This window comes from Marmota flaviventris, chromosome 17 (assembly GCF_047511675.1).
Source record: "Marmota flaviventris isolate mMarFla1 chromosome 17, mMarFla1.hap1, whole genome shotgun sequence".
Classification (NCBI taxonomy): domain Eukaryota; kingdom Metazoa; phylum Chordata; class Mammalia; order Rodentia; family Sciuridae; genus Marmota; species Marmota flaviventris.
In genome coordinates this window covers 5,717,222-5,789,310 of record NC_092514.1, presented here as the reverse complement: position 1 = coordinate 5,789,310, position 72,089 = coordinate 5,717,222, and the positions used below count along the sequence as shown (strand labels likewise).

At 35.5% G+C, this 72,089-nt stretch overlaps 5 protein-coding genes across 5 annotated transcripts; all 5 read right to left on the bottom strand.

Annotated features, from left to right (window-relative positions):
• Positions 1-27,821: 27,821 nt before the first annotated feature.
• Positions 27,822-28,694, bottom strand: LOC139702444 (olfactory receptor 8J3-like). Its single transcript, XM_071603576.1, has one exon. It carries the CDS (start codon positions 28,692-28,694, stop codon positions 27,822-27,824), a length of 873 nt encoding a protein of 290 aa, XP_071459677.1.
• An 11,041-nt stretch (positions 28,695-39,735) lies between these two features.
• Positions 39,736-40,707, bottom strand: LOC114081155 (olfactory receptor 8K3-like). Its single transcript, XM_027922733.2, has one exon. It carries the CDS (start codon positions 40,705-40,707, stop codon positions 39,736-39,738), a length of 972 nt encoding a protein of 323 aa, XP_027778534.2.
• A 4,498-nt stretch (positions 40,708-45,205) lies between these two features.
• On the bottom strand, positions 45,206-46,201 carry LOC114081126 (olfactory receptor 5T7-like). Its single transcript, XM_027922708.2, has one exon. It carries the CDS (start codon positions 46,154-46,156, stop codon positions 45,206-45,208), a length of 951 nt encoding a protein of 316 aa, XP_027778509.2. The 5' UTR covers positions 46,157-46,201.
• Positions 46,202-56,684: 10,483 nt separating this feature from the next.
• LOC114081134 (olfactory receptor 8K3-like) lies at positions 56,685-57,626 on the bottom strand. Its single transcript, XM_027922715.2, has one exon. It carries the CDS (start codon positions 57,624-57,626, stop codon positions 56,685-56,687), a length of 942 nt encoding a protein of 313 aa, XP_027778516.2.
• Positions 57,627-67,868: 10,242 nt separating this feature from the next.
• On the bottom strand, positions 67,869-68,810 carry LOC114081135 (olfactory receptor 8K3-like). The gene has a single exon (XM_027922716.2). The coding sequence runs from the start codon at positions 68,808-68,810 to the stop codon at positions 67,869-67,871; it is 942 nt and encodes a 313-aa protein (XP_027778517.2).
• Between the last annotated feature and the right edge of the window lie 3,279 nt (positions 68,811-72,089).

The following is a 72,089-nucleotide window of genomic DNA, read 5'->3' as shown; positions in this document are numbered from 1 at the left end:
AAGGGGGTGGTCTCCTGGTCCCTGGGTGCGCCCGTACCTGATCTGCCCTGGAACCCGGGTTCCAGGGGTCTCACTGCTAGAGGGGTGATTCCCGTCGTCCTTGTGTGCTGTGGAACCTAATCTCCTCCCGGGTTTGAGGGGTGTCGAATCTAGATGGAGGCGTCCCCTGAACCTGGGTGCGGCAGTACATGATCTTCCCCAGCACACGTGTTTCAAAGGTCTCCTCCCCAAAGGGTGCATCCCCTGGTCCCTGGGTGCTTCCACCGGGTCTCTCCCTGCATCTGGTTCGAGTGGTCTCTATCCTAGAGGTGGGAGTCTCCTGTACACTGGGTGTGGCCGTACCTGATCTCCCCCCAGTACCAAGTTATGAGGGGTCTCCCCCCTAGGTTAGAGAGACCCCTCGACAATGGCTGCAGAGTGACCTCCACCCGACACCCAGGTGTGAGGGGTCTCTCCCCTTGAAGGGGGAGTCCCCTGGACCTTGTGTGTGGCCATACCGGACCTACCCCTGGCATCCAGGTTCGAAGGTCTTGCAACTAGAGGGGGGAGTCACCTCGACGCTGTGTGTGGTGGTACATGATTTTCCCTCAGGTTCGTGGGGTCTCCCCCTAGAGGGGGGATTTCTCTGGACCCTGTGTGCGGCTGTACATGATCTCCCCCCTGTATCTGGGTTCGAAGGTCTCTCCCCTAGAGGAGGGAGTCCTCTCAACCATGTGTGCGCAGTACTTGATCTGAACCTGGGTTCCTGGGTTTCTGGGGTCTCGCCCCTAGAGGGGTGAGTACTCTGGACCCTGGTTGTGGCTGTACATGATCTCCCCCGGCACCGTGTTTGATGGTGTCACCCCTAGATGGGGGAGTTCCCTGGACCATGGGTGAGGCAGTTCTTGATATCCCCCCCTTCACCTGGGTTTGTGGGGTCTCGTCCCTAGAAGACGGAGTCCCCTGGACCATGGTCCCGGCTGTACTGTACCTGATCTCCTCCCCGATACCCAGTTTCAAGGGGTTTCACCCCTAGAGGGGGCAGTTCCCTGGACCCTGGTTGCAGCAGTAACTGAACTTTCACCGCCTTGGTTCCAGATGTCTCGCATCTCGAAGTGGATGTCCCTTTGTCCCTGGGGGCGGCAGTACCTTATCTTCCCCCATCAACCGGGTCCCAGGGGTTTCGTCCATAGAGGAGGTTTTCCTCTGGACCCTGGGTACCGCTTTACCTGATGTGCCCCCGGCACCCAGGTTTGAGGGCTTTGGCCCCTTGAGAGGGGCTTTCCCTGGATCCAGGGTGTGGCAGTACTTTATCTTCCTAGGCAACCAGGTTCCATGGATCTCTCCCGTAGAGGCGGGCATCCCCTGGTCCCTGGGTGTGGCCATACCTGATCTCCCCCCAGCACCAGGATCGAGGGGTCTTGCCCCTAGAGGGGGGCGTCTCCTGGTCTCTGTGTGCGGCGGTACATGATCTCCACCCAGCACCATGTTCGAGGGGTCTTGCCACTAGTGTGGTGTGTCCACTTGACCCTGGGTGCGGTCATACCTGATCTCCCCCCCCCCCCCCCCCCCCGCACACTGGTTCGAGGGCTCTCTCCCCTAGACGGGGAGTCCTTCAGACGCTGGGTACGGCGGTACTTGATCTCCCTCCGCCTTCTGGGTGCGAGTAGTCTGGCGCCTAGAGGGAAGCGTCCTGGACCCTGGGTGCTGCCATACCTGATGTCCCCTGGCATCTGGTTTGAGGGGTCTCTACCCTAGAGGGGTGAGTCCCCTGGTCCTTGGGTGCGCCCATACCTGACCTCCCATGGGCTCTGGTTTGATGAGTCTTGCTCCTATTTTGGGGAGTCCCCTTGAACCTGGCTGAAGTGGGAGCTCCTTCCGACACATGGGTTTGAGGGGTCTCTCCCCTAGAGGGGAGAGTCCCTTAGATCCTGGGTGTGGCCATACCTTATCTCTCTCTGGCATCCAGGATCGAGGGTCTCGCCCCTAGAAGGGGAGGCTCCTTGACTCTGTGTTTGGCGGAATTTGATTTCCCCCCGGGTTTGAGGGTATTCGCCCCTAGAAGGGGGAATCCCCTGGACCCAGGGTTCAGGTGTACCTGATCTGCCCGTGGCACCCGGGTTCGTGGAGTCTGGACCCTGAAGAGGAGGAACCCTGGACCCTGGGTGCAGCCGAACCTTATCTCCCACTGGCACCCATGTTAGAAAGGTCTCACCCCTAGAAGGGGGCGTGCCCAGGACCATGGGTGCGGCCATACCTGATCTTCCCCAAACACCCAGGTTCCAGGGATCTCTTCCCTAGAGGGGAGTTTCACCTCGTCCCTGGGTGCGGCCTGATCTCCCCACGCACCGGATTCGAGGTGCGTTGCCCTTAGAGGGGAGAGTCTACTGGACCCTGGGTGAGGTGGTACCTGATTCCCCTCCCTCCGCATCTGTGTTCAAGGGGTCTCTCCTCTAGAGGGGTGTGTCCCCTCGACCTTGTGTCTAGTGGTACCTGATCTCCCCTGGGTTCGAGGGTTCTCGCCACTAGATGGGGGAGTCCCCTGGACCCTGGGTGCGGCCTTACTTAATCTACCTCCGGCACCTGGTTTTGAGGAGTCTCGTCCCTAGAGGGGTGCTTCCCCTGGGCCCTGGGTGCAGCCGTACCAGATCTCTCCCAGGCACCGTGTTTGAGGGGTCTCACCCCTAGAGGGGGGAGTTCCCTGGAGCCAGGGTGCGGCCGTACCTGATCTCCCCCCTTCACCTGGGTAGGAAGGGTCTCGCCCCTAAATAGGGGGAACCCTGTACCCTGGGTGTGGTTATACCTGATCTTCCCCCGCACACAAATTCCAGGGGTGAGGCCCCTAGAGGGGGGGTGTCCCCTGGACCCTGGGTGCGATTGAAACTTTTTTCCCACCAACAACCGGGTTTGAGTGGTCTCATCCCTAGATGGGTATCCCCCCAAACATGGGTGGGGCCAAAACTTATCTCCCACAGACACTCAGTTTCCAGTGGTCTCGTCCCTAGAGGGGAGAGTCTTCTGGATACTGGGTGCAGTGGTACCTTATCTCCCCTAGGCATGGGGTTCCAGGGGTCTCGTCCCTAGGGGGGGGGGATTCTCTGGACACTGTGATCAGCCATACCTTATCACCTCGCACATCCAGGTTCCAGGTCCTCGCCCTTAGAGGTGGGTGCCCCTGACCCTGGGTGTGGCCATAACTCACTTTCTTCCAGCCCCTGGTCTGAGGGTTCTTGCCCCTAGCAGGGGTAGTCCCCTGGAGCCTGGGTGCAGTCATACCTGATCTCCCCATGGCACCTGGTTTGAGGGGTCTTGCCCTTAGATGGGGGAGATTCCTTAAACCTGGGTGTGTCCATACCTTATCTCCCCCTACACCTGGGTACAAGTGATCTCGTCCCTGGAGGGGGGAGTCTCCTGGATCCTGCCGAACCTGATTTCACCCCACCACCCGGGTTTGAGGGGTCTCTCCCTTAGATGGGGAAGTCCCCTCGACCTTGTGTGCAGTGGTACTTAATCTCAACACGGGTTCAAGAGGTCTCGCCCCTAGAGGTGGGAGTCCCCTGGAACCTGGGTGCAGCCGTAACTGTTCTCTCACCAGCCCCATGTTCAAGGGGTTTCGCCCACAAAGAGGGGGACACCTGGGCACTGGGTGAGGCCGTACCTGATCTCCCCCGACACCCAGATTCCAGGGTTCTCACCCTTTGAGTGGGCGTCCCCTGGTCTCTGTTCGCAACCCTACCTGATGTCCCCCTAGCACCCGGTATTGAGAGGTCTAGCCCCTCAGGGGGCCGTCCCATGGACCCTGGGTGCGGCCATACCTGATCTCCCCCCAGCACCCGGGTTCAAGGGGTCTCGTCCCTAGTGAGGGGCTTCCCCTGAACCCGGGATGCAGCAGTACCTGATTTCCCCCCAGCACCTGGTTCGAGAGGTTTTGCCCCTAAAGTGGGGAGTGCCCTGGACCCTGGGTGTGGCCGTATCTTATCTACCCCCCAGAATCCGGGTTTGAGGAGACTCACCCATAGAGGAGGGCATCCCTGGACTCTGGGTTTTGCTGTACCTGATCTCCCTCCAGTAGCTATTTCAGGGGTTTCTAACCTAGAAGGGGGAGTCCCCTGGACTCTGGGTGTGTCCGTAACTGAAATCCCCCGGCTCCCGTGTTCCAGGGGTCTTGCCCCTTGGGTGGGGAGTCCCCTCAACACTGGCTGCGGCGGGAGTTCCGACCGATACAGGAGTCCGAGTGGTCTCTCACCTAGAGCGGGGAGTCCCCTGGAACCTGTGTGTAGCTGTACCTGATATCCATCACAGAGAACCCTCGAACACACATGTCGGGGGGAGCTCTCATGGCAGGCAGGGTCGAGGAGACTCCCCAATTTATGGGCGAGACCACTCGAACCCGGAAGCCGGGGGAGATCAGTTACGGCCACACCCGGGTTCCCGGGGACTGCCCCCTCTTGGTGAAACACCTGGAACCTCCGTGCCAGAGGGAGATCAGGTAGGGTATGGCCACAACCATGGTCCAGAGGATTCTGTCCTCTCGTGACGAGACTTCTCCAACCCGGGTGATGGGGGAAGGTCAGGTACTGCTGCACCCATGGTCCAGGGAACTCCCACATTTAGGGGCTAGACCGTCAAACACTGTGCTGGGGGAGATCAGGTACGGCCACAACCTGGGTCCAGGGAACTCCCCCCTCTAGGGGCGAGACACCTGGAACCCGGGTAAAGATCAAGTACTGCCACACACAGGGTCGAGGGGACTACACACTCTACGGGGGAGACATTCGAACCCGGATTCAGGAGGGAGATCATGTACAGCCGCACACAGGGTCCAGAGGACTCCTCCCTCTAAGGGGAGACCCCACAAACCTGAGGGAAAATCATGTACCACCGCACACAGCGTCGAGGCGACTCCCCCCTCTAGTTGCCAGAACTTCGAACCTGGATGCTGGGGGGAGATCCGGTACAGCCACACCCAGGGTCCAGGGAAGTCCTCCTTCAAGGGGAGACCCCTCACACCTGGGTGTTGGGGGAAGGTCGCGCTGCAGCCATTGTTGAGGGGTCTCTCTAATCTAGGGGGAGAACAGGTACGGCTGCACCCAGTGTAGAGGGGACTCCCACATCTAGGGTGGAGGCGACTCGAACCAGATGCAGGGGGGAGATCCGGTCGAGAAGCACCCAGGGACCAGGGGATGCACCCTCTAGGGAGACCACCTTTGAAACCCGTGTGCTGGGGAAGATCATGTACTGCCTCACCCAGGTTCAGGGGACGCCTCCATCTAGATTCGACACCCCTCGAACCCGGGAGGAGATTAGGTTCCACAGCACACAAGGACGACGGGAATCACCCCTCTAGCGGTGAGGCCTCTGGAACCCGGGTTCCAGGGCAGATCAGGTACGGGCGCACCCAGGGACCAGGGGACCACCCCTTCTAGGGGCGAGATGCCTCTAAACCAGATGCCGGGGGAATTTCAGGTATGGCAGCACCTAGCGTCCAGGGACGCACCCCCTAGGGGCAAGACTCTTGGAAACAGATGCGGGGGTGATCAGGTATGCCTCCACCCAGCGTCCAGGGGACTTTCCCCTCTCGGAGCGAGAATGCTCAAACACGGTGCTTGGGGAAGATCAGGTACGCTGCACTCATGATCCAGGGGACTGCCCCCTCTGGGGGAGAGACCCATGGAACCTGTGTGTAGGGGGAGCTCCCGCCACATCCAGGGTCGGGTGGACTACCAACCCTTGGGGCGAGACCCCTCAAACCCGGGAGCCGGGGAAGATTACTTACGGCAGCACCCAGGGTAAAGGGGCCTCTCCCCTGTAGGGTAGAGACCTCTCGAAACAGATGCCGGGAAGAGTACATGTAAGGCAGCACCCAAGGTCCAGGAAATCTTCCCTGTATGGGGAGTCTCCTATAACAAGGATGCCGGGGTAGATCAGATACGTCCGCACGCAGGGTACAGGTGACTCCCCACTTTATGGCGAAAAAACTCAAACCAGGTGCCCTGGGGGAGATCAGGTACTGACGAACCCAGGGTCCAGGGAACTCTCCCCTCTAGGGGTGAAACCCCTTGAACCTGGGAGCCGGAGGGAGATCAGGTGTGGCACAGCAGCAACCATGGTCCAGGGGACTCCATCTTTTAGGGACAAGACCTCTCGCTCCCAGGTGAATGGGGATATCAAGTATTGCCACACCCATGGTCCAGGGAACTCGCCAATCTAGGGGTGAGACCGTCTAACATGGTGCTTGGGGTAGATTGGATAGGGCCGCCACCTGGGTCCAGAGTACTCCCCCCTCTAGGGGCGAGACACACGAACCTGAGGGAAAATTAAATACCACCGCACACATGGTTGAGTTGACTCCCCCCCCCCCCCCCCCCCCCAGGGGAGAGACCCTTCGAACCCGGGTGTCTGGGAAAGCTCCCGCTGCAGCCATTGTCGAGGGGACTCTATACGCTAGGGATGAGAACCCTCGTACCTGGGTCCCGGGGGGAGATCAGGTACGGCTGCACTCAGTGTCCAGGGGACTCCCCCCTCAAGGGTAGAGACCACCCGAACCAGATGCAGGGGGGAGATCAGGTACGGAAGCACCCAGGGTCCAGGGACACCCCCCACTAGGGGAGAGACACCGCAAACCCCGTGCAGGGGGGAGATCATGTTTACAACTGCACCCAGAGAACAGGGGATGCGCCCCTCTATGCAGGAGACCCCTGGAACCTGGGTGATGGGGAATATCAGGTAAGGCCGCACCCAGAGACCAGGGGACACCGCCCTCTGGGGGCGAGACGCCTATAACCAGATGCCAGGGGAATTTCAGGTACAGCAGCACCCAGTGACCAACGTTCCCCCTATTTAGTGTCCAGACCCCTCGAACCCGGGTGCCAGGGGCAGATCAGATACGCCTGGACCCAGGGTCCAGGAATTCCCCCATCTAAGTGAGACCCCTCGAACCCGGAGGGAGATCAAGTACCACCGCACACAGGGTGGAGGAGACTCCCCTTATAGGGGAGATACCCCTCAAACCCCGATGCCGGAGGAAGATCATGTACGTTATGGCTGCACCCAGGAAAGAGGGGGACTCCACCCACTAGGGAAGAGACCCCTCAAACCCGGGAGTTGGTGTGAGATTAGGTACGACCGCACCCAGTGTCCAGGGGTCCGGCTATTTAGGAGCCAGACACCTCCTACCAAGGTGAAGGGGGAGATGAGGTATGGCCGCACCCAGTGATCAAACATGGTTGCTGAGGAAGGGATCAGTTAGGGCCCCACCCAGGGTCCAGGGGACTCCCCCCTCTAGGGATGAGACCCCTCAAAACCGTGTGCCAGAAGTACATCAGGTACGGCAGAACACAGGGACCAGGGAGAGCCCCCTCTAGGGGTGAGAACCCTAGAACCCCGGTGCCGGGGAAGATCACTTAATGCTGCACCAGCGTCCAAGGATCTCCCCCCTCCATGGCAGAGACCCCTCGAACACGCATGTCGGAGGGGAGCTCCCTCCGCAGGCAGGGTCGAGGAGACTCCTCAATTTATGGGCGAGACCACTCGAACCCGGGAGCCGGGGGAGATCAGTTACAGCCACACCCGGGTTCCCGGGGACTCCACCCTCTTGGTTAGAGACCCTTCAAAACAGATGCCAGATGGAGATCAGGTACAGCAGGCAGCACCCAGGGTCCAGGTATGCCCCCCTTCTATGGGCGAATCTCCTCTAACATGGATGCCGGGGGTAGATTAGATACGGCTGACCCAGTGTCCAGGGGACTCCCCACTTTAGGGGCAAAACCTCTCAAACCAGGTACCGGAGGGTGATCAGGTACAGCCGCATGCAGGGTCCAGGGATCTCCCCCCTCTAGTGGTGAAACACCTCGAACCTCGGTGCCAGAGAGAGATCAGGTATGGTACGGCCACAACCATGGTCCAGAGGATTCTGTCCTCTAGTGAGGAGACTTCTCCAACCCGGGTGAAGGGGGAAGATCAGGTACTGCCACACCATGGTCCAGGGAACTCCCACATTTAAGGGTAGACAAACACGGTGCCGGGGAGATCAGTTACGGCTGCAACTTGGGTCCAGAGAACTCCCCCCTCTAGGGGCGAGACACCTGGAACCCGGGTAAAGATCAAGTACTGCCGCACACAGGGTCGAGTGGACTCCCCCCTTTATGGGGGAGACCTTCGAACCCGGATGCAGGGGGGGGATCATGTACAGCCGCATACAGGGTCCAGAGGACACCCCCTCTAGGGGCGAGACCCCATGAACTTGAGGGAAAATCATGTACCATCGCACACAGCGTCGAGGCGACTCCACCCTCTAATTGCAAGATCTTCACACCTGGATGCTGGGGGGAGATGCTGTACAGCCACACCCAGGGTCCAGGGGAGTCCTCCTTCAAGGAGAGAGACCCCTGAAACCTGGGTGTTGGTGGGAGGTCACGCCGCAGCCATTGTTGAGGGGTCTCTGTAATCTAGGGGAGAGACCCCTCAAACCTCAAACAAAATATAAACCCCTCAAACCCCTCAAACAAAATATAAACCCCAAAGGAAATCCCCCAGTGACTTACTTCCTCCAGTCACAATCTACCCGGTTATCAGACAGTTAATCCATTCAATTGGATTAATGCACTGATTACCTTTATGGTCTCAGAACCCAAACATTTAACCTCTGAACTTTCTTGCATTGTGTAACACATGAGATATTGGAGGACATCTCATTTATAAACCATAACAGGGATATAAGAATTGTAAGTGATCTTTTCATTGTTCGTGATTTGCATTTGGTTACTTTATGATGCTTTTTACAAGCAGTTACCTTTCACTTTGATCAGATTAAATTAACATTATTTTATGATTAAATTGCTCTATGTTTAAGAAAAGGACATTCAACTCCAAGTTATGAAGGGAGTTTTTCTTGTAGAAGTTTTATGGTTCTAATTTATCATTTTATGTCTATAATCTTGAATTAATATTTTCATTTAGTTAAGTAGAGGTCAAGATTGACTTTTTCTTACTTATGCTTATGCCACTGTTCCCAGCATCATTAAAAAAAAAAAAAAAAAAAAAAAAACCAATCTTTCACTCCATCATTAAATGGTCTTGTGAATTCAATTGAGGATATATAAACAGTTATGTTGCTAGACAGTTTTCTTCCACTTATATATTTGATCTTTTATTAATATTATACTTTCTGACATGAACAAGAATTGAAGACACCAAATTATCTCTGTTTTAATGAGTACATGATTCTATAGCTAGAAGACTGAGAAAACTTCTCCACAAAACTTCTAGAGTTGATAAATACATTCACCAAAGTATCATGATACAAGAGCAATAATAAAACAAAATCAACAGCCTTCCTATACTCCAATAGAAGTTCTCCTGAGAAATAAATTCTCTTCACAGTAATCTCAAAAAATACTGATGAAGGAGGTGAAAGATCTTTAAAATGAGAACTATAGAACACTGAATGAAAAAATTGAGGATGAGCTTAGAAGATGGAAAGACCTCCCAAGTTCTTGGGTAGGCAGAATTAATAATGTCAAAATGTCCATACTATCAAAATTGTTATATGTATTTAAAGCAATCACCATCAAATTACTAATGACATTCTTCACACAACTAGAAAAAACAGTCCTAAAATCCATTTGGAAGAATGAAAAAAAAAACAAGAATAGTTAAAGAAATCTTGAACCAGAACAAGAAAGCTGGATCTCAAATACTCTATGATAACTGATCTCAAATATATCAGAGACTTACAGTAATCATAGCATAAAAAATGAAAAAAAATATAATTTTGGCATCAAAATAGATATCAATGCAAATGGAACAGAAGAGAAGTCACTGACACAAACTCATACAGTGACAGTAATCTGGTACTTGACAAATGTGTCAAAAATATGTTGGAGAAAAGACAACATTTTTTAACAAAAGGTTCTGGGAAACTGGATATCTATCTGTAGAAATATGAAACTAGAACCCTATATCTCACCTTGCAGAAAAGTCAAATCAAAGTCAATCAAAGACTTATGAATTAGGAATGAAAACTTGCAATTGCTAGAAGAAAACATAAATTAAAACATGTGAGCATAGACACCAACTTCCTTAACAAGGTTCTGAAAGTAGAAGAAATAAAACAAAGAATGAAAAAGTGGGATGACATAAAAATAAAAAGCTTCTGTGCAGCAAAGGTAATGTTAAAGAGCATGAAGAGAAAGCTACACAATGGGAGAAATCTTTGACATCTGTTCCTCTGTCAATGGATTAATATCCAGAATATATGAAGAACTCAAAAAGTTTAACACCAAAAATGCACATATAACTCAACTAGTAAATGGGCAAAATAACTAAAAAAGACATTTCTCAGAAGAAGAAATACAAATGACCAACAAATACATGAAAAAAATGTTCGACATCTCTGGCAATCAGGGAAATGCAAATCAAAACTATACAGAGACTCATTTCATTCTAGTCAAAATGTAAATTATCAAAAATATAAAGAATAATAAATGCTGACAGGAATGTAGGGTAAATGGTACATTCACACATTAGTGCAACTGCTCCAGAAAAATAGTATGGAGACTCCTCAAAACAATAGAAATAGAACTACCAGATAATTGCTCCAACTACTCCACTTTGGTATTTATTCGCAAACAACAACAACAAAAACAACTAAAATCAACATACTATGGTGATATAGCCACACAAGTGTTTACAGGACTGCAACTCACAATAGCCAAGATATAGAACAGGCTCAGGTGCCTGTCAATAGATTAATTGATTAAGAAAATGTCTCCCCCCCCCCACACACACACTCACACACTGGAGTTTTATTCAGTCATAAAGAAGAATGAAATTATGACATTTGATGTTAAATGGATGGAACTGGAGAGCATCAAACTAAGTGAAATAAGGGAGACTCAGAAAATCAAGTGTTGAATGTTCTCTCTCATATGCAGAAGCTAGAGCAAAATAAAGAAGGAAGATCAATTGAGTAGAAGGAGATTGAGGAAAGAGGAGGAATTGGGAAAAGGAGAAAATACAGAATGAACTTGACAAAATTATGCTATATGTGTGTATAAATATACCACAGTGAATTAGATCTTCATGTAAATCTACAAAGTAATGATTAAAAATATATAACTGAGAGCGAAGAAATAGAGCAGCAGAGTAGAAGAAGGAGAATAGGCAGAGGAAGGAGGGGGAGGGAAAGGAAGAGTACCATGGACTGAAATGGGGGTCAATTAAATTCAATGTGTGTACAATTATGTCAAAATGGACCCAACTATTATGTACAACTATAATGAACCAAAAATTGCACTCTCTTGATTAATATATCATTTATATACATCTAAGGCAATAATATAAGTACGGCAAATATTATGCTTATATGTGTGTATGTGTGTATGTATCTCTGTGTGTGTAAGATCAGGATTATGTTCTAGATCCATGTAAAGATCTTACACATTTTGCAATTGTTTTATTCTTAGACTTTGATTTTTTGTTACATTTTAAATGATATTGCATGAGTATGTATGTATATCCCTAAAATACATATATAATTAGACATATTTCCATTATTCGATATGTATGTGCATCTTTATACACATAATACATATGCATAATCATATATGATATGTAAATATTTTCCACATAGAACATCTACAATGATAAACAAAGTGTAGAATCCAAGAGAAGAACAAATTAGGAGAAAAGAAAAAGAAAAAAACACAGTTGCTTAGAAGAAGCTAGAAAACACTGAAGATAAAAAAGGTCTGAGAGTGGACCAAAGGCTTGCATTTTGCTATCAAATAAAATCTGAAGATTTTTCAGTTGTAGCTTGTTGTTCATTTTTAAGTTCCTCCTGTGTGTATGATATTTCACTGAATTTTTGTATTAACCTGCAACACAGGGTTTGGTCTGTAACCATGTCTGATAAACATGATCTGACATCCAAGGCCTAATCCTGACAGGATTTGATTTATAGCAACTGTCTTTTCTACCTGATGAGCATCCATTTTACCCAGACCTGGACAACTCATCAGACAGCTGAGTCAGCAAAATTTCAATGTACTCTTCTACCATTTTAATTTTTTCCTATCCTCTTTTATTGTTAAAATATGAACAAAATTAATAGGTTTTACAGTTGAAAGAAAAAATTCCTTGTTTCTACTGTTTGCATGTGATATTTTCAATTATTTTCTGCAATATAAAGTATAATGTTTTGCTCCTTCCTGTATTTAAATTTACATTTTCTTGTGATAAATTTTTTCTATGTGAAAATAAAACTTTAGTTTTAAAATCATCATATATTCAGATACATAGCAGGGCCTGGTGTTTATAACCAAGAATGTTTCTCTCTCTCTCTCTCTCTTTATACACACACACACACATACACTCACAGTTATATACACATATATTCTACATTCAATTATTTTTCATGAATCAAATGATTACATAGAAGGACAAAAAGAAGTATGTTTGTAAGAAAAGATTTTTATAATCAAAATATTAAAAAAATATTGTCTTTTTAAGTGAGTAATGTTTGGAATGGCTAACACAAAGCCACATGAGAAAAATATAATTTTCAAATGAAATGCATTTTGAGAATGTATTCCAATGAATCACTTAAAGCAACTATAGGTCAAGAAGTTTGAAGCAGGATGTTTGCAAGGTCAAAGCTGGCCTAGGCAAATTGGCAATACTTTCAGTTCCTTAGCCAGACCCTACTTCAAAAAAGAGCTTGGGATGGGGTTGGGGAGGTAGAGATTTAGCTCAGTAGTAAAATACCCTGGCTTCAACCCCCAGGACAATAAATAAATTAATAAACAAACAAACAAACAATATAAATAAATGTCTTATAAATGTCTTTATAAGAGAGACTTCAAAGCAGTCTTTCCCCCTTTCCACCAAGTGAGAACACTCCCAAATGATGGGTATCTGTGAACCAGGATGCCAGACCTCTCCGGACACTGAATATGCAAGTGCTCCAGTCTCAGACTTCTCATCTTCCAGAACTATAGAGGTAAATTTCTGATGTTTATAAATGGCCTTGTCTATGGTAGTTTATTATAATGGCCAAACTGACTGAGAAGGGATTTTTTTTTCTAACTTATTTGAAAAATATCTTCAGAAAAATTAGTATTATTATTTTAACAGAAAATTAATTATGCTGTGAAAGTTGTAGAAACTATATCTTTAGCAGCAAATTATAAATGGTAACATTTTTTCAAAATTACAATATTATGGGTTGAAGAATTTAAGTAAATATCTCAAAAATGTTTTCAAAATGCCAGAATATATAAGCAAAGAGGAAGAGTGAAATATGTCCAAAAAGATGATTAGTTATTCTAAGGAAACAAGTAAGAGGAAAAAAAGTCACTGATAAAGCATTTAAGATTAAAGTGAAAATATTTTAAATATTCAGGATCTCAAAAAATGTTACCTTTATCTCTTTTCTAAGGAAATTCCTAAAGGATGTGGCTTAGCAAAACAAGTGAGGTTATTCCCAGGTGGATGGATAGAGGCCACTCTAAAGGCCAGACCTGGACAGGAAGGTCTGGAGCCCAGAGAGAATTGTTGCTGGATTCTAGCAGATATTTTCCAAGAAGAAAATGAAATTGATATAGAGTCCTTAATTTATCTGAATATATTTAAATAATACTTCAGAGAATGCATTCATGATCATTAAATAGGAACAACTAAAACCAATGTAATTTCTAGCACCAATAAACACAAAATTTTTGAGACAATTGAAATAATGGAACACTACCTGAATCATCTGTAATACTTGCATATTACAACAAAATAAGCAACCCAGTTGATAGTTACAATTTACTCATAATTTAGGATGAAATCTATCTGATGTCTGTGATGAGGGTAAAAGGTCTAAGTAAAGAAGCAAAATATTTTTCTTCTATAGTTGTAAGTCAAAAGATTATATATAAAACCTGAAAACAACAACAACCAAAAAATAAAATAAAATAAAAACAAAAACACTATTGTATGTTCAGATTGCTTAGAATGTGGAACTTAAAAAGTGAAGAAACTGCTAAGAATTTAAGGTGATTGTTCCATGATATATCAGTCAAGACTGGGATGTAATGGGAGTTGATTATTAATGGGATTAGTCAACATTTTATACCACACAATATTTTATTTTACTGGATATAAAAGTTTACAAAGCAAAAGGAAATATGTTGGTTTCATAATAACAGTGATATTTGTGGAGACATGGAACACAAAGGTAGCCTTTTCAATACAAGAATATCTAAGCTTTGAAGGTTTAAGTCATACTTAAAGTCATTTTAATTTATAAGACATCCCTCCTTGTATTTTCTAGATGGCCAACTCCATAAACTAACAAATGTCATGATTAATTAAAATATAGAGATTTCATCTATATTCTGACAAAATTTTATGAAGACCCCCTTTACACTATTAAAATGCCTTTAGCATATTCACTAACAGATCTGTTCCAAATCATTATAATATTTACTTATGGTTTTTCTCCAGGTAATTGTTTTCTTCTTGACTTCTCTAGCAGAGAGTGATGGTTTCAAACATGTTATTTTATTCTGCCCTGGATAGACCATTTATTTCTTAGTGATATTGGATTTGCAAAATAAGTTTAAATGCTCCAAATATTGTTATAAATTTAGTCTACTCATTGGTATGTTCCTAAGTCATCAATGTCATAAAAGGACATATGCTTTACAGAAAATATTATGTACTCATAAAGATTATAAGCTTGGTATTCATATGCTCCGAATTTGAATTGTGACTCTGAAACTGTTCATAGGACCTTTAGTGAGTTTCTTAATTTCTCTTCCTATAGTTCTTTAATTTGTCAGTTGGGAATATTAATTCTTCCTATTTCATAAGGTCAATGAGCATTAAATGACTCAATGCAAATAAAGCCCTTAGAAGATGTATGGCTCATTTTATTTCTCAATAAATGTTAGTTCTCATTAACTAACATACACCAGTGATCTAAAAGCACCTTGTGTTCCAATTTAAATAATTTCACACATTTTGTACCCTTCACTTGTCCTCAGCCTTTTACTTTAGTTGCTCTTATAATATGCCCTTATTTCATTATTTCCCCATTCTTTATTTTTAGAACTATAGGTTGGTTCCTAAACTTCCGATACCAAACCCTGCACTGGTATCTGCATGTCAAACCTTAAGCTAAAATTGAAATATTAGGTTTAATTTAATCATTTGATAAAGTTATTCTATGCTAGAGAATTTCTGCATCCTATAACAATGGATATATATTTCCCCTTAGATTGCTAAAGGGAAATAGCAAGCAATTCAGCTTTGCACTTAGAAATCAAACTCCCTTCAACTTGCATATTCATTTTGGAAGATTGCCAATCTATATTACAGATAGGCACTCAATTAATTCATTTGGGTCCTGATTCAGCTGTGTTTGCTCAGGCAAAATTTCTGCCTGAAGTTTCATTGACTTTGAGGTCAATAAAATCTTTGCATATATAAATCCTGATGAGTCAGGTCTTGAATAAGTATCTTGCAGTTTCTCTCAGTGTGATTCCTATCATTGAGTAACCAAATTGTATTTTATGGAAAAGATTTCAATTGAATTTTTAAGACAGAAGTTATCCAATAAAGAGAATCCTTGAAATTAAATAACAGATAAAGATTTTATTCTTTCAAACCACTCTCCTTCAATTATTAACATAGTTATAATAGTAGATAAATTTAGTTAAGAATACATAACTTACATGTGCATTCTCCCACTACTTATGTTTTGAATTTTACACTCTTTATGTAGATAATAGAGTAAGTCATTATTCTTTGTATTCATGCTGAACACATAGGATTAAATTGGATCATTTAGTTGTTGCCTTTTAAAAAGATAACATTAAATGCTATTGATTTATGATGCACTATAAATGTATGCTAGGTGCTTCTGTATTTTATTACAAATATAGAAAAATGAGAAGGATGTGGTCTAATGGGGAAGATAATTGGAAATTTTTCTGGTGTCCTATATGATAGAAAGCCTTAGGACCTTTCTAGAAAGTAAATGTTTTAATATACTAAAATGTGAAGAAACTCAGAAAACTAACTTAAACTGGTCTGATGTATAAAATGAGAATATTAAGAAATGAACATGAAATAGATCAAAGTATTTCAATTTACCATCTATCCATAAAAGTAAGTAGAGAGACAGTGGAACTTGAACCTTCATGTCACCAATGACAGAATTTTATAGGAAGTGATTAATCTAGGTCAAGAGAGATACACAGTGTTGAGGGATATGGTGCCCTTTGCACTTTCTATAATATATCCTAGGTATTTTACCAATCAACAGTACCATTAATAAGGGAACAAGAAGGAACCGGTGTTATTTAATGAGACCTTAATTACATAGAGTCTGTTCACAAAAGTTTGTGTGTAGGAGACAGTATCAGTTAGGCTTCAGTGCAAAACTCCAAGAGTCGATGGCTTATACCAGTAACCATTATTATTGCTTAAAATTCTACTATTTAGAATCAGCTGGGTGGTTCTTTTGGTTTTGACTACTCTTCACTTATCTTCTATGGTCACTTCTCAGAACAAAGAATGTGGCTAGCCAGCCTAGAATCCCTTAGCAGGGTGTAACTATGCTCAGAATAATCTCTCTTTCGTTAGTGAAAGAACAAGAATATTCTCTGGGTAGCTGATCAGGTCTAAAACAGATAGTAGATACATGCAAGGCTTTTGGAATGAAACTCAGTTGGGCCATTATCACTTCTTTTGCATTAGGGCAATTCATTTTCCAGGAAAACTGAATATATATTGCTCTTCTTTATAATGAAAGATGAAATGTCATATTGAAAAAGAAAAGTCACAAGGAAATATAGAGGAGCATACCTATTCTGTAAAATGCTAGAATGGTGGGTCCATGATATAACTCTTCCAATCCCAAAGAAAGTAGAACGAGAGTGAAGTCTAGTGTAAACTATGGACTTTGGGTGATAGTAGTCTATGTGTCATTATTGGCTCATACATCATGCTACTCTGTTGTATTGTGGGAGATTGATGCTGGTGGAAGTTGTATAGGGTTGTAGTAGGGACAAACAAGGACATTCTATCCTTCCTGCTCATCTTAGTACAAATATATACCTGCTATAAAATCATATTAAAAATGTTTTAAAAAAGAAGCAGCATAGGTGCTTGTAGGAATCAAGTGTTACAAAATCAACCAAAATTGCAACCTATTTTAGGGACTTGATGGGAATAGAGTAGAAATATGGGAGCAGAGCTGTCACTAACATCCAGGAAAGAATGTGGACATCCTAAAGGAGGGTTGTGTGGAAACACCATTGAGAGAAGAATGGATTTTGGTCATGGGACAATGCCAACGCAGGAATAATTTCATGTAGAAAAGTGAAGGAATGAATGTGGTGACCACAACCTTCTCTTTTCCCTTACCAGAGAAAACTGAAATCAAGAAGGCAAAAATAATCACTGAGATAGTTTATTTAGATCAACCTCTTGGAACAGAAAACAAGAGTAAGAGATGAAGAAATGAGATGTGGAATAGCAAAAAGAAGACATCTAACACATTTGATGTGGCACATATTGTTATACATAAATTATTATTATTATTTTGATACCAGGGATTGAACCCAGGGGCATTTTATCATTAAGCCACATCCAAAGCCCTTTTTTATATTTTATTTAGAGGGAGTCTTGCTGAGCTGCTTAGGGCCTTGCTAAGTTTTTAAGGCTGGCTTTGCAATTGCAATCCTTCTGCCTCAGCCTCCTAAACAACTGTGATTATAGGCATGTACTACTGTGCCTGGCAGATAAATTATTTTTAACAATGAATCATTAATTCAGAATATTTTATGCTGAAACAACTTCATGAAATTTTTCCCCCTGTAGAATCTTTAGTGGAACTTTCTCATGCTAAGTAGTAAACCTTTGCCAAATTTTATTCAATTCTTAATTCCTTTAGTGAATGTTTTGAGGTTTAAACATAATTTTTTTAGTCATCCCAACACATCTTTTCTTTGAGAACCAACATTAGTAACTAAAACCAGTTGCTTTTCAGGAAAAAGAATGTCTTTACAAATTGATTAAACCACTATCATTTTTAGAAAACTACAGTATTACAACAAAAAGAAAATATAAGTTATCAAAATTCTGGATTCACCTATTTGTGTGTGTATGTGAATATTTGTATGTATTTTGGGGGGTTGAACTTAGGGGTGATTTAACATTCAGTTACATCCCTTATCCCTTTTTTAATTTTTATTTTGAGACAGAGACTTGCTAAATTACCAAGTTTGGCCTCAAATTTGTGATCCTCATGCCTCCTGAATCACTGGTATTACAGGTGTAGGTCACCACAGCCCACTAAAAATATTTCTTATTTTTTTTAATGAAAATTTATAAGGTTGAGAGAAAGAGGCAAGTGAATGAATTTTGCTCCAAAAACAAATTGTCAGAGCTTTCAAATAATAAAAAAGTTTGTATGGTCTCACTGCAGTAATCTCTCTATACTTCTCACAATCATTTATTGACTAAACAAATACTCTTAAAACTCATCAATAGAATTACTCTGCTATCTCCTAATCAATAAAATAGCTGCACTATATATTTAAAATGTGGAAACTGAGTATAATGTGGAGAAAAAAAAGACATCTCTGAATATTTTTTCTATACATTATGTAATTTTAATCATTTGTATTAACATGCATATAGAACAGAAAATGTAAGTTTACACTAGAATAAATTACTAAAAGATGAACATATGTGCTACCATAAGCCACCCAGTCTATGCTATTTTATTCTCTATGACTCCAGGTGGACCTTTCCATTACAGAAAATTTGTGCAAGATTTGAAAATTAGAAATGAAGCAGAGGCCATTAGATGTATGGGAAGACATGAAGTATTGAGAGGTTTAATGGATCTTCTGAGGATTCCTAACTTTAGTTATCTAAAGTAAAATTATTGGTCAGAACTTCCTACTGATTGATACTAAGCCAAAACCTTGTCAATCAAGTTCTGCAGGCTGAGATTGCTTCCATGAGCTTCCAAAAATTTGGACCTGGGTACTACAAAGTCCTGAGTGTGTGTGTGTGTGTGTGTGTGTGTGTGCTCATATATATATATATATATATATATATATATATATATATATATATATATATTACAGCAAAGTAAAGTATGTGGTCACTTCTATATATTCATGACCTTCAGATGTTACCAAGAACTTCAAATTTAAAGCACTTTTTGATTAAGAAATAGAACTTGAATTCATAGCTACTGCTTTTCCTCTGAGTCCTGAATAATACATTATTTAATTTTAATACTATCTATTTTAATTCTAAGCTTTTATGAATAAAGCAATCTATGGAGAATTAGAATCTTTTTCTTTCTAACAAAAACTTGGACTTTGGACATTTTAAAAGCTGTTTTATATTTTTATTATTCATTATTTATTTATTTATTTTAGTTGTTGATGAACCTCTGTTTTATTTATTCATATGTAGTGCTTTGAATCAAACCCAGTGCCTCAGACATCCTAGACAAGCACTCTACTACTGAGCTACAATCCCAGCTCTATTTTTCTTATTTCAATGAATAATTTTCAAGCTAAAGCATTTGATGGATTTCAAGTTACATGTAAATCCTTTAAAATTGTGACTTCTGTTGGAACAATACAAGGATATCTGTCTGTGAGCCTAAAATCTTGTAGGATAGTACTGCCAAATAGAACTTTTAGAAATGATAAAAATAGTTGATGAATGTGATGTCCAGTATGGCACTCATCTTATAGGCGTGGATATAGAGCACCTACCTAATGCTCACAAGGAACTGAATTTTTAATTATATTTAAATATGCATAAATAAAATATGAACTTTAATAATCACATGCAGATAGTGACTAGCATACTGAAAATAAAGTGTTAGAACAGTGTTTTAAATGTCTATTTGAACTGTTTCTTACCTGGATACATTGTAGACATATAAAACATGCACTTTAAAAAATTCAACATATGTCTTCACATGTGAATCATCACCAGGTCTAGAATCTTAACATTCTCCAGTTTCTTCTTGGTACAGTTGGAACTTTCACCTCACTCCACTAACCATACTCTCATATTCAGGTAATGGATGACCTATTTTCTAGCATATTAGATTATATTTTAGAATTATCTATTAATGTAATAAAACAATATTGCTACTTTTGTATTTTTTTCAAATTGCATTGTCATTTGGAAGTTAGCTCATTACTGAATCATAATCCATTTAATGAAAACCTGCATATTTATTTATCCATTCACCGGTACATGGATATTTGGTTGCTTGTAGCTTTGGCTAGTGTCCAAAATGCTTATAAACCTGTGTGTCGTTTCTGTTTCTCTTGGTTACATGTTTAAAGGTAAAATGGTGATATATGAAATAAAATGGTGATTTAAGAAAACAGCAATTATTCTTTTTTTTTTTTTTTTTGGTACTAGGGATTGAACCCAGGGTTGCTTAACCACTGAGCCACTTCTCCCGACATTTTTATATTTTATTTAGAGACAGGCTCTCACTGGGTTGCTGAAGGCCTTGCTAAGTTGCTGAGTCTGGCTTTGAACTTGCCATCCTCCTGCCTCGGCCTCCAGAGTCGCTGGGATTACAGATGTGCACCACTGCATCTGGCAGATAAACAGCAATTTTTCCCAGTGCTCTCATAATTTTATATTTGTTTAGCAGTGTGTGAATTCTAGTTGTTTCATAAATTTGCAAACACTCATTTTAGTCAATAACTATTCTAGCCATTTATATATGGGCACAATGTATTTTATTTTGGACCAAATTGTTACTTCTTCTTAGTTTTTACTGTTTATTTCATTGCACTTACTTTTATCGTTTGTGCTGGTGAAGGGTACTCTGTTAAAATCTTTTTCAGCAAGGTGTACTTATTTTCCAACTGAGATTTGAGAGTATTCTATACATTCTAGGCAAAAGTCCTTTAGCATATTTGTATCACACATATTTTCACTCGGTTTGTAGGACTACATTTTAATTTTCTTAGTATTCTTTTTGGAAACATTCAGCTATTGTCTGATGAATTATAGTTCATGATTTCATGATGAAGTCCAATTTTTAAGAACTGTGTTTTTGACTTCATATTTATGAAATTTTTGCTTTAACACAATACCAGAATGATTTATCTTGTAGTTTCTTCTAGAAGATTTACAGTTTTATATTTTACATCTAAGTCTAATGATTATTTTTAGATTATTTTATGCTATAAGGTTTATATAGAATTGGGAGTTTTCAGAATATGAATTTCAACTGTTTTAACATTCTTTTAAATAAAGAATTCCTCTGCCTTTTGTGGTGAGTGTACTTTGCTTGATATATAATGCCTTGAAAATTATTGTTTCATATCTGATTTTTAACTGGAAATTTGAATTTAACTAATTTCTACTGCTTCATTTTGGTTCACTTGAGCAGAAATCACACATCTTGCCATACATGCCTTTCTCTCAAATGATAAATTTCACTCATATACAAAGAAACCCAAAGCAGCTTTCAAATTGTGTTTATTTAAAAGTGAAAATACAAATATATTGATATTATATTATTCACGATTATGAATATCTAATTTTATAAATATACTCAAAGAAATCAGAAAATGGCCCTTCACTTGGAAGGATACTTAAAGGTAGGCATACCAAGTTAAAAAAAAGCCAAATTTGTAAGCAAACAATTTCTACTTTCCATTTTGTACTTTGATGTTTTTAAAAAGAAAATAAAGTGGTATGCATATTTATGCATAAAATATGAAATACTATGATAGAGAATAACTATTTTCTGACAATATCTTCCTATATATCCAACTAGAATTTGTGAATATTTATAGCATCTTATACTGAAAAAAGAATTATGATAAAAATATCATTTTACAGGACACCTTAGGCCTTCATGTTAAATGAGACCTTATTCTTCCACTCTAAGCCTTCTTATTAACTTTATCATATAAACATTTCATATTTACTATATCATATTTATCATATACATGGTTTCAAAGCTAAAACAATATACTTTAATAGGGGAAAATAGAATCTAATATATATATATATATATATATATATATATAATTTTTTTTAAATAATTGTGGAAAATTAAAAGATAGATTTCCCAGTGAGACAAATAAATTGAAGAAGGTATCTCTATTTTTATTTCTTGCTAAATAATTCAAGGTCATTCTGAAAAAAACATTTTAAGTAATACTATGGAAAAATAAACCTCAAGGACCAAAATATGCAATGATACATTGTACTCTATCCCAGACAGTTTCTTGACCTCATCCTGGTGGTAATCATATCAAAATTTATTCTTGTCTCTAATTTTCTATCAAATCTCCATGTCCCATTTCCCTCCCAAATGTTTTCTATGTCCTTAATTACTAATCTACTCTGCATTCTTAACATTTTTGTTCCATTTCTACATTAAAAAATTTTCAGATTTATTGTCACAGTAACCATTTATAAATTTCTTTTTAAAGCCTTTATGTTCAGTAAAAATAAATAAATAGATAGACAAATAAATAAAATACCTCTATCCATGACTCATAGCTGGAATGTCATGGTCCTAAAGTCTGTGGCTGTGATATGATGGTGGTGGCTCACAATTTTCCAATAGTAAGAATTAACCTTCTATTTAGGATTAATGCATAACTGAGCAAAACCCAATATATAAAGAAAAAGAAAAAAAGGGCTGGGGATGTGGCTCAAGTGGTAGCGCAGTTGCCTGGCATGTGCAAAGCACTGGGTTCTGTCCTCAGCACCACAGAAAAAAAAATAAAATAAAGATATTGTGTCCACCTAAAAGTAAAAAATAAATACAAAAAACAAAAAAGAAATTACTGGGTTAAAAAACAAAGCAGAAAAAAATGAAGAAATAACTCAATAAAATTAGTTAAAAATATAATAAAATGAAACTAATGGAAATTGGAACATAGGAAAAGACTCAGAAGTTTTAAAAATAGAGTTTTCAAAGTACAATATAGCTCTAAAAGAAAATAGAAGTTATGGAGATATCTGTAAATTTCCCAGAACACAATATTGAATAACAAAGATTAAAAGTTTTGAAACTATTATCTACTCATTATCTACTAAATAAATAAAATTATTTTCTTCAGATGTGGTACTGCAGTTTATGGTTTTTTTTTTTTTTCTTTTCTTTTTTCTTTTCTGGGGAACCTGTTGTAACAGTGACAACATTGCTGACCTGGGTACTTGTAATTCCAATTTTTCCCATTTTCCCTCCAATTCCTGTTTACTCTCAAGAGGCAAGGGCTCTGGTGGGGAGGATGAGGTGCTTTCAGCAGAGAACTTCTTGTTAACTGTTTACAGTTTTAACAGTGTTCTTAAGTCCAGAAATCATGTCAGATGCCAACTGTTTTGTGCCTTCATGAGGTGGATGGAGACAATTTCCTACTAATGACCACAAAGTGAAAGTAGCCCCAGGAATTTTGTCAGGACCTCAGATGCATACTTAGTATACAGTTGTTTACTAAGTCTCTCTCTCAGATCTCCACATTTACTGTTCCTTCTTCAGGGAACCAGAGACAAGTTTTGGTGACAAATTCTAAAAACTGCAACAACTGCACCCTTTTTGATTTAAACAAAATTTTAAGCAAAACAACATAGAAACATCCCTTTCTTTGGATCCAAGCTTTCCCATGTTTTACACCAAGCTATAAACTTGCTCCTCACCTTTTTTACCTGATGCACATCCTCAGGAGCATCCCACCCATCTGACAACTTGAAGAAGTTCCCCTGTGTCCAGTCCCTGTAGGGGCAACAACTCCCACAACTTGAATGGCTGTTAATTCAGGTAACCTGATGAGGGACAATGAGGGGATGAAGAAAAGATAAACAGAACCACAAAGAGAGAAAAAGCTGGGGTCGGGTGGCTCACAAACCCTGGCAGGCAATAGTGAGCAAAAGCCAGCTCAGCATGTTTATTATAAAGGTTTATCATTAAAATGACTTATTGTGGGAAAGTTTCTACAAAGCGCTTGGAGTGAAGGAGAAAATTCTGTGCAGCCCAATTATAATTATCAGCCTGCACCCATAATTTTCTCAAGCTGGCATCTGAACTTAAGGTCAAGAACTTATAATTCCATGGAAGGCAGGGAACCTCATTTTAAGCTGGGCATCACCTTAGCAACTGGGCAGTCTTATTGGTACCATGGAACTGAAAGTTCCCCGAAGAAGCATCGTTCCTGTAGCCAAACAGCTCAAGTATCATGATTCAGTCACCACTCCTAACAAGCAACCTCTGTGAAATCAAAATTTTTAGACTTCTCTTATGAGTGACAGCATGCAGTGTTTAATTTTGGTGCCTTACTTCTTTCATTTAACATAATGTCCCAGGACTGACTATACTGCCACCAGTCATAGGATGCCAAGCTTTGTTATGGCTGAATAGAATTTACTCATTGTAACTACATTTTCTCTATCACTTCAATTGCTGAGGGGCATTTCAGTGGATTCCATATCCTGATTATTGTGATTGCTGCTCTAGTAAACAGCAGGGTAGAGGTGTCTTTTCAATATGTGGGTTTCTCTTCTCCTGTGTATATAACAGGTAATAGGATTTCTGGATCCCATGAGAGTTTCTTTTTGATTTTGTGAGGAGTCTCCACACTGTCCTCCACAATGGCTCAACTAATTTGCATTACCAGCAGCAGTATATGGGAACGGTCTTTCTCCACAGGTCCACCAGCAGTTGATAATTATGTTTGTCTTTTTGATAATAACCATTCTCACTAAGATGAGGTTATATCTCAGTATGATTTTTATTTTGATTTTTCTAATAATTAATGGCATTGAACATCTTTCTATATATCTATTAGCCATTTGTGTGTCTTCTGCTGAGAATTATCTATGCAGATCTTTGGCCAACTTTTTTTCATTGGGTTATTTATGTTTCTGCTCTTTATTGGTTGAGTTTCTTATATATCCAGAACATTAACCCTTGCAGAGAAATACCTTGAAAACATTCCTCCTATCCTATAGGTTGTTTTATTGCTCTGTATATTGCTTCCTTTGTTCTACAGAGCTTTTTAGTTTGATGTAGTCCCATTTGTCAGATTTAGTTTTATTATCTGTGCATTTAGGTTCAGATCCAAAACACCTTTACCTATTACATTGTCCAGAAATACCTCCCTATGAATTATTTCAGGACTGGTATGGCTTACCACATTGTAGACTACATGAGGGAAAGCATAAAGATTTCTAGGGAAATAGCATCAGTTTTTCAAATCAATCTTAAAAGGCAAGAAAAATATTCACTGGAGACATTAAAATTCCTCAACTTTTTTGAACTGCAAGAAAAAAGGTCAATTAAAATCACATTTTGGGGGTTTTTAATGTAGTGGAAAATACATTAAACCTAGAAAGTCTTGGACTTAAAGAAAGTATTGAGATATATGTTCATAGTCCTTCAAAACAAAATGGATTCCTTAAAAAATAATGTGGTCCTCTAGTCAATATTTGGGTTTAAATTTGTAAAAGGGAATTCACTACTTTTCTGAATTTGTAGACACTTGATGGCTTGTGTAATAATTAAGTTCCTGAGAGACTTTGATGTTTGCCCCACCTGAGATTGATACACTTGTGATGCTTTCTTGTACAGGGCATTCCTTTATTATGGTTTTGGGTCAGAGCTATTGATTTACTACAGATATAGTGTCAAGGACCTCTATGAATTCCTTGTCAAGTACTCCCTAAATTTCCTGAGTATGCACAGACAGTGCTTCACTTCATGACTATATCTTACATCTCCTATCTCCTCTAGACCCCTCAAAACATTGTTTACTGTTAGTACTCACACAGGATATGCTATGGAACCTCCTGGGCACCAGGCACAACCTAAAAGATCAGGGGAATTAATGGTATAATCTCCCCTTGATCGATAGGAGATCAGAGGTGACCAACTAGTTTCGTATCTTGCTTCATTAAATATTTGTGATTGGCAGGTATATCTGCTTGGGTTGATGGAGTTGGATTCATCACAACTGAATGAGAGTATGAAAAATATGTGAGCATGTGCCTAAGATCTTGCATTCATTCAAAACCTTTGAATTAAATTATTTTTTGTTTATCTATTATTTAAGCAAGGCTCCGTGTAATGATTTTGGGCAAAAATAAATAAATAAATAAATAAACAATATAGAAAGTGTAGATAGTATGTAACACTTGTGAGGTACAATATTGAACATTAGATGATGAGATTACTACCAAATTTTAGGTTGTTCAGTTTCATAAAATATGCCAAATGAGACATTGTGTAGAGAATAATACTCCCATCAAAAAATTCCATGTCCTGATTCCCAGAACCTGTGAACATGTTACCTTGAATAGAAAAAGAAATTTAATGATGTGATTGCACTAAAGATTGGGAGATTGACAGGGTCTCATGGATCACCTTTTTGGCTCAATCATAATCACAAGAGAAAGACCATGAGGATCAGAGGATACATGGCCATAAAAACAGCGATGTAATTGCTGGCTGGAAGTGGAGCACAGACCAAGGGGAAACCTCAAGAAGATGAAAAACCTTGTAAACAATCCCCTTGAGCTTTCTGAAGGAGCAGACTTCTGTCTCCCAAAAACACAAAAATAAATAAAATTGTTTACAGCTAAAAAGATCTAGCTAATTCTAATGGTGTCACTTGAGACTAGAAATAGCTATTAGTGTGTGAATATTTTTTTCATTTCTTCTGCAACTTTAAGATTAGATTCAGATGATAATTCATTGATCAGAGTCCCAGAGTTCCTAGATTTGGTTTATTTCTGATTTTCATAAAAATATCATAAATGCAATTTCTTTCCAGTTAATGCATTTGCCTCATGTTTCTAGATCTTTCTCCTTCACTTATTATATATTGATAGCATTTTACATGTACAAAGATTTGCCACCTGGCAACTATTAATTTTTTTTTTTTTTAATCAGGAAGGCTCTTGGGAATATGTGACACTTGCATAAATATACAACAATGTCTTTTATGAGGGAGGGCATAGTTTTATTTCACTCCATATTACATTAAATGAAAATACTAAAAGAAATAATATTAAATGTTATGGCTTCATAAAAAAGATAATATAATAACTTTTACATGAGGTAGAAAAATTAGTTATACATTTTTTGGATGAATGACAGAGTTTTGTTTTTTTGTACACATACCAAGTGAGAGGGTAAAAGAAGAATATGCTTATGTTGACTTATTTTAGTCTATTTTTTCACATGTTCTTTTCCATGTGTACTAAATACTTTTTGGTTAGTTGATATCTTTTGCTAAAAATGTAGTTTTTCTGTGATATACATTTATTATTAAAAACAAGATAAAATGGTTCCTAAAAAATTGAGAACTTGATGAAGAAAATTCTGCAAAAATAAAATATTATCTTTAGTAGTTGAATAAACTTTTCTCTGGCAAAGAGGGTAATCTCAGATTTGTCTCTTTTCCAAGAAATTATTGTCACCGACCTCTATCCCCTACAGTCAGTCTATCTCTTACTTATGTAGAAATTATAAGACCTCTTTAGAATTTCACATTTAATTTAAAATTCCCTTCATTTATAATTAATATCTATTACATGCATACTTTTTTTTCCTGTTTGGGTTATTAAAGATGGGATGAGGACAATTCAAAATTTTCTTACTGAGATAAATGGAGTTTCTAATCATTTACTGCAAGTTGTTTAAAGAGCAGTGGTTTTCTGGAGGAAACAAAAACAAGTAAGTTAGTCTTAGTTCTAAATTTACATTGGTTTGAACTATTTGCATGGACCATGTAGGAATCCCTTCAAAACATCTTTTACATCTTTGTTCCTTAGACTATAAATTCAGGGTTTAACACTGGTATCACTAGCGTGTAGAAAACTGAAGCCATTTTGTCAGTGTTCAATGAGTGGTTGGTCCTTGGTTGCAAATACATGAAAAGGAGCGTCCCATAGAACACAGTGACGGCCACCATGTGGGAAGCACAGGTGGAAAAGGCTTTTTGTCGACCCTCAGAAGAGCGTATTCTCAAAATGGCAAGGACAATGTTGAAGTAGGATATCAGAACTATGGTCATGGAGAAAAACAAATTTGTCCCTGAAAAGATGAACACCACTGTTTCTGGAATGTAGGTATCAGAGCAGGACAGTGCTAACAAAGGGACATTGTCACAATAAAAATGGTTGATTATGTTGGATGAGCAGTAAGACACAGAGAACACACATGGTGTCACGACAATAGCTGTACAAAAGCCATAGAAGTAGGTGAGGGACACCAGCAGAAGGCAGATCCGTCGAAATACCACCACCATGTAGAGCAGGGGGTTGCAAATGGCCACATAGCAGTCATAGGGCATCACGGCCAGCATGAAGATTTCTGCTACAATGAAAACCAGAAATCCTCCCAGTTGTGTGGCACATTCATAGTATGAGGTGGTTTTCTTACTTACTAAAAAGTTGACCAGCATTTTAGGGGCAATGACAGTAGAGTTGCCAAGATTGATGACAGCCAGATGTCTGAGAAAGAAGTACATAGGGGTCTGAAGCCGAGAATCAGCACTGGTGAGGGTGATGCCCAGATTCCCTGTCACAGTGAGCCCGTAGATGACCAAGAAGAGCAGGAAGAGGGTAATCTGCAGCTCTGGGCGGTCTGAGACTCCCATCAGAATGAATTCAGTCACTTGGGTGAGATTTCCAGAAGCCATTTATTTTGTTGTTTGTCTTTAATGGGAAAAAATGGAAAGATACAAAAGTCACCTTCTCTGTTACATGCTATATTTTTAAGTGTATAATTTAAAATCTTTATTTTGATTGGCAAACCTTTAAATGATTCAATACTTAATTGCTTTTCATCCAGTCTTTTCCAAATCTCAGAAGCACAAACTCACCAGACACAATTGAGTCTCTTAGATCTGTATGGATAAACAATTTATTTGTTCATTATTTACACACACACACACAAATACATGAAAAGTATTGTCCCATAGAACCCAGTGATGGCCACCATATGGGAAGCACAGGTTGTTGATCCTAAGAGGAACATATTCTCAAAATGGCAAGGAAAATTTTCACACACACATGCACACACACACACATATTTAAATATATTAAGTGAATATATATATTAAATGAATATTTATTTAATCTCACTTTTTCTTTTGTTGTTTTTGGGGATTGATCCCTGGGGTGCTTAACCACCAAGCTACCTCCCCAGACCTTTGTTATATATATATATATATATATATATATATATATATATATATATATATATATATATAAATTTGGAGTCAGGTTCTGTCTAAGTTGCTCAGGGCTTTACTATGTTGCCCAGGCTGACTTTGAAATTTCATTTCTCCTGCCTCAGTCTCTTAAGTCAGTGGGGTTATTATAATGCAAATATTAGTCATATAAGCATCAAACTTCAGATATATACATGTGTGTGTATATGTATATCCACACCTACGTGTTTTTCTGAGTGCCCATTAAGAAGTCAGTGAATCAGAATGACCACCAGTTACCTTTCCTTGGCTTCCACAGTTTTCCTATTCAAGTTACGCTTGTCATCAATCAACCTAGAGAATTTCAATATTTCCTTTTCTCCTTATTAATTGCTACAACATTATTATTTTACAACTGTCTGCAAACAGGCTTGAACTTCAATCCTTTTTTTTTCAAATTCTTTTATTTTATTACTTTTACTTTGTTGTTGTTGTAGATGGACACAACACCTTAATTTTATTTATATATTTTTATGTGACACTGAGGATCAAACCCAGTGCCTCACATGTAAAAGGCAAATTCTCTACCATTGAGCCACAACCCCAGCCATACTTTTACTATTAAATATATCAATCTAAATATTTAATATATATAGATTGGACTAGGTATACCACATAAATTGTTTAAAGTCTATCTTAAATTTTTAATTATTACAACTTTATTTGCTAAACTCTGATTCCTTTGATTTCCTTGTATAAAATAATGAGGGGAGGGGAGAAGGCTGACATTTATACAGCAGATCAATTCTGGGCAGAATTATACTGAGAATTTTGAAGTTATTACCTCATTTTTATGCAGGAGTGCTCAATTGTATACAATTGTTTTCATATCTGATGATAAAATAGAAACTCAACGAGGTAAGATCACTCAACAAATCTTTATACAATATTAGATGAAGATATTGTCTAAACTTTATCGTTTTGTAACTTTTTTACTATGTTTAGTGTAGTTTTGTTTATGTTATTTGTTTAGTTAGCTGAGTTTAAAATTTTTTTTTAGTTGTAGTTGGACACAATAACTTTATTTTGTTTATTTATTTTTATGTAGTGCTGAGGATCAAACCCAATACCTCACATGTGTGAGGCAAGCACTCTACCACTGAGCTACAATCCCAGTCTTAGTTAGCTGGGTTTTTTGTTGTTTTGGGGGATTGATTACTAGCACAACTAATTACCAACTAGTTGTGCTCTTATAATTTGCAAATTAAACAAGGCAAGGGATATCTATTGGCATGTATACAAAATCAATGGTAACTACAGTCATTATTATTAGCATGCTTTGAATAATTTTAATGTTGTTCTTTGTTTGAACAATAGTAATGTATTATCTCTCACTGAGGGCTTTTACAGTTTAAATAAGTAGAGCAAGTGAATTATAACTTTGCATATTTTAAAAAATTGGATGGATTTCAAAACCGCTAGAAGAAGAAAACAGCTAGAAGATTTCCAAACACAAAGAAATGTTAAATGTTAGGAAAAGAAAGGTGGGTTTGATCCCATGAAAATCAAAGACAGGTCCTTAGAGAAAACAGACCAATGTCTGAGGAGAGAGGAGGGAAGTGCTGTGGAGTGATATTGGTTAAATTATATTGTCGTATTGTGTGTGTGTATGAATATGTAATAATGAATCCCATCTATATGTACACCTATAATGCACCAAATCATGTAAAATTATTTTTTAAAATGTTAAGTGTTTGAGGAGATTGAAACAATAATTATCATTCAATCATTACTTATTGTATATGTGCTTATAATTTTGACATTGTACCCCATAAATATATGTAAACATTGTATGTCAGTTATATTGAAAATGAAGATCAGAACTCAGAGTAATATCTAGCTACAAATTTAACATTAAGAAAACATGCTGTCCTGCAAACATATTCTCTCTTAAATCTGCAACGTGTTTGTTTTGATGTAGACACTTCATTCAACACATCGTGAATCTGAGAAGCTGTAATTTGAATTGGATCAGTTCTCCCATATCTCCTACTGCTGTGCCTCAAAACTGCATGTTCTTGAAGAATACAGAGTGGGCTTAAGGCAGAAAGCACTGTGACAGCAGGACATTGACCAACCTACCTCCTGTCTCACTACACATAAGTGACTGTGCATTGTTTGCCCTCACTTGGGATGCATTCTGTAAATGCATCCTTAACTTAGCAATCAAAAACATCATAAACACCTATTTCTGACTGTTCTATAAATCTATGCAGTTAGCTTTGTGAACAGACAGTGTCTGCACATTTAATGTCCTTACCTATTGCTAACTCTTTCCTCTACTGAAATATGACTGATGGCAAATCCAGGGTTGCTTTTCAGTAGCAATGAGTACACTCTACTGAAATAGTTCCTATAGGACAGCACCAGATTTCTCATGATTTTTTTTTCCCCTCACAGTCTTATTGACTTAGCATTTGTGCTTGAGCTAATTTAATTTTCTACATTTTTTCAAATTAGTCATTAGTAGAACTATTTTATAGGTCTAGTAATACAATAAAATTTGTAGTAACTAAAAGTTTAAAATTATATATAATAACTAATGTTAATCATTTTAATGACCTATTTCATTTTGAACTGTGACAAAATTTGAATAAGAAACTATACTATAAATTAATTATTAATTAACTTCTGAGATAATTTATAAATTACATTCCATTGCTTTTTACCATGGAATGAATTTTATTTATTAATTTTTTGCGCTGAGGATACAACTCAGGGCCTCAGGCAGGCTATATAAGTGCTCTACCACTGAGCCATATCCCAAGCCTATGGAATTTTTCATAAACTTGTTTAGACATGTATTATGTTTGGGATAAATGTTGAATGACCACATGTCTCCCAGTGCCCACTCTGGACACAGAGACTGATTGCTGAAACCCAGAAATATTTTCATTGTAGTTTCCTATCACGAACAATGCAGAAACCCCAAAGAGGGAAGTTTATTTGTTTGTTTGCATACTCAAGCAATTTCATCTACCAATAGAAAGGTTAGAAATAATTGTTTAAGTTCTATCACCACAGCTACCACTGAGCAATGTGTGGGAAGATAGTTGAGTCACCTGTAAAGAAAAATACACCCACTTCAGTCTTGAGTCTTTGAATGTAGACATTTCAAAGTAGTTGAACTAATTGTTAAGTAAAATATTTGATGGAACCTACCTGTGTGGAGAGATCTGCAGAAGCCCACCACCAAGGTTGCTTTGGAGCATGCTGAAGATTTTATACGTATCTTGTGTCCCTGAAGACCTTCACCCTGAATTATGTTTGCTCCTGGGTCTCAAGTCTCTGAACATAAGAAACAAGTTTGTCAAATAAAGGCTTGATTCCAGAGGGAAAAAAATAACACAAACAGAATGCTCATTAATCAGGCAGAAATGAAAGGTAAAGATCATGGCTTCCATTTGGCAACTTAACTTAACAAGGCAAAGTAATTACATCGTTTTTTGTCTCCTTTTCTTGAACTGTACCCTTTTACCCTGGGTTAGCTGGGAAGTCCTGTGGATGGTCCTGGAATGAAGGACATTCAACAGTGAGAAAGCACAGGACTGTGGTACTAATGATCATATGTGAATATAAGAATTAGAACTGAATATAATCCACCATTTTGATTTCAAGAGCAACTCTCCTGTGAAGATGAATCTTAAAAGCCAGATATACAGCATAAATTCAAATGTTAATTATTTTAAATAGATCCAATGCCACTTGTATTAACTTTTTAAGATACCCTTCATATAACTGGTCTAATTTCTAGTTTTTAATGAAATAATTATGATGGAAAAATATTTTCTCATCCAAATCAGAAATCTCCCCTCAAAGCATGATAAAAGCTGTAATTTAAATCCTTTACAACAATTTTATGTTACTTATTGTGTGAAATTTTTTATTCTATAAGCAAAATAAGTGAAAAAGTCATGTCAGTTCACCTTTCTATTATCAGTCTCTAAAATAATACCCAGGAAACAGATGTTCAAAATATTTTTGTTGACTAACTGACGTAATACATAATGAGGAGTAAAGATATGAATAAAATAACTATTCTAAATTTGTGCTAAAATATGTGTATTTTATTCCACATAGTATAATCAAATTGTAACTTTGTGTTGTCTTTAGCTTTGATTAACAGTATTCATTTTCATGTCATTGTCTAGAATATTTACTATGGTCTGTCTCCATCTTGGTATTTCTTGTAAATACTATATATCTTATTTAATATATATATAGTTATTTATAAATAATACATATTTTATATATAAATGTGTGCTTATAATATTATATATTTATAAGTGTGTATATATATATATATATATATAATATCATACATATAATTTATAGAGGCCAGCAATCCTACTTTTGAGATTTAATCCAAAAGAATCAAACTCAGAATCCCAGAGAATCATGCACACTCATGTGCACTGCCTCACTGTTCATAATAGCCAAGATGTATATAAAACCTAAATTCCACAGATGCACATTGGATGCAGAAAATGTGGCATATTCAGAAATGGAATATTACTTAACCTTAAAAGATTAAGATATCTTGCAATATTTAACAATGTGGAGGAACCATGAGGACATGAGGTTAATGTAATAAGCTAGTCACAGAAGGACAAAATCACACCATTCAACTTTTATGAATATCTGAAATAGTCAATCTCACAGAATTAGCAACTAAAACAGTGCTGTCTAGGGACTGGGGAAAGGAGATACATATCAAAAAGTAGAAAGTTGTTTTGTTGGAGGGGAGTACTGGGGATTAAATTCAGAGGCACTCAGCCACTGAGCCACATCCCCAACCCCATTTTGTATTTTATTTAGAGACAGGGTCTCACTGAGTTGCTTAGTGCCTCACTTTTGCTGAGGCTGACTTTGAACTCAGGATCCTCCTGCTTCAGTCTTTTAAACTTCTGGGATTACAGTTCTACTCTACCCTGCCCAGCTATATACAAAGTTTTATTGTGGAAGATTAATAAGTTTTGCAGATCTAGTGTACAGTCTTTTGAATAAAATTATTAGTCTATTGTACACTTAAAAGTTTAAGAGGATATATATATATATATATATATATATATATATATATATATATATATATATATTGTGTGATAATTTTGTCACTACAATAAAATAAAAATTTTAGAAAAGTAGTGAAGTAAGTATGAATGTTTAAACTATGATCCAAAGTGAAAGATACTGTGTAAAATAAGCACAAGTTTAGTATAAATCAGTTTTATGAAATACTTAGAGGATATAAATCCACACTGATGGAACAAATTTTATAGTATCCAGGGCATGGAAGGGAGGAAAATACCAGGAAACATTAGTTAGTGGATATCTGGGAGTGATGATAATCTTGTAAAACTGTAACAAAGTGTTGATTGAACAAACTATGGATATAATAATTGCTAATAAATTGTTTTCTTTAGGATAGTTAACAATATATTATGTGAATATTATCTCAATAATTTTTGGAAAAATGAAGTTAGACAGTTCAGTAATTCCAGATTACTGAACAATTTGTTATTTGCTTTTAAAATGACGATCATGATTGAACTGTAACACTTGCATACATGTCTAAAATAAATTTTGTTATTCTCTGTAATAAACTAGATTTTCAATTAGTTTATGATGTCTTTTGGTTTGTGGAATTATTGCATTTTATATAGAAACATTAGCTTGCATTTTAACTCAAATTTTTAAATGATTTAATAAACTTAAGATTCTACTAACCTTAAATGCTCTAGGATATGTTAATATTATAGCTAAATGTTTTCCTAAATTAAACATACTTGTTTTACACAATAAATTTTACATAGAAATAAAATTGAGTAGATATTCACATTAGTGCTTGATTTACTTTAATCATTAATATAAACTTTTATGAAGTTGAAACTTAACACACTATTTTCTCTTCCTTTTGTTACTAGTTCGGATCCTTACAAGTTATTAGCATTACCAGAGGTAAGCTCCATCTACTATGTGTCATTCATGTGGAAGTTGTCATTGACTAACTCTACATTTACATACTCATTAAAAATACATAGTATGGCCAGCCATAGTGGTGCACACCAATAATCCCAGCAACTCTGGAGAGTTAGGCAGGAGGATCACACATTCTAGGGCAATCTCAGTAAAAATCTTAATAAAAATCTCAGGAACTTAGTGGGACTTCCTATCTCAAAATAAAAAAAATAGCAAGTAGAGTAACCCTCTGTTCAATCCCCAGCAAAAAAATAAAAACAAAAATAAACAAGCTAATTTTTATGTTAATTTTCTTTTAAATTTGTAATGTCTAATACTAAAAATTTATTTCTTAGTTTAGATATAGTTTTGAACTTGTCCACGTTATTCTGTTTAGATATTCATTTTTCCTGATTTTGCTGAAACTAGAAACATATTAAGCATATGAAAATTGTATTCCAAATGTCTAACAATATTACACTCCATTAGGAGAGCGGAAATATTTCCATTAATCCAGTTTGGTATTCCTAAACTGTATAGTTTTGTCAATTTTTTGAGTTTGTAAAAATATTTTATATGATTTGTATTTTCAAATTATTATCAAACTCTATGCATAAGCCATAAGATATTTTTCATTTTGTGATTTTTATGTACATATACATTTTTATCTATGGATCTTAGGCATATGTTTATTAATTCAACAAATGAGCAATTATACATATTTTCTCTAGTCCATAGCTTCCTCTTTTGTTATATTTATAATTATTTTTGTGAGACTATGGAAATTTTAAATTGTAAAATGTATCAATCTTTGTGATTTTCATTTGTGTTTCAGGATTTTTTCCATGGTCTGAATCATACAAGCATGCACACACACACACACACACACACACACATACACAGAATAAAAGAGAGAAAAAAAGTGAAGGAGAGAGAGAGAGACAGAGATAGAAAGAGAGAAAGAGAGAGAGAAAACAATCTGCATGTTCGTTTTTGCATGTCTTGGATAAGCATGGAGAAGGTGTATCACTAACCATGATTTAATTTTGACATTTAAAGAGGGAACCATGTGAGTAGTTGTGAACAGACCATACCAAACAAAAGCAGAGATATTGTGATAGGAATCTATCATAATAGAAGAAATTATGTATTATTGTTATATTATTTGGACATAATAACATTGTATGGATATCCTACATAAAATTCAGTTTCCTAAAGAAAGTATCCTATTGAAATTATAGAATAATGTTACCCCTTGACAGAGAAAATAGATCTTGCAAAAAAAATTATAAATAAAAATGAAGAAAAGAAGGGAGAATACTAAAAGTCTTAGAAAGTTTTATTTCAAAATTAGTTTAGTCAAAGTTTATGCATACTAGAAATTATGAAAAACTTTTTCACTTCTATAGAAATGTGACAGACATGCTTTCTTCTTTAGTTTCTTGATACAGTTGATGACATTACAATATTTGAACATTAAAAATTATAAATCATTTGCTCAAATATTATTTGTCACTCTTGTTACACATCACTAGATTTGTCAGCTATATTTTATTTAGAATTTTCACACACATAATATTTTCATCCACCTTTTTTAGCCAAGTAATATGCCTCCAAATATTTGAAAATTCATCTCTTCAGGTTTCTGGAAGAATTTGTAGAAACAATTACTCCTTTCATCCTTAGCACTTAGTAGAATTCACCATTCAGGCCTACTGGACATGATCTGAAGATGGTGGTAGAGAGTTATTTTTACTATAAACTTCCATTTTTTGCGGAGGAGGGGAGTACCAGGGATTTAATTTAGGGGCACTTGACAAATGAGCCACACCCCCAGCCTTATTTTGTATTTTATTTACTGACAGGGTATTGCTGAGTTGCTTAGCACCTCGCTTTCACTGACTTTTGACTTTAAACTTGCTATCCTCCTGCCTCAGCCTCCCAAGCTACTAGGATTAGAGGTATGCACCACCACGACCTACTAAATTTCCATTTTGAGAGTCTTCATCAATAAAATTGTTTTTCATTTATATTTTGGTATACATATAAATGAAAAATACAACACACTGATTTTTATTACACTAACTTCAAGTACAGATTGCTTTTATAGAGAAACTCTGAGTATCCCAACAATTTTTGTATATTTCTTATTCTAAACTATATTGAGCTTCCTGAATCACTATTGTACAAACTATTGAACATTGTTGACACAAACTACCTTTGTAAGGGTTTTACTAGATTCCAATTCCTGGTTTTTAAAACTATATTTTATGGAAAAAATATGCAACTGTCTGATATATCTTATAAATCTATTTAACAATGAAAAGCAAAAACTTTCAGAATGAATTAAATATTTTATCTAAATTTAAATCTCAATACATTTTGTTCTGCTTTTGACTTATCATTTGAGGGTTTATGAAAAATCACACCAACGTCTGAATATTTAACTCAGTAGTAGAGTGCTTGCCTAACATTCCTGAGGAGACCTACCTGGGTTTCACCTCCAGTAGTCAAAAAAAAAAAAAGTCACATACAGATTTATAATAAAAGTCAAATATTGTTTTAAACTAATTTGCAGTGTTTATTTAACACAGATATTAGAGATATTTACTTTCTCATATATTTTTATTCACTGAAGTCATTTTGGAAACATGAAATAATTTAAAATGTAGTAAACATAAATTTGAGGAAACAGAAAATAATTTAAAAATACAATTGAAACATTTTCTTAATCATTTGGCCAGCAAAAATTAACATTTTACTTTGTCCCTGTCAAACATACACTGTTTAGAAAATTACATTTTCATATGAATCTATACATATAAAGATAGTCAAAAGTCATAAAATGTGATTATGACAAAATCAATCATATAATTCTTTAGTAATAATTAGTCCCATTTGACAATACACGTAAACTTTTATTGTTGTAATGAACAATTTTTGTTCATATCTGGTTAAAAGATAATTTTAGTACATGATGGGCTACCAAGGAAACAGATCAGTCCCAACACAGCCTGAATAAAGTGCTATAAAAAGAAATCAATGAAAATAACAAAAAGAGAGACAGATTTTAGAGAGGTTTACAATGAACTATGTCCTGAAAATGACAAGTACTACTGTCAATACAGAGCATACTACACTCTCATTAGAAATAACTGGGGTCAGGGGACTAGGAAAAAAATAGAAGTATTTGGATTAGTCAGAGGATAGTGAAGGGAGGAGAGGGGATATGGGGTAGAAAGGATAGTAGAACAAATTAGATATAATCACCTTATGTACATATATGACTACATGACCTGTGTCATTCTACATCATGTAATATCAGAAGAGTGAGAATTATACTCCATTTATGTATGATGTGTCAAAATGCATTCTACTGTTATGTGTACCTAATTAGAACAGATTTTTAAAAAAATTTTAAAAAAGAAAGAATGGTGAAAATTGTAGGATTATCTGTTTGATTCTTCCCAGGCAGAAAATCATATCAACTCAAGGAATGGATCATAACTGACATATGGATGAAATGTGAGGAACATCAATCTTAACATAGAGCAACAGACCTGCTTCATCATTAGACTAAGCACATGATGAAAGAAGAAATACAAATAAAGTGTGACTTTTCAGCAAGAATTAATCTTTTTTTAGAGAAGTGAAGAAGAGTAACTATGCATTAAAATTATATGCAATAACAAATCAATATCAACTCAATAAGGAAAATAAAAGGGCAACATTCTGGAAACTTCTTTGTCAGAACTCAAGAAATCTCTCTTACAGTATGCATTCACTCACATATAGAGGTGCACTGAAATTGACAAATTTAGACGCTGCACTGAAGTCATGAGCTGTAAAAATTTTTATGGTGATTATAAATGACACACATGCGAGCTGTTGATATCCAAATAGTAGCCTTAAAAGGGCTGTATTGGATTTAGGTGAAATTAAAGAAACTGGTGAGAAAAGAGAAAGACCCTAAGATGCCCCTGTGAATTACAGACATTCGACAATATTCATATGGTTGATTCCACCAAATAATCATGTTATACTGAGCCACCCAATTCTGCAATCAATCCTGTTTTTAAAATAATCCAGAGAAATGCATAAAGCAGGAGACACAGTGAATGTACTTACACAACAAATAAAGAAATACTAAATACAAATGGAGACACTGCAAAAAGTTTACTGTAATAGTTGAGAAGGATGCTCAAACCATGAACTCCTCCTCAGTGCCTATACTTCCTCACTCCCCTTCTGCATGCATCTCTGTACATGCCCTTTTCATCTTCAAACTCTTAAGACCATTCTACAGTACTATAACATTTGTTCAAGCATCATATTCAATGTTCAGCTTTTCTTCCCAAAGACAAAACCTTTTTTAATATTTTATTTCACTAAGTTTTACAGCATTCTGATGTTTAACTATTACTAAGACAGTCAATCTTTTGAAACATGTTGAGCCCATCTGGACTCGCTACTAATTCTAGAGGCAACAAAACATGTTAACATGCAAATCTTATTTGTGTGGGTCACATGGTACATGAACTTTAATAAAAACATTATGTAATTTTTTCCATGTTCTCTGTAGGGCATACTTTACATATTTATTTCTCAAACTGTAGATCAAAGGATTCAGCATAGGGATGACCAAAGTGTAAAATATGGAAGCCACTTCATCAGTGTCTAAGGAATGACTGGACTTGGGCTGCACATACATGAATATCAAAGTCCCATAGAACACTATGACCACTGTCAGGTGGGATCCGCAGGTAGAAAAAGCCTTGCGCCTACCCTCAGCAGACTTCATCTTGAGAACAGCTAGGAGGATGAGCAGGTAGGACACAAGGACAATCAGAAGAGAGGAAATCAAATTAAAAGCTGCTAAAATCAGATTCATCACTTCAATTTCATGTGTATTGGAACAGAGCAAAGATAACAAGGGGATACTGTCACAGTAGAAATGACTGATGACATTGTAGCCACAGAAGGGTAAAGTAAAGATTTTTATGGTGATTAGAAGTGACACAAATGTGCAGTAGATATATGGGATTGCTACCAGAACCCAACATACCCTCTGGGACATGATGACAGTGTAGAGGAGAGGGTTACAGATGGCCACATAGCGATCATAGGACATCACAGACAGAATAAATAGCTCACAAGCAATGAACACAAGAAAGAAAGCTAGCTGTGTAGCACAAAAATAATAAGAGATGGTATTTTGATCCACAACAAAATTTTCCAACATTTTGGGGCCCACAGCTGTAGAATAACCAAGATCTGTAATAGCCAGGTGCCTGAAAAAAAAGTACATGGGTGTTTGCAGATTTTGGTCCACTTTGGTGAGGATGGTCATGCCCAAGTTGCCCAACACTGAGACCAGGTAGATGATGAGGAACAGTCCAAATAATGGAGCCTGCAGCTCAGGGCGTGATGTGATGCCCATCAGAATGAACTCATGCACCACTGAGAGGTTTTGTTTCTCCATTCAAGCTTATTATAAAACCTGTTCTGTATAGAGATATCAATAGATTTCAAATATTATCACCTGGGGACTTTCAAATAGTATCACATTATTAATCAAGTTTGGTGTAAATAAGATACATGGAAATTTTTCCACTTAAAATTTTTGAAATAAACTCCCTTAAAAAAGAAAGATATGTATAAATAGTGTAAGAGACAGAGGTATATTTGTGGTGCTATTTAGGTTTCTTTACTCACAGGTATTTTGTTTATGCAGGAGATAATTTGCACAAGTTGGGAGGTGACCTGCTATTTGCATCTAATTGGAGGCTAGTTTAGTTTCTAAATATCCTGATATATTCAATATCCAGTCCCAAGTATCAACAGCTCCAAATGTAAAGTTTCCAGAGAGAGGCAGAGGCAGAGAGAGAGGGAGAGAGATAGAGACAGAGAATAATTAGAGATGATAAATAGAAAGAGAGGCAGATAGATAGAATGGGCAAATATTATAAAAGTTTAAACACAATAGTAACTTTGAGTAACAGATAAATCAAATTATTGCACTTCAGTTTTTCATTTGCCACTATGTAATTTTAATCAAATAGAAACATTTAGTAATCATGTACAGTAATAATAAGAATTTTTAATTATAAATATGCAAAGAACTCTCTAATTCAAATGCTGTTCTTTTAATCCTTATGCATATAGGTATTAGAGCAGAATATCATTAAACATTTGGTAGATACTAAACAGATATATAAATAAGAAAATTATAATGGATCACAGTGCAAATATTTTTATGCTAAGAAATAAAGCAGAATATATGTATGTACATAGAGTCTCAGTTATATTTGAACTTAGTATATACCAAAGTAGTTTTTGGCAAATAATTTATATAAAACTATTCATTCACATATACAAACCAACATGTCCTTTCAGGGGCTTGGGGAAGAATAAAGGAGGATTAATTTTTCAGTGTAAAATTTAAAAATAAAGTACTTAGGTATGGCAATTATCAAATTTTATAATTGTGAAAAGAATGATATTTCCTCTGAATAGCTTGCGAGTTTTAAAAATGTAACAAATCGCTTCATTCTAGTTTACTATCGTTGCTGTATACCTGAATTTTCATTTTTTACACTATAGTTTTGAGAAAAATTTAGTCAGATTTCACTTTAAAATGAATAACATTTTGTCATCATGTTAACAGCAGATACATACAGAATCCTGACAATCAAACAATGCTTTGCACACATACCTCAATGTGACATGGGAACTTCATTTCCTCATCAGGACATCTGGGATGGATCACATCTATATATTTATCTGCACAATCACTGAATATTCAAGGACTTTCCATGTTGTCATCAAAAGAATCTAAAGTTAGTATATGCAAAGACACCACTGATTTTCAAATTTTGCAAATAAATAGGTTATATCCCATTTTTTAATTCGTATCACCTCTAAGTTTTGATCTCCATTAGATATAATATATATATTAAATTAATTTTTTGAGAAAACACACACGTGTGTTTCAGAACTGCTTATAACAGCATAAGCAAAATATTTAGAAATGAATATAAAAGAAAAAACAATAGGTCCTATTTCTGCAGCTGTTAATTAGTTGTAGAAAGCATACAATCATGAATGACCACTTTTATTATATGGAAAATCCATAGCAAAATATGACAATTCCAGTAGGTTCTGGTAAGGCATAGTGCCACCTAAACCTTCTGTGATATTACCTGTAATCAAACCTCTCTCTTGATTTTTCAATGTGTTTCTGAACATGAGGTTTTGAAAGCAATTTATACATTTTAAAAAATATATATTATTTTTTTTAATTTCTAAGATTCCCTGAGGAGATTTCAAGTAATTTGCTGATTATATTTAAAACATTTGAGAGCTTAATGAAATACCTGGAGGTTATCCACTAATTGTCAGAAACAATTTATAATTAACTATGACTTCACTTATGTATTCATATAATTATTTAATTATACATTTATTTTATACTTTATCAATCCCACTTAAAGGTTTTATCAAATGTGTTGGTAATAAGATCTCAAAGCAATTTTATATTCTCATTTTTATTGCAGCATCTTTCTAAATATCTAACATGTGCAAGCAACTTAATCATCCATTCTTTTAATACATTGAATATGGTATATAGACAAGAGGTTATATTATCCAACCTTAAGAATTACACCCTTCTTTCTTTCTTCTTTCTTCTTTTACCAGTGTATATGATTAAACTTAGGAGTGCTATACCATTGAGCTATATCCATGGCCTATTTTTATTTTATTTTATTTTGTTTATTTGGGTGCAGGATCTACCTAAGTGTGCAGAGACTGGCCTTAAGCTCGATTCTGCATCAACCTTCTGCAATGCTTGGGTAATAGGCATGGGCCACCATGCCTGGCTCATCTTAGTCAGTTTTAATTTTTCCCATAATAATCATAGTTTTCAAAATTGAAACTATTTGGACACACCTCTTCCTATTAATCATGATTTTTAACCTGTCATTTTCTTTCTGTGGCCTGGGGTAAGCACTATCTACCATTTCTCATTCTCATACATTTATCATTGGTGAGCCATAAATTCACATATTTATCTATAAAATATATTTTAACTTTACAGATATTTTAAGTGAGGATATATGATATGCTTTGCTAACAAAAGTCATCTTCTACATGTTTATTTTTCTAAACTTAGTTGTTTGATTTTCGATTCATCCATTTAATTCTTTTAGCTGCATCATATTCTCTGCCATTCCTGAATAAATAAATACTAGATATTTACAAACTGTTATCAAAATGACTATTTCTCTTACAGTCCCATAAGGAGAGTGGAAATGTTCCCTTAGTCCAGTTTTTCATAATTGAAGTTTCCATGTTTTTAATTACTGTCAATTTTAAGCACATGTAAGATTATCTAATTTCATTTTATATTAACAGTTTCCAAATAATTATTAAAATACATACACTGTGCACATAAGTTTCATCTGTTGTGATTGTTTAATATGGATATTTGTTCATTATTTCATTAGTCAATTATATATTAAATCAACACATGTATCTAATTTCTCAAATTGCAGTTTATTCTTTTAGTACATTTGTGATTGATTACTGTAACTCAAATGAAATTTTTAAAGCAAAAAATTCATCTTTTAAATTTTGAGTTGTATTTATGAACTCTTCCATAATTTTACGAAATGTATATGTAGGTTCAATACAAATTTACATTGTTTAGATATGTGCAGATAACAGATATCAATGTCTATTATTTTGATTTGACATTTGAAGGAATGAGTTGCATGGTACAACGACTCCATGGCGAACCCTCCAAGAGAGGAAAACAAAATTACATGTGTTGTGTAGGAATATATTCTATATGAGATACTCTGTAGTTTTACCATTGTGTTATCATTGACATTTAGTAGTTCCAAATTAAGAAAATATCCATTGTATTGGATATAATGAAGATTTTTTTCTGCTATCATTAATGAATAAATGTAGTATTGAAGGAGAAATTAATTCACAAACTAATTAAAAGTAATGAAGATAAAGAAAAAAAACAATACCATATAAACTGAAATTTGAGGCATGTATTTTCAAGGAAAATTAGATGTATTGGAAGCAGGATTAAATATGAGTGTACCAGAGATCCTTTTCTGTTATTTTTCTTTCAGGAAAAATGATACTAAGAAACAGTAGCGTTGCAACAGCCTCACAGAGTATTAGTGGTCAAGAGAAAAAAAAAATAGTCAAAAGTGAGCAGTGGTCAGAACCGAGGGGAGTCTCACAATGGTTGATATGGGCTTAGACCTGGATAAAGCAAAATTGGCCAGCCAGTAGCACACAACTCTCTGAATTATTTTCCTTTAGTGATTTGTATATTTTAATATAATTTTTAAAAATGCTGATGTATAGTTACTGCAGTCTGTGAGGAGTTAGAGAATAATCTTAGATCAGTGTTGTAGAAGGTATGATAAAAGAGAAAGAAATTCACCCTCAAAACTTAACCCGGTGATGACACCCTGGAATCTGATCAAGTTACTTCTGGTGTCTGAACCACAGGCTGAGTAGTTTGCTGCATGGACATAAGGATATAGCAGATTTCTTTGAGCTAGAATTAGGTACAAATTACTCTACGGAAAATGCCATAGAATTATGAATGCAGTATTATATGATCTAGATAGAGGTTAAACAAACACACACAGCATTTTAAAGCAAATCATACGTAAATATATGCCAGCATGTGTGGATTTTTTAGCATTTCACTTAGTATCAGCATCAATGCTCACATTTATGTATACATATTCTTATACTGGTATGAACATCGTAAAAATCAAATGGATGCTAAACGTTTTCTGCATGTAAAACAACATACTAGAAATTATCCATGAAATTTATTTTAAAATGTCTGCAAACAAGAAAATACATTAGCACATTCACATAAACACTTTCATTTAATCCCCTTGACACTGTATACCTATCAAACAAATTTTGTCAATATAATTTTAGTATGAAAAGTATGCTTTAATGATAAACATTTTTTTTTCCCAAACACTCCACATTGCTTCTTTTACATCCTTGTTTCTCAAACTGTAGATGAGAGGATTCAGCATGGGAATAACAATGGAGTAAAATATAGACACTACCATGTCATGCTCCAAAACATAGTGGGATGTTGGTCTCACATACATGAATACTGCAGTGCCATAAGAAATGGACACTGCAGTTAGGTGAGAGCAACAGGTGGAAAAGACTTTCCGCTTCCCTTCAGCAGAACATATCCTCACAATAGCCAACAGAATGAAACCATAGGAGATCAGGATGGTTAGTATAGTACATATCTCAATAGAGCCAGCAAAATAGAAGAGCAGAAGCTGATTGGGGCGGGTGTCAGAACAGGAAATTGCAAGGAGAGGAGGGATGTCACAGAAGATGTGGTTGATTATGTTGGATCCGCAGAAGGACAGGCTGAAAGTGGCTGTGGTGTGTGTTATAGCATGCAGAATTCCACCAACACAGGAAGCCAAGATGAGTGGCACATAGATCCTGGGTGACATGCTCACTGAATACAGAAGTGGGTTGTAGATGGCCACATAGCGGTCATAAGCCATGGCAGCCAAGAGAAAGCACTCTGTGGTTCCACAGGTTACAGCAAAAAACATCTGGGCTGCACAGGCACCAAATGAAATGGTTTTCTCCCTTGACAAAAAGTCTACCAACATATTTGGAGTGATACCAGACGAATAGCAGGCATCTATTAAAGACAGTACACTCAGAAAATAGTACATTGGGTTGTGCAGCCGGGAACTCCCAATGACCAGTACAATCAGTCCTAAATTTCCCATGAGGGTGAAAAGGTAAATTGCTAAAAACAGGAGGAAGAAGAAGATCTGCAGTTCAGAATTGTCAGTGAAGCCCTTCAACACAAATATAGTTACTTCAGTGACATTCTTCATGCTGAAATCTCATGGAACACACTCGATGATTATGGTGAAATGACAGCTGATGGTACTATAAAAGAATTAACAACAGTGAATTTAAGGAACATGAACCATGCCTATTGATTGTGTATGTTTGTGTGTGTGTGCATGTGCGTGCACGCATGCACATGCACACTTATTTGTCTGCCTGATTTCCAAGCAGTAGATCAGAAGACAGTCATAATGTTGAATGCAGCACTCACAGCATTCCCTGGAGGATCATGTGGATCACAAGGGTGTTTTCACAGTCACTATACCCATGTCATTTCTTAAATCATCAGGTCAACTGAGTAATTTACCACTGGATTCTATTAGCTCTTTTCATATTTATTCATGTTAAAACACAAGGTATGGGTGAAAAATTCCTTCTGACATCTGAAAACATGAGCTATTGTCTGGAGTTGTGTCTCAGTGGTAGGGTGCTCGCCGAGCAGGTGTGAGACACTGGGTTCAATCCTCAACACCACATAAAAACATAAATAAATAAAACAAAGGCATTGTATCCATGTACAACTAAGAATATTTAAGAAAACATGAGTTATTATGTCAGGGAAATAGCTTTGGAACAGAATCAGAATTTTATATCAATTATCAACTGTTTAGAATGATTTGCTATAATTGACTCAATTATGCAATGTAAAATTCAATATTTATTTACAAGATTGTAGTTAATATTCATGGACAAATTTTGTGAAATCTAAATCTGTTGAATGGCTTGAATTATAGAATGTGCTAACTTAGGTTCATTTATAGAGTAATCTATCAGGAATAAATTCAATTAAACACTTTTAGAAATATGAATTTTTCCATGAATACATTGTATATTTCTGAATTACTCTTTAAAGAATAAGAATTTGTGTGAAAACAATACACATGCAAACTATCACAGTTCTATTTTCTACATTACAGTGGCTTATTATTGCTTTGAATAAATAAGATATTTCAGATAAATTCCTCATGGGACAGGAATTCCAATTAGATGTTAAAAGAAAGTTATACTGTAAGAATAAGTCATAGTGACACGGTATTCAAAGACTTCAGAGAGATAAAGAAAAAATAACTATGATAAAGTTATAAAATTAGTGTACATACATCCGATTTAAGTAGAAGTTAGAGAATACCACACACATTGGACTTCATGAGGAAACACTATATTTTCAATAGAGGACAAAAATCATAATAACTATTTGATGCATGGACTTTCATGAACATTGCATTATTTCACGTAATAGCAAATTTTTCAGGTGATGATTTTCAGAACTAAAATGCCATCCCACCTCCAGTTCAGGAGTGTATGCTTTTTCCCGCATGTTCAACTGAATCCTGTAACACTGTGGCTCCCTTGTGCAAATGCACTCCTTCTTCTCAGGGAATTAAGGCAGAACCTGATTCATGATGGATTTGACCATTCTTAGACTATTAAAAATAAAGATATGTTGAGAGAAAGTCATACTATGAAAGATCACTAGATCCCATAGCTAGGATTTAAGTTTTACTAAGTCATTGCTTCTTAACTATTATACCAAAATATAATACCCACAGTGGTTTGATATATCAAACATTTTCTCACAATCTAGTGATCAATTTATGACTGTCCTTACTTTTAAATATATCAATCTGTCAGAAAAAAAAATACACCTGCTAAGGAGCACACTTATTTGCCTATACAAACACAAATTCAGTATTTTCCTTTTTTTTTTAACTCCTTACCATGAAGTTAGTTTAATGTAATAAATGAATTTTGATGAATACGTGTGATTTATACTTGTAAGAACCAGGTACTTAGTACTTGAAGTTCAGCAATTATAATGTTTAATATAAAGTAACATAGTTTCTAATTGCAAGTTTATGTGCTAGCTCCAAAATACCTGTCAAATTATCTGAAATATTCTCTTACTCAAGAAACAGCAACACAGTTTCAGGTACACTGTGAATATGGCTAATTTAGATTGCTTATATCCACTTATGGAACTTGATGAAGCCCACAGGAGATGCCCCAAGGGAATATGCTCCAGTAGTCTTCTGCTTTAATATAGCAATACAAAGATTTATTTCATAACAAAAAAGTAAATGTTTCTGCTGCTGTTAATTAAGCAAATAGTGTTCTGCTTTGACTGTTGTTAAATGTTTCAGATTTGCATTTCCCTGATGATTAGTGACATGCAATATGGAATGTCTTTCTATACATATGTAAGCCATTGTTTTCACTGAGGAAACATATTATCAAGACATTTGCCTACTTATAAATCAGATATATTTTTTCTTCCTTAAAAGTTTCTTATGTTTTCAATATTTAGTTTAAAATATAGTTTGCAAATATTTTATCCTGTTTTATTGTTTGCTTTTCCACTATGGTCATTATTTTCTTTGCAGAAATGTTTTTGGATGGATATAGATCTAGACCTAATTGTCTAAATTTTTTGTCACTGTTGGTTTTTATGGTGTCATTTCAAGAAATTATTGCCAACCCCACAGTCCTGAACACACAATCCTAAAGATTTTCCCTGATGATTTGTTCTGGGCATTTTACTTTCAGGTCTTTAGTGTAAAACTTGAATGCAATTTTTTTCTTTTATGTTTATTTTATTTTTTTTTAACTTTCCCCCATGTAGTCCTGGGGATTCAATCCCACAGCACTCTACCACTGAACTACTTACTATTCCAACCCTAATTATTTGTTTTATATATTTATTTCTTTGTTTTTCAAGGACTGAGGATTGAATTCTGGGGTGCTTTACCACCATTACAAACATTACCAACCTTTTTTTCAATTTTTAATGTTGCTCTAAGTCTCCCTAAATTGAAGATGCTGGCCTCAAACTTGGATTTCTCCTGCCTCAGCCTTCCAAAGAGTTGGATTTGCTAGAATGTGCCACCATGCCCAGCAATTTTCACCCATTTTAAGCTGATATTTCTATATGTTATATAAGGAGTGTCTCATTTCATGTTTTTTTCTGCATATGAATATTCCATTTCTCAACATTTGTTGAAGAAACTCTCCTTTCCTTATGGTTTATCTTGGCACCCTGTTGAAAACCAGTGGGAAGATATATATATAATAGTGATAACTATTTGGTTAGCTATCCTTTTCATAGCTAAATAGTGTTCCATTATGTGTATATACAACATTTTCTCTATTCATCTCTCAGTTCATGGACACTTGGTTTGCTCTCAATTGTGCTTCATTGCCTAAAATGTCTTCCTTATTCCCATTCCTTATGTTTTTATTCTTTGCATTATAACTTCATATTAACTGATATGTAAGTCCGCAAATTATCCATATCAATGATATTAATGTGGGCACCATGCAGTGTTTTTATGCATGTGTGTATTGTATAATATTTCACCATGTTAAATGTGTTTTCCTCAAAAACCTGTTATTTCTTTATTATGAGTCATTCAAAACCCTTCTAGTTTTTGAAATATGCAGTAATTATTGCTGCTATAACCACCCTTCTGTGCAATATCAGAATAGTAATTTTTATTCCTATACAAATGTGATTTAGTACTCTCTGATCAACATTTCTCTCCTGTTCTCTTTACTCATATTGTTGCTTGTCCCTGATAGCCACCATTCCACTCTCAAAGTTTATAAATACAACTATTTTGTATATCAACTATAAATCAAAAAATGAGATAACTTATATCATGCACCTGGTTTATTTAAAAAATAATGAAATTGTAACTATGTTGTCAATAGTGACAGGATTTCATTCCTTTTTGTAGTTAAATAGTGTTCCATAATAGTGTTCCAATAGAGAAAATGTATACACAACATTTCATGGACACTTGGTTTGCTTCCAGTTGATGGCTTTTGTGAACCATGCTACAGTGAACATGGGAGTGTGTATGTCTTCTACACACTGACTTCTTTTCTTTGGATGTGGAACGTAGTAGGGTTGCTGGATCATATGGTAGAGCTATCTTTAATTTTTTGAGGAACTTCTATATAGTTTTTTTAATAATGATTGCACTAATTTAATTTAATAATTTAAATTCCCACCAATAATATGCAATTTTCCTTTTTTACCTCATGCTTGCCTATACTGGTTATATTTTTTATAATAATCATTCTTACTGAGGTAAGGTGATATCTTACATTGGCTTTATGTGAATTTCCCTGATTATTATCATATTTAATCATTTTTATTCATCCTTTCTTCATTTGTAAATCTTCTTTTGAGAATCTCTATTCAGATTGATTGCCAATTTTTAATTGGGTTACTTGTTGTTAGAGTTTTTAGAGGTCCTTACATATTCTGGACAGTAGCCCCTTATTGGATACAAATATATTCTTTCATTCTATACATTGGATCTTCACTCTGATGATTGATTCCTTTATGGAAGAGAAACATTTTAGCTTGGCATTATCTTGTAGGCCAATTGATGCTTTTGGTTTTTTTGTTTTTTAAAATGTCTTCCCCAAAAGTCCTTGTCAATTTCAATATTGTGAGGCATTTCTCCTATGTTTCTTTCTGGTGGTTTCATATTTTCAGGTCTTCCATTTAAATTTTTAATTCATTTTCAGTTGATTTTTGTTGCTAATGAGAGATGAGTTCAGTTTCATTATTCTTCATGTTGATATCCAAATTTTCCTCACTACTAATCATTCCTTTTTCTCCTTCAATTATGTATTCTCAAAAGTCCTTTCTTCAAGCTCACTCTCTTATTGTTGATACTTTCTATCACACTTCTAATTTTACTTAAGGTAGTTTTCAGATCAAGGATATCAGCTAAATTTTTTTTGATTGCTTCATTTTATCTTCTAAAAGTCTGTGTTAAAATATAGTCATTGATATGTGTTTCCTTGAAGGCCATTGTGTTAATGTTGAAGGCTATTTATAGGATTTCTATCATAGTGATAACTATTTGGTCATTTTAAGAAACCTTATTTTGATCATTAAGTGAAGTCATTATTTCCGGAATGCTCTTGGTCTTGTTAACATATGATATATCAGGGCAGAAATTAGGTGACCTAGCTTGTCTTTCTAGAAATTCTAAGCAGTTTGCCAATTGTCGTAGAGGCTATATTTCCTTCCTGTTTCTCACAACCAGATTGACAACATAACCCTGGTTTCCGCGAGTCAGCTATTGCTGATTTGTAATTATTTCAGCACTAGAGATTGACCCAAGCTTAGCTATGACCCAATCCACTGTTGGAGTGTCATTCAACAAGAACTAAGGGAGTTTCTAAGAGGGTAGTCCATCCCCCAAATCGCTCCTTGTTACTTGGGTTAGCCTGTATCCCTCACTCAAGGTCACTAGATCATAGTTGAATATTGCAGAATTTTACTACTTGACTGTAGGCTGAATTTCCATGAAAGGACCAGCCAAACCCATGAGCCCTGCTGCTGCCCAGTAATTACACAAAGTCACATTGCACTCTTAGCCTAGAGCTCACCAAAATCATCACAGCACTGAGGGAAAACCAAGTCTTACAATGCTCTGCACTGCCTATTGTTGAGTTATCCTCATGGCCCAAGTTTACTGTAATCAGCTATATTAGGGCTATCATGAATTCAATTATTTGGGGCTGTATTTCTCTAACTGGCAATAGGATTGTTTTAGAGGTTCCTTCTTCAGACAGGTCTGAGTTTAGAAGATGTTAAGTTCTGATCAACATTCAATTTCATCAGCTGAGTAAGAAGTTCCAAGGCTAAATTTGTGCTAAGTACAATGTCCTACTCTCAGCAAATGGAGTCTTGCTCCAAGTTATGATGCTTCAGTTTGGGGTACTGTTGGTGAAGGTAGTCTCTTGACTACCATGACTGATTCTATGTTGGGTCTTGCCTGAGTCCCACAGCTACAAGAACCTGCACAATCTCAGTACTCACCTGGCTTTGAAGTTGGCTAAAATACCTATGTATTCCACTGAGGCAGTGGACTCTGCCTGGTGCTGGGCACATTTATTGGCTCCATGTTTGAACACTAGTCTTGAGATAGCTGTGCTGCCTAAGTTTAGTAGCACTCTTTCTTTTTCTCCTTTTTAATTTTTTTATATATTTTAGCAAAATCAAACTCAGTGGTCAATCCCCTGGCTTCCTTAGCTGCTATGTAGGGAATTTGATGCTTCAATAGCAATCATAATTGATGTAATTTTGGGAAGAGGATGACTGGAAGATTTTTCTCATCTTCCTTCTTTTGCTACCTCCTTAATTTTTAAAATATAATTTACTGATTGATATTCTTAAGATTTTCACTTTTATGTTAACTATAGAGCTTCAATTAAAGAAAATAAATAAGTAAATAAATATAAGGAAGCTCAGTAGTATAGAGGAAGAGAATTGAGGGGAAGGAAAATGAACAAACTATGGAATAAAATTTACCAAATTATGCTGTATACATATGTAAATATATCATAATGAATCCCACATATATGTACAATTATAATGTTTTAATTTAAAAATAAATACATGGAAGGAAGACCAGCAGAGTAGAGAAAGGGATTAGGAGAAAGGAGGAAAAGAGGGAGAGGAGAAGTACTAAAGATTGATATGAAGCAAATATTATATGCATTTAGGAATATGTGAAAATTAATCCCTAAATATAAAAATTAATGCCTAAATATAACTCACTAATAAAATGTAAAAAAATGTCTTTTTTATAATTGAATCTTTGTGCATTATTTTCTCTTTCTTTTTAATCCATTTCCTGATACTGAGAACTTACCTCCTTTACCAGAAGCAAGACCTATTTATAGTTTTTCTTACCTGTGGATGTAGCCATTAGTAACATTTATGCATGTTCTCATTGACAATATGCATTATAGTTTTGCAAATATATTAAATTAATATTTTAAATGGTGAAAGTCTTATTCTTCAATTATTTTTTACTCAGGTATGTTTTATTCATGTTAACTCTTCCATAAACAAGAATTGTTCTTTGATTTTGCAGGATAAATATACTTATTAGACTTTTGTAAGTTGTTTACTATGATTTCATAGGCTCTCACTGAGAGTGGGAATATTTACTTAACTCTATCTCATTGCCATTATTTGGAAATCATGTACTTTTAAGCTTTTGTCAATAAAGAGCTTGCAATACAATTTAATACTTAATTTAATTTAGAAGTATAATATAATTTTATACTTCATTCTATGGATTCTAGACCTATCAACTAATTAATTCTATATGCACAATTGCATCTATTTTCTATAGTCTGTGAATTATTTTATTTGTAAATATTCTCATTATGTAGACATTAGAAACATTAGTAACCAAATATATCCATCTTTGTGATTTTTTTTCACTTGTTTTTAAGAGTCATTTCCATGCTGAGTCACACACACTTGTGCACATACATACATATAAACACAAGCAAACACATGCACAGAGGACAGTCATTGTTTGCAAGCCTAAAAAAACTGCCCAGATAATGTATAAATATTACTCTTATTTAGTTTTGACATTTGAGTAAGTAAGCATGTGAATAGCAGTTAAGAGAGGCTGTGAAATAAAAATAGAGAAATTGTGGTAGGAATATGTGATAGGAAAAGATGTTCTTCTTATATAAATTTTAGGTATTATATAAACTTATTAAAAATCTCAATTTAGGAAAATATCATTTGATGGAATTCTGTTTTCTGAAGAGATTTTCCTGTGGAATTAAAGAATGAAGGGTGCACAGAAGCAAATACATGAGTCTAGCAATATTATGAAAGTTATCAATAAAAAACAGGAGAGATAGAGCAAAATTAAAATACTACTAATGTCATGATATCTCATTTTTATCATTAGTTGGGTCAAAGTTGTTGCCATTAATGAATATTGGAGCCTAACTACTTTTTATGTCTATTTAGACATAATTACATGCTTTCTTTTTTTAGTTGCTGGATATGGCGAATTACATTGTATTTTTAAATGTTGAGACATTTAAACTCCTGTATTATAGGAGCTTTTATATGATATTTTATATCAGGTTATGCCTAACATGATAAAAAGCTTATTGTGCATAGGGCTATATTCAGCAGTTAACATTCAGTTTAGAATTTTACACATTTAACACCTTTAGTATCAGGGAGTGCTCACAAAAATGTTAGAAAATACAGCTTCTCTTTATATTTCTGGAAGAATTTTGAGAGAATGTTTACTCTTTTTTCTCTCTAAATATGTATTAGAATTTGCCAGTTAAGGAATGACTTGGGGGAGAAAAGATGAGTTATTTTTAACACAGTTTTCATGTTTGAGCTCCACCTCAACATGACTTTTTCCTCATGCCTCTGTAAGTGAAAAATCACAGTACTTATATCTCTGGCAACCATAGAAAGCTCTTAATAGACATTCTGAACATCAATAAGATTTCTTTGAATATTTTATTTTTCTAAATTTGTTTTGAAGTTTCTCTATAAAATATAAAACTATATTGACAAAAATTATTTTAGCAAATAATAAAATCATAAGCCAGATTCTTTTTTATAATTTCTATATTCCATGAAAAACTTTCTGAAATAACTTTTTAAAATATATGTAATAATGAGAAAGATACTAACATTGAAAATGAGAACATATATTCATTCATTAAAACTTTAAGTATTAACTTATTACTTTTATGTTTTTGTTTATCATTTGAGGATATCTGCCGCAGTCTGGCTGCAGCAAAATAACCGGGGGGTGACAAGCAACTTGTATACATTGATACAGCAGGAGTGGGAGCCGTTTATTGTAGGACAGGAGGGGTATATATACATTACACACAGCTTATCTTAATTAACACAAACTAGATACAGCAGTCAACCAATAAGTTATCTCCACACTTAATGGCTTGCTGGCGTTACTTCACAAACCACTCCCTCTGGCAAAATGCCAGGCTCGATCCTGACTTGTTTACAGACCCTAACAGATATCCCTATGAAAATTATTTTAGAAGTGCTATATTTAGTTGTGTTTATTGACTTTTTTAAAATTTAGATATTAGAAGCTCTTACCTTCATCTATTATAAAAGTTGAAATTTTCTGTGAAGTTAACTTGGTGTAACATAAAATAACTAATAAAATTGATAATACACATTAATTCTAAAGTTATCACAATCTTGTGTCCACTAACAAATTATACTAGCATTTAATCTGACCTCTGTTCAACTTATAATTTCTAGGCAATTCCAACACTTTATATATACATATATGAGTAAATAAAAAGCTAACAACTAGGTATATTCTGTTGTCAAAAGAAAGAAAAAAATGAAATATGTAAACTCTGCAGTAATGTTTATTTCCACATGATAATATTTGTATGCTTTTAGTTCACCAATTAATTATTTTTAAACATATGTTTAGATACATAGATAATTTTTTTTCTCAAATGTGCATGTAAATTAGAAATACATCAATCATTTTATGACACAAATAAAATTCCATGAACGTTAAATAAAAATAAAATAAAGAAAACATGAAGTAATTTAGGGAGGGTTGTACATGAAATGTGCCAAGGCACCAAAAAAAGTGTTTGTGTCTACACAAAACACATTACATTCTCCCTGCAAATTAGCACAACTCAATCATGCAGTTTTTTCTTTTCAGTTCTTTCAAGTCATATTATCAAATTTATGCAAAAAATGTATACTAATAAAAAGATCTGATGCCTTTTTGGGACCAAATATAAGGGAAAGCAGTCACTGAAAGAGGAGCAAGAGACCTGCTTAATCACACAGCATGAAACTTGTCAAGAATAAAATAAAATACAGGCTGTTTTAAACAAGAATCATTGTGTTCATTTGGGGAGGTGAGGACAAGAAACCAATTATTAGACAAATATAGGGAGTTAAAATTTAAAAGAGAAAGAAGCTTCTATAGTAAAACTTAATATGGTCTCTTATTTGGTATATTCACCAGTCTCTATAAAGGACTAGATTACATGAAATTTTTTTAGCAGAACTATGATTTTCTGGATAGGATCATGAGTTAAGTAAATAGTCTCTTTTGAGTTCATACACAAAACAAAGGCCACCAATGAGGAAAACCAGAAGCCCAGGAGCCCCAGGTGAAAGAGGGGCTCAGAGCGCATGATCTGACTCAGTTATTTCAATCACTGTACTACACTGAGCTCCTGATGACTCATACTGTTGGATTTTAACACAACCAATGGATGTATATGAAACTTAAAACATAGGGATTATGCTTGCACAACCAGAAAAACACACAAGCACATTCACAGTCATCAGAAATTTATTACTATAGTTGTGACTAAAAAAAATCAACTCATTTTTCATATTTACCATTCTTTCTCATTCCAATGCAGCATCAAACTCTGACACTTGCTTATGGAGTCTATAGGTCTTAAATCCATTCTACTTTACTATACAATTTATTCAATTTTTTAAATCTTTCCCCATTCAGAAAAGAAGAACGTGCTGTTTTGTTCACTAATATATATAAGCATTTAGAAATTTTACTGTTACTACAGTAAGATTAATTATTTGAATATATATTGTTTGCTAAACATGCTGGGGGAAAACTGACTGGCTTCATAACCAAACCATATTCATAGAACTCATATTCTATGTGATCTTTAAGAAAAGATGTTGCTTATCTTTTTCCATGTGCCTTGTAGAGCAAACTTGAAATCTTTGTTCCTCAAGCTGTAGATCAAGGGATTCAACATGGGGATAACCAGTGTGTAAAATATGGAAGCCACTTTATCAGTGTCCAAACAATGACTGGACTTGGGCTGGACATACATAAATATCAAAGTCCCATAGAACACTATGACCACTGTCAGGTGGGATCCACAGGTGGAGAAAGCCTTGCGCCTGCCCTCAGCAGACTTCATCCTGAGAATGGCTAGGAGGATGAGCAGGTAGGACACTAGGACAATCAGAAGAGAAGAAATCAAATCAAAAGCTGCAAAGATCATAATTGTCAATTCGACATCATGAGTGTCTGAACACAGCAAAGATATTAAAGGCATACAGTCACAGTAGAAATGATTAATGACATTGCAGCCACAGAAGGATAAGGTAAAAATTTTTATGGTGACTGTAAGTGACATAAATGTACAATAGAGATAGGGAATTGCCACCAGCAACTGACATAACCTGTTTGACATGATGACAGTGTAGAGGAGAGGATTACAGATGGCCACATAGCGATCATAGGCCATTGCAGACAGAATAAATAATTCACTTCCAATGAAGAAGAGAAAGAAAGCTAGCTGTGTAGCACAAAAATAATAGGAAATTGTATTTTGATCCACAACAAAATTTAACAACATTTTTGGGCCCACAGCTGTAGAGTATCCAAAATCAGTGAGAGCCAGGTTTCTAAGAAAAAAGTACATGGGTGTTTGAAGTCTGGAGTCCAACTTGGTGAGGAGTATCATGCCCAAGTTGCCCAGCACTGAGACCACATAGATGATGAGAAACAGCCCAAATAATGGAGCTTGCAACTCAGGGCGATTTGTGATGCCCATCAGAATGAACTCATGCACCACCGTGAGATTGTGTTTCTCCATCCAATTTCATTAAAAAACCTGTTTCAGATAAAGCATCAGTGCAATTAATGGATTTCAAATATTATTACTTGACAAATATTCATTATGGAAGGCTGGTGTAAATAAGATATATTCAAACTTTCCTAACAGTAAATTTGAATTTATATACATGTCTACATGAACAAATACATAGAAATGAATGATCAATAGTACTACTCTAGGGTGATTCTACTCACAAAAGAAACCTATTAATTGTAGTTATATTTCAGTATAACTGAAATGATTAGAGGCCAGTTAAGCTGCTAAACATTCAACTCTGTTCAATGTCCAGGCAAAACAATATTCAAATCAGTTACTTTCTTCCAAGAATGATAAACCCTGATGCATAGAGAGATGCACATATATACAGGTAGATATGTAAAGCAAAATAGGAAAATAATCTAAATTTTGTTAATTTTTTGCGTTAGATAAATGTACAATTATTATTTTTAAGTTTACTATTCCCATATACTTAATTACACTCACAATCACATTAAATAATTGCATTCAATAATATCAGATAATTCATAGTATAATTACAAATTAAGGATTTCTACAGACAAAAAATCTAAGATTTTATAAAACTCCTTATATTACAAGGTACTGAATAATTTTCTTGAAAGAAAAGGTGGTAGAAGTCAGCCTATTAACTCAGTGGCTGATGTTAGATTATGAATAGACAATGTACTATTATTTTGGATTATTTATACTTCTTATATTCAAAACTATTATAAAAATAATATATAATGCTATCACAATAGAAATTAATTTAACATATTATTCTTCCCCTGTGATATTTTCATTATAAATGAAATATACTTACTTGCGTGTATCAAATTAGATTCATTTTATTATACCACAAAAAGGGAGAATATGAGGAAAATATGAACAAATTTGAAGAGAGTTTATTTCATTGATTCTGTACAATGAAGACTTACATAATCTTCTTGGGATATGATGATGTTATGCTTTAAAGTAAAAGGTTCAAATACTTTTATGATGAACTTAAAAATGTTCTACATTGAACATTTTTCACTATATAGCACCATTTAGACAAAATAAACTATAATAAGGATGAGTTAAACATAGATATTTGGGTATGTTTTATAGCACTCTGTATATTAAAACAGCAATAATTTCTTCCAAATGTAATGTAGCACAGTTTGCAGATGTATGTGTGCATAACAAAATATAATATATCTGAACATCTCCAATAACCCTGAAAATAAGAAGATATGATATAGCAGCAGGTATATGGCAGGTACATCTTTATTTTGAAGTAAAAACAGTGAAGAAACATTTTTCTTTCATAAAAAAAGGAAAGAGAAATGACCAACTTTATAGTGAAAATTTTAGTGACGAGCACTTGTACATGAGATATAAGTTAGCAATTTTCCAATGGTAAAATATAGCTTTCTACATGTAATTTGCACTTACCTCAAACAAAATATTTCTTACATAGTTGTGGCTGCTGATATCCTACCCTAAATTAATTTAATAAACTGCATCAGTTTATGTTAGAGAAATACCTTCAATAAAGGAATAGGAAATAAATTGAACTATTTTATTTTGTTTTGTTTAGCAATCATGAAATACTGCAATATAACATGCATATGATCAGTTTTAATTAATATTCCTGTAAGATAAAATTATGTTAATTAGCTTGGTTGAATCATTTCACCTTATATTAAAGAGTCATAGTGCCATTTTATATCCACACATGTATATAATTATTAACAATAAAAAGTGAAAAAATAGAATGTTTTGTGTTCATCAGTTTTGTGGTTCTATGAAAAGAACCAAACTACTTTCTCATAGTTTTCTCATCTTTACTGAATAATCAATTTTACTTTTAAGCTTATACTCTGAGAAAAAATTTAGTAAAATCTCACTGCAAAATATGGAAAATTTTGCTATTTCTGTAAAACCAGGTATCCTGGTATATTAAAAAAATGCTTTTTCTATCTCATTGTGAAACAGTAACTCCTATCTCTAAGAAAGAGATCTGGAATGAATCACATTCATGTATTTAATTACATAATTTTAAATGTTAATTTATCTTACAAATGGTCACAAAGAAAGCACAGAGATATTAAATGCCTAAATATTTGGGAGGAAAAAAATGTGGGTCTTGATCTCTTTTTTTTTCAATTTATGCCATTACAATGTCTTTGAATTTATATTTTATCTCCTGTCACTTTTGCTTTTACATGGACAATTTAATCATTAAATTAAGCACATGGACAATTTAATTATTTTATAAGCACACAGCTTGTGGTTTTCCAGATACATATGAGCTTTTAACCTCTCAGGTGCCAATATTCTAAAGTTAAGATGAGGGAAAACAGAGAGAGGTTTTATTGATACTGAGGTATTACAGAGCTGTAGAAAACACAGAAACTGAATCAGAAATGGTCACTTAAAAAAGAGGGTAATGCCATAACAAAGTTTATCTACTTCAGTAGGTACTGCTAACATATATGAAAACTTCTGTCTTTGTTACCTGAACTGAAGCCTCTCTCTCTTTGGTTCTCTGATGTTTCCAAACATTGCATTATAGAAGACAATTTATGAATTTTTTTTCACCATTTGATACTCTCCCTCAGGAGATGCCAAGGAACTAGTAGAGTATCCCTAAAGCATTTGAGAACTTAATGAAAGGCCTGGAGTTTGTCCATTAATTGCCAGGGAAAATTTATATTCAATATTTATTTATTTATGATAGGATTCAGCAAATCCACTTTTGAATTTTGTGCAGAATATTTGAAATTAGGATTTTAAAGAAATGTCTGTACCCTCTTGTTCTTTTTAACATAATTTGAAATAGACAAGATGTGAAAAAAATCTAATACCTATTTGTACATTAATGGATTTGTAAAATGTGGTATGAACACGTGTGGAATATGAATTAGCCTTAAGAATGTAAAAAGACAAGTACCCATGCTCTCCCTTACATGGAGTATGGAAAATAATCAAACTTATGGAATCAGGTATTGGCATGGTGATAACCAAAAGCTGAGAGTTTAGAGAAATGAGGAGAGGCTCATAAATAGACATGAAATCTTAATTATACTAAATAAAAAAAAATAAAGACAACTGTTTTAAGAACAGTACTGTTTTCTACTTTGAAATTGTTAAGAGTCTAGATCTGATGTTAAGCACAGCACATTTTTTGTTGTTTTCAAAAGGAAATGTAGTTTCAACACATACCATGGCAGGTATGAATCTAGAAAACATTAATTCAAAGGAGACAGGAAACAAAGGTTACCTTTACCAAAAAATATTTTCTAAAATATATGCAGAATAGAAAAATGTGTAGAAATGGAAAACAGTTCAGGAGGACCTGAAGAAGTGAAAAATGAGGAGAGGTAAATAAATGGGTACTACATAGTGATAAGTGCATCAATTAGTAATAAATATTCAAAGGATTCATAATTATAAAGAATAAATCAATATGAGTGTTAGAGGTTGAATATTACAGGATCAACTTCTAAAATTAGTGTAAATCTACTTCTATGAATGCAATCTCAATAGCATTTGGAAAACTAAATATCTTGGGCTTTTATTTTGGATGAAGTAGTAATTTCAAAAAGGTGAGAGAAATTATAGCAATCCTCTATTGAGCATGTGCTGCAAGAATGAACTTTTGCTTTTTTCTTATTTTAATAATAAAGTCCTCATTCTATTTATAAATTAAATTGTTCATTACCTCTGAGTTTATGTAGTTATGTAGTTACTTATATAACTTCAATATTAATTGCATTTTAAATCTATGTTTTTAACTGTTTTCTCCTGTTTTGTAGTTTGCCTTTCACTTTGCTGATCATTTTTCTTTGATTTGCAGAGGATTTTTAGTTACATGTAATGATATTTGTGTGATTTTATTTCTTTCACTTGGCTTTGGAGTTATATCCTTTTACAGCTTTGCCAAAGCTGTCCTGATGCTTTCCCTTCACAATATGTTGTTGGGATTAACTTTTAGGTAATTTATAATATTTAATCGATCTGAGTTGGGTTTTGCATATGGTGCAAAGCTGGGGTCTACTTTCATTTGTTCTCACACATGCATTCAGTTTTCCTAGTATGATATATTTAATTGACCATCTTTCTCCATTTGTATGTTTGGCACCCATTTATAAATCAGTTGTTATAATATGGGATTGCTTCTCTGTTTCGTTCCATTGGTTTACTTGTCTGTCTTCAAGCCATTTCCATAGTTTGCAGTTAATGTAGCTCTGTAACTTGTTTGCAATCCGAGAGTTTGATTCCTGTAGCTTTATTCTTGAAAATCACTTTGGCAATCAATGCGTGAAATTGCTTTTGGTATGTGTATTGGGCTCTAGTACTCAAAATGTCTCCTTTGTGCCAGTCCCACAAGTTTTTAAACGGTTTATTATTAAAGTGGAATTCATCTTAACTCATACATAAAATAGTACAAAATAATGAGGTTCTACATGATGTTTCTATATGTGTATGCATTGGGTAATGTTTAAATCAGTTGAAACAAGTTTATCCTCTTCAACACATCATTTCTTTATGGCAAAGTGTTCAAAATCATTTCTTCTGGATTTTTGAAACATGTACCAAACTACTACTTATCTACACCATCCTACTGTAAAATAGCACAATAGAAAATCTTAGGCGTGGCTAATGGTAATTTATTGCACATTGATCAACATTTCCTCAGTGTCCCAACCCACCCTTTCTTCTGTTCTCTGGTAACCACCAGTCTACTATAAACTTTTATAAGATTAGCCTTTTAGAAATTTTTTTGTAGTTGTATATGGATAAAATATCTTTATTTTATTTATTTATCTTTCTGTCGTACTGGGGATTGAACCTAGAGCCTCATATGAGCTGGGCAAGCACTCTACCACTGAGCTACCACTCTAGCCCCTAATATTAAACTTTTTACATGGCACACATGTGTGAGAAAATGTAACGCTCAACTTTATGTGCCTGGCTTATTTCAGTCACCAGTTTCATCCATGTTATTACAGATGCCAGGATTTCATTCCTTTGAGGTTACACATCATCCATTGTGTATATGCACATTTCTCTGCACATTCACCAGTAGATGGATCCTCAGGCTGCCTCCCATTAGTGGCTGTTGGAAATAATGTTGCACTGAACACAGGAGTGCAGATGTGTTGTTGCCAATATACTAATTTCATTTCTTTGTATATGAATCTAGCCGTGTGATTGCTAGAACATGTGGTAGAGCTATCATTAATTTTTTGAGGAACCTCCCTAGTTTTGCATAAAGGTTGTACTAATTGACATTCCCATCAGCACAGTTCAAGGTTCCCTTTCACCCACATGCTTGCCTGCACTTGCTACCTTTTGTCTTTTGAATAACACTCATCCTTACTGTGATAATGTGACATCTCCTTGTGGTTTGGACTTCAATTTCCCTGTTGGTTAGTGATGTTTACCATTTATTTCTGTCATCTGTTCTTTAATTGTGTACCTTCTTTTATGAAATGTTGATTCAGATCTATTGTCTATTTTATTATTTGGGTTATTTTTGTTTTAAGTATTATTTGGAGCTTTTTATGCATTCTGGATATTAACTTTTGTTTAATATATACACGTTAAATATTTTCTTCCATTCTTTGTGTTGGGTCTTTACTTTGATGATATTTTCCCCTGAAAACAGGAGCTTTTAGTTCAGTGTAATCAATTTGACTACTTATGCTTTCAGTTTGTGCTTTTCAAGTCTCCAGAAAATTCTTGTCCATTTCAATATTTTGAAGATTTTTTTTTTTCAGTTTTCTTCTGGAAGTTTCATGTTTTGAGGTTTTTGATGTATGTCTTTAATCCATTTTGAGTTGATTTTTGTAGCTGTTGATAGAGGGCTAGTTTCATTGTTCAGAGTGTGATTGTTCATGTTCTAAGCATTGTTTATTGAAAAGACTTCTCTTCTCCAGTGCATGTCCATTATGGTTTGGATACGTGGTGTCCCCTAAAAACTCATGGGTAAGACAATACAAGAATATTCAGAAGTGAAGTGAGTAGATTATGATAGTGTCCTGCCCATGTCCTATGCGAGCAGTGGGAAATGGGGTTCCCCTTGGTGGAATGGGCTGGCTGAGAAATGAAAGCTAAGAGAAATAAAATGATGAAAAACACAGAAAGTAGTTTCAAAAGCAGGGATAGGACAGGCAAGCTGATCAGGTGGATTGAGTTTCTGGCAGGGAATGCACCTGCTTTATTTATATCAGGAAACATCAAAGAGATTCTGTAAAATTTTCTTTTTCTAAGAAAGGTTAAAAGTGGGCTGTTCAGTTCCTAAAGGGTAATTCCTGTCTCCAGAGCTACTATGAGGAATCTTCCTAGCAGAGTGAAGAGAATAGGTCACATGCATTGGGCAATCGTTTGCTGTGGGTGAACCCAGGCCTATCTCTCCTTGGTTTCCATGCAGAGAAGATTCTCATGTATTTCATGGATGGTTTCCCACAACAGTGTAACCTATCAGTGGATTAATCTACTGATATGGATTAACTGGGTGGTAACTGTATGCAAATAAGATATGGAGGAGATAGGTAACTGGGGGGTGTGACTTTGGGGTTTATATTTTGTCCCTGGTGAACAAAGCTCTCTGTTTCTGGCTTACCATGTCCAGCACTGCTTTCCTTTACCATACCCTTCCACCAAAATGTTCTGTCTCACCTTGGGCCCAGAGCTATGGAGTCTGTCAACTTTTTCTCCTCTAAGTTGTGCCAGGTCCTTTGGTCACAGTGTTGAAAAGTTGACTAACACAACAAGGTTAGAAGACAAGGTTAGAAAAGTCCATTGTCCAGCAAGACTGGTGCTAAGCTGGGACACAAGTGATCCTTATATCCAGACAGCCTTTATGGATATGGGCCTGACCTATTCTAAGTCTGGCAAGGATCAGGCAAAACTTGAGTGTGACTCATAAGCATGTAGGTCTGCACCTGATGCCAAGGCTGTTCTTAGATTTCATCTTTGAGCTCTGGCTTAGATACAGGGCCTTTTGTTTCTGGCTCATGCTGGTTGTCATTGCAGTGGGCATGGTGCTAAGTTCTACAACAAAGTCTTTTGGTTCCGTTTATTCTCAGATCCTAAGTGAGTAGAATCTTGTTTCCTATGTTGATGCCTAAGGTTAGTTGAGGATGATGGAAGTCTCTTTGCAGATTGGATAATGCTGTTCCAGTAGGTGTAGATCAAAGTGCTCTACCAAGGACTAGGATTCAACATGGCAGGCTTGATACTGGGGGTCAAGTCTAAGGTCTGGATTTTATTCCTTTTGCCTCTCCCAAGTGAAAGGTAGCTCTTTCCTCACTGCACTATTGGGGAAATTGGGAGAAGGCTACTCTTTCTTTGCTGTCTTCTTTAACTTCCTTTCATTATACTAAAACCAAGCTCCATGTTCCCTCCTGTGGCTTCCTTAGATCTTGTGATGGTAGTTTGTTGCTTCAATATTAATTACAATTGGTGTGACTCTGAAGTGCAGAACTGGATAGTATTTCTCATTGACTATCTTGCTCCACCTCCCCAACATTTAAGATACGATTTAAATAATAAGGGCATTCTACTAACCTTAAGTGCTCTGGCAATTGGTACTAGTAGAATTGCAATTTTTTTTTCTATATTAAACCCTGCTGGGTTTCCTAATGAATATTACATAGGAAAATATTTTTACATATTTACTTTCATTAATCTTTGATTTATTTTTATCATAAAATTATACTTTAATAAAAATATTTAATATTGGGGTATTATTTAAACTGAATCCCTGTTCATTTGCTCTATCATTTATACTAAATTTGGGGGCTTTTGACCCTCCTTACAATCCTTATGAGTTACCACCAGATTTCTCAGTGACATCATTTACACTGGGGTCAGAAACACCTGGTCTGGTGGTCTTCACCCTGATCTTCTTGAGGTTTCCTCTTATCAGGCAGTGACAGCCTGCCAGGGGCTTCACTCTATTTATCAGGGTGAAGGGAAATAACTTGTTTGAGGCCATTCGGGAGGGCTCTGTGGGTGTGCCTGTTGAAACTGCATGTTTGGAGTTTTTAAAATGGAGTTGCTTAGGCTCAGGCCTAAGGCCATCCTAACAAAGTGGAAATTTATTTCTAATGCAAACTTCAATTTTGATTCCATCTTCCACATGAATTTTTTCCTGTAGTTATCTCTGAGACACTAAATGGAAACTAAAATACATCACTGTTTATCAAACTAATGCAAACCACAGAATTGTTTTTTACAGACAATCAAGTATTACATACAGTTTTTTTTCTATTTTTCTTATTCTAAATTGCATTGCAGTTTCTGAATCTCTGTTTTAAAGTATGAAAATCTGCTGATTCAAATTATTTTAGTAGTTAATAAAATTATATGATAGATCCTGGTTTTTAAATGTTTTATGCTGTGTAGAAGAGAGTCCAAATCCTTCTAAAGTAACTTATAAATTCCATGTAATAGTGAAAAAGAGACTAACTTTTAAAATGTAAGAGATATGTTATCAATTGTTAAATGTTAGCATATTGCTCTATGGTTTTTGTTTACCATTTGAGAGACAATGAAAGTCCCACCTAGATTTATTTTAGATATAATTTATTGGGTTATATTTATTCAGACATTTATGTATGTAATTTAAAATAATTTACCTTTTTTCTATCATAATAGTTATGATTTTCAAAGGAATTAATTTGGTATAACACATAAGTAATTTGAAAATTTATTGTTTCAACATTTAGATAATCTTGCATCCACAGAAAAACAATATAAACACTTACTTTACATCTGTCCAACATACACTTCCTAGAAAATTACAATATTTTCTTATATGTATGTGTCTATGAATAAAATAATAGTTTACCATAAGGTATATAGTATTGTCACAATAATAAAAAAAAAATCAGCAATAAAATACTTAGGAGTGTTTATTCCCACATTAGATTATACATATTCTTTTACAATGCTACTTAATTACTTTACTCCTATTTGATTAGCTCTATAAATAATTTTATTACATGTTGGCATAACAAAAACAACCAAATAATTTTTATATGATGAAAATAAAATGCAATGTGCCCCAAGCAATATGAATAATGGAAGAAATATAGAAGGCTTTACATATTGTTGAGGATGAACTGTGTCCAGAGAGAAAAAAAAATCCATTGATTAAAACATATCATAGTATACTCTCACTGAAATTACAGTATAGATCATGGTAGTATCTGTGTCTATTTCTCACAATTCTGATCATTAAATGCATACAGCCAAAGAACAGATAGTACCAAAAAATGTGACAATATCATATTGAGCAAACATAAGGGAAGTGGGATATAACGAAAAGGAGAAACAAACCCATTTCATCATTAAGTGTGCAAATTATACAGGAATTAAACAACAGGGTATACTTTTTAAACTAGAGATACTCTTTTCATTTAGAGAATAGGGCAAAGTGACCATATTTTAGCAAAAACAAGCAATGAAGAATAAAGAAAAAGCTGTCTTTAAGGAGGAACATCCATCCAACCCCTAGAAACTTCTGTGGAAAACTTAAGAAATATATCTTAGTTGGTGTCTTCACTCAAATACACGTATAGTCTGAATGAAATAGAATTTGATGCAGCACTTAACAAATTGGGTGCTCAAAAAAATGTACATTTAATAGACTCTCCTAAGCTCATGTCTGTGAAAAAAGGAACTAAGGAAAACAGAGGAGTCCAAGATCCCCATGTGGAATAGGAGCATCTGAATACATTCATGTCACTAAATGCTTCAGATTATCCAGTACAGTGAGTTAGCTGATACTTGTGGAAGTGCACAACCTAAAATGGAAAGATTGTGCTCACACAAAAAGAGAAATTCACACAAACACACATTGATTCAGGAAAGTTTATCATACTCATTTAGAATCGAATAGAACTATTTCAAATCCTCTTCTGTAAATACAAATCTTTCTTACTTTCCTACAACATGCTACTCTGCTACCCCATGGATGCTTGTTGACCTGAAACTTACTCTACTTCACTCTAGAACTTACTCCATTATTATGATTACGATTCATCTTTCTCCCTCCAGGAAAGCAAAGACTTAATTTTTGTTGTTCACTAAAGTTTTTTCAGCATTTAGAAGTTTTTACTTATATTCCATGCTGATCTCATTGGTGCTTTTCTTGTTTCTCCAGGAAAATAGAGCCAGGTCATTTTTAGCCCTCATGTGTAGGACTCCTTTTATCTTTAACTTTTAAGAAATAACATATCTGATCTTTTTCCATGTGCTTTGTAAGGCATGTTTTACATCTTTGTTCCTCAAGCTGTAGATCAAGGGATTCAGCATGGGGATAATCAGAGTGTAAAATATTGAAGTCATTTTATCATTGTTAAAGGAATGACTGGACTTGGGCTGCACATACATGAATATCAAAGTCCCATAGAACACTGTGACCGCTGTCAGGTGGGATCCACAGGTGGAGAAAGCTTTGCGCCTGCCTTCAGCAGACTTCATCCTGAGAATGGCTAGAAGGATGAGCAGGTAGGACACAAGGACAAACAGAAGAGAGGAAATCAAATCAAAAGCTGCAAAGATCATGATTATTAGCTCAACATCAAGAGTATCTGAGCATAGCAAAGATATCAAGGGGACACAATCACAGTAGAAATGATTGATGATATTGTAGCCACAGAATGGTAAGGTAAAAATCTTTAAGGTGACTAGAAGAGACACAAATGAGCAGTAGAGATAGGGGATTGTCACCAGGGCATGACAAACCTTTTGTGACATGATGACAGTGTAGAGAAGAGGGTTATAGATGGCCACATAACGGTCATAGGCCATTGCAGACAAAATAAAAAGTTCACTTCCAATGAAGAAAAGAAAGAAAGCTAGCTGGGTAGCACAAAAGTAATAGGAAATTGTATTTTTATCTGAAACAAAATTCACCAACATTTTGGGGCCCACAGCTGTAGAGTATCCAAGATCAGTGAGAGCCAGGTTTCTGAGAAAGAAGTACATGGGTGTTTGTAGACTGTGGTCCACCTTGGTGAGGATGATCATGCCCAAGTTGCCCAGCACTGTGACCAGGTAGATGATGAGGAACAGCCCAAACAGTGGAGCCTGCAGATCAGGGCGTGAGGTGATGCCCATCAGAATGAACTCATGCACCACTGAGAGATTGTGTTTCTCCATCCAGGTTTTGTATAAAGTTTAATCTGGGTAGAGACATCAGCACAGTTAAAAAAATCCAGATATCATCATCTGGGATTGTATTATGCAAAGTTGGTATAAATAAGATAAATATATTTTTCAATTTAGAATATTCAAAAACACACATTTATTTGCACTTACAAATATGCATAGATGTGAGGTGCTCTACTTTTTTACTCACAGAATATTAATCAATATCTAAGAATATTTGGTTGTTTTGACTGGAGGAAGAACTGCTATTGGCAGTTAATATTTAGATGAAATAGTTAAGCTGCTAAAAATTTTATTATATCCAGTATCCAATGCAAACTAATATTCACATACAAGATATTTAAATGGTCCAAGATAAGAAACTACGAAAGATAGAAAGAGAGTTAGATGCAGATATATAGATATATGAAACAAAAATTAAAAAAAAAAAACTAAGTTTGATAAATGGATGATTATTGTACAAGTTTTCTACTTGTTACTTATAAATTACATTCACCCAGTGAAATTGAATAGCTACATTAAAAAATGTTACATGAAACATATGCAAATGCATAATAAGAATCTTTTTTATAATCCTCCAAAATGTACACAACTACCTACTTCAAAGTATAGTTCTATAAATTCTTAGACATCAAGATGATGCAGCATAAACTTTTAGTGCATTTGATAGATTTGGGCTGGGTGTATGCATAAATAAAATAGTAAAGAATCTCATTGGAATTTTATTTATAAGAAACTAGGAGAGATATATGTACATAGATATAGACTATATTAAATATTAACTTATGTATTACAAATATAATTTTACTTAAATAATTTACCTGCAACTCTAACATCATAAACAAACCAGGTCTGTCCTCACAGTGTAGTTTGGAAGGTTGAAAAATGTTCAAGTGCTTCTATGTGTACTTGGCACCTAAAATAGACTCAAAGATCATGAATGTATATATTTTTGTTTTTTATATTTATTTTAAAAGTGCTTCTAGTTGCCTACATGAAAGAAGTCTCATTTACATATAAATATGCACATTCTTCAGCACAGGGATAGCACTTATTTGTTTGGGATAAAATAAGAAACAGGTCAATTATTACATAATACATGCAAATTCATCCATTCTCCTTTAATACTATACCTCCCCATCCATTCTCCTTTAATACTATACCTCCCCATTCCATGACAACAGTTAAACAATCAATGTGCTATTATTTTGGATTAATTATATTCTATTTTCCAAATTAATTTAAGGAAATTTCAATACATGTTACCTTGATATAAATTTACTGAAATATTATTTCCCTCAGTGAGAATATTCATTATAATTAAAATATGCATATATGTAATATATCAGACCACTTTTTCATACCCCCAAAAACAAAACAAGAAACTAAGAAATTCTGAATAACAACAACAACAAAAAAGAGATATCATTTCATTAGTTTTATACAATGAAATCTCATAAAATTCACTTTAAGTAAACACACACACATATTTCTTTTTTTAAGTATTGAGAGTTGAACCCAATGCACTCTACCAACTGAGTTACATCCCAATCATTTTTTAATTTGTTTCAATTAATTATACATGAGAGTACAATGCATTTATGTACTTTATATATCATGCATAAGTGAATTATAATTTCTTATTTTTCTGATTGTACATGTTGTAGAATCAATGCAGTTATGCAGTCATATATAAACATAGGGTAATAATGTTTGTTTCATTCTAATATTCTTCCTATCCCCGTATAATCCCAACCATTTTTAATGTTTGTTTTGAGACAAGATGTTGCTAAATTGCCCAGATTGGCTTCAAATTTGCCATCCTTCTATCTCAGGCTTCAGAGTCTCTCTGATTACAGGCTGTACCACCACACCCAGTAGAAATAATGCATTTTAAAGAAAAGAAGTTTAAGTACCTACCCTTGACCAAATTATGTTATGTGTATATACAAATATGTGACAATATTTGTTAACCATACTGTACCACTAGTTTTAAAGGTTAAAATGTTTATATAACTTTTATAAAATTATATATTTTATAAGATTTTAAATTTTTTTTATGGCACACAATACCATAAAGACTGAATAAATAAGCTAAAGTTGAGATACATATGTATTCTTGGATGTATTTTGAAATCCTCGTCAACAAAGCCACAAGGACTTCTTTCAAATATGACAGAACACATTATGCTGATAAACAACTATATAACCAAATATAATATATTTGATTAATTCTAACAGCCCAGCTATTCAAGAATTTTGTATAGTAGCAGAGAAATGGCATTTTAAGATAATATGATTATTATTTGTTATAATTTTATTATTATTACTTATGAGAAAATAAGTACCAATGTTTCCTAGATCAAAAAAATAAAGAATTAGAATTCACACAATTTCCATAAAAATAGTGACATCCATGTGTACATGGGCTAAAGCCCATAAAAATCATGCAATTTTGCAACATATATATAAAGCTGATTACATGTAGTTTGCACTAAACACACTTAAAATATTCCTTATTTGATTGTGAGTACCTGCTTTTCTACCTTGCTTTTCCCAGATAGCTTCCTCATATTAAAAACTAAAAAAAAAAAAAAAAAAAGTCAGCTACAGCCTTAAATAATTACCTTCAATAGATGCAATAATAAACAAATTATGTCTTTTTATTGTTTAGGTTTGATTCATAACCATGATATAGCCCTAAATAACTTGCACATAATAAATAAGTACAAATGTCACTTTAAAGTAAACAAAGATGCATGTTTCATTTAACCAGTTTTGGAGTTTAATGGTAAGAACCAAAAAGCTTTTTCATTGTTTAATAATCCTCATTGAATTTTCAAGTTTATTTTTTAAAGTTAGACTCAAAAATATGTGGTCACATCTGAATGCATTTTACTATTATCATTCTTATAAAATTGAGCACTTAGAGTTTCCTGAAACTAACAAAATGCTTTTTACATCTAAACATGAGGTCAAAACTTTCTTTTCCTTCTAAAGAGATCACAGGTAAATCTCATTCACACATTTAATTACATAATTAAAATCAAACTGAATTTTGAGAAATGCTGAGAGCCACTAAGTATGGAAGGACACAAAAATGAGAGAAATAATTCTTGCTGTTACAACTTCTCCCTCTACCAAAAAATAAAAATAATAATTATGTTTTATCTACTGTCACTTTTTTCATTCATTTGATAAAAAAATTGAATGTGTTCAAAATTTAGTATTTTCTCATTGCACACAATGTAAGCATTTCACAGATGCTTA

What these genes read in the sequence shown, in the direction of transcription:
- LOC114081126 (XM_027922708.2), bottom strand. Translation starts at nt 46,156, where the DNA reads ATGAAGAATGTCACTGAAGTAACTATATTTGTGTTGAAGGGCTTCACT.
- LOC114081134 (XM_027922715.2), bottom strand. Translation starts at nt 57,626, where the DNA reads ATGGAGAAACACAATCTCACGGTGGTGCATGAGTTCATTCTGATGGGC.
- LOC139702444 (XM_071603576.1), bottom strand. Translation starts at nt 28,694, where the DNA reads ATGGCTTCTGGAAATCTCACCCAAGTGACTGAATTCATTCTGATGGGA.
- LOC114081135 (XM_027922716.2), bottom strand. Translation starts at nt 68,810, where the DNA reads ATGGAGAAACACAATCTCTCAGTGGTGCATGAGTTCATTCTGATGGGC.
- LOC114081155 (XM_027922733.2), bottom strand. Translation starts at nt 40,707, where the DNA reads ATGGAGAAACAAAACCTCTCAGTGGTGCATGAGTTCATTCTGATGGGC.